This window comes from Panthera uncia, assembly GCF_023721935.1.
Source record: "Panthera uncia isolate 11264 chromosome B3 unlocalized genomic scaffold, Puncia_PCG_1.0 HiC_scaffold_1, whole genome shotgun sequence".
NCBI classification, from domain to species: domain Eukaryota; kingdom Metazoa; phylum Chordata; class Mammalia; order Carnivora; family Felidae; genus Panthera; species Panthera uncia.
The window spans coordinates 68120700-68192788 of record NW_026057582.1 but is presented as its reverse complement, the minus strand read 5'-3'; positions in this window follow the sequence as shown (position 1 = coordinate 68192788).

The window sequence follows — 72089 nt, the reverse complement described above, 5'->3', positions numbered from 1 at the left end:
CAACTTGTTGGCATATAGTGTTTCATAATAATCTCTTTTTTTGTTGATTGTATTTCTGTGATGTTGGTTGTTATTTCTTCTCTCTGATTTGTGATTTTCTTTGTTTGGTTCCTTTCTCTTTTCTTTTTGATAAACCTGTCTAGGTGCTTATCAGCTTTATTATTATTATTTTTTTTAAAGAAACAGCTCCTGGTGTCATTGCTTTGTTCTAATGTTTTTCTTTTGTTTTTCTTTTGTTTGTTTGTTTTTTTGATTTTAAGTTTCAATATCATTTTTTTCTGGTCTAATCTTTATTATTTCCTTCCTCTGCTGGCTTTAGACTTCATTTGTTCTTTTATCTCCTTTAGACATAAGGTTAGGTTGCTTATTTGAGATTTTTCTTATTTGCTGAGGTAGGCATGCACTGCCATAAACTTCCCTCATAGGAATGCTTCTGATGTATCCTAAGGTTTTGAACCATCGTGTTTTCATTTTTATTTGTTTCCATGGATTGCTTTTATTTATTCTTTGATTTCCTGGTTGACCAGTTCATTGTTTAGGAGCATGCTATTTAACTCCAATATTTGTGATCCTTCTAAATTTTTTCTTGTGTTGACTTCAAGTTTCATCACGTATGGTCAGGAAATATGCATGGTATGATCTCAATCTTTTTCTACTTGTTGAGACCTGATTTGTGACCTATTATGTAATCTGTTCTGGAGAATGTCCCATGTGCACTTGAAAAGAATGGGTATTCTGCTGTTTTAGAATGGAATGTTCTGAATATATCTGTTAGGTCCATCTCATCCAGTACGTCATTCAAATCTATTGTTTCCTTGTTTATTTTCTATTAGGTGATCTATGTATAGTTATAAGTGGGTGATAAAGTCCCCTGTTATTATTGTATTTCTATCAGTGTGCTCCTCTATGTTGGTATTTGCTTTATATACATGGGTGCTCTCATGTTGAGGGCATAATGTTTACAATTGTTAGATCTACTTGGATTGGCCCCTTTATTATGAGATAGTGCATTCTTCATCTCTTGTTTTTGTGTGTATGTTTGTTTTTGTTGGTTTGTTTGGCTGGTTTAAAGCCTAGTTTGTCTGCTATAAATATTGCTCTTCTGGCTTTTTTTTTTTGATGTCCATTTTAGGATAAATGCTCTCCATCTTCTCACTTTAAATCTGCAGTTGTCGGGGCGCCTGGGTGGCGCAGTCGGTTAAGCGTCCGACTTCAGCCAGGTCACGATCTCGCGGTCCGTGAGTTCGAGCTCCGCGTCAGGCTCTGGGCTGATGGCTCGGAGCCTGGAGCCTGTTTCCGATTCTGTGTCTCCCTCTCTCTCTGCCCCTCCCCCGTTCATGCTCTGTCTCTCTCTGTCCCAAAAATAAATAAAAAAACGTTGAAAAAAAAAATTAAAAAAAAAATAAATCTGCAGTTGTCTTTAAGTCTAAAATGAGTCTCTTGTAGGCAGCATATAAATGGGTCTTTTTCATCCACTATGACACCCTATGTCTTTTGATTGGAACATTTATTTCATTTGCATTCAAAGTAATTACTAATAGATATGTTCTTGGGACACCTGGGGGGGCTCAGTCAGTTGAGCATCCAATTTTGGCTCAGGTCATGATCTCATGGTTTTTAAGTTTCAGCCCCACACTGAGCTCTGTGCTGACAGCTCAGAGCCTGGAGTCAGCTTCTGGATTCTGTCTCTCCCTCTTTCTCAGCCCCTCCCCCACTCGTTCTCTGTCTCTCTGGCTCTGGCTCTCAAAAATAAGTAAACATTAAAAAATCAAAGTAATTACTGATAGATATGTTCTTACTGTCACATTATTACTTTTTTGTCATTGTTTCTGGAGATTTTCTCTGTTCCTTTCTTGTCTTTTTTACTTTTTCTTGCAGGCTGATTTAGTGGTTACAAACTCCTTTAGTTTTTTTATTTTTTTATTTTTTTGTCTGAGAAACGCTTTATCTTTTCTAGTCTGAATGATAGCCTTGCTGGATCGAATATTCTTGGCTGCATTATTATCCCATTCATCATGTTGAATATATCATGCCACTCTCTCTGGCATGCAATGTTTCTATTGCAAAATCTGCAGCTAGCCTTATGGGTCTTCCCTTAGCAGTTAAGGACAACTTTGTCTAGTTACTTTTAAGATTTTTTTTCTTTTTCACTATATTTTGCAAATTTAATTATAAAATATCCTGGCATTAGCCTGATTTTATTGATTTTGATGGGAGTTCTCTGTGCCTCCTGGATCTGGATGTCTATTTCCTTCCCCAGATTAGAGAAGTTTTCAGTTGATTCCTTCCAATAAGTTTTCTGCCCTTTTCTCTCTCTTCTCTGAGACTCCTTTTTTGGGGGGCGGGGATGGGCAGAGGGAGAGGGAGACAGAGAATCTTAAGCAGACTCCATGCCCAGTTCTTAGCCCAACATAGGACTCAATCCCACAACCATGAGACCATGACCTAGGTCAAAATCAAGAGTTGGACATTCACCTGACTGAGCCACTCACACATCCCCTGAGATTCCTATAATAAAAATGTTATTATGTTTTATGGAGTCTCTGAGTTCTCTAAGTCTATTCTTATGCCCTATAATTCTCTCTCTTTTGTTCAGCTTCATTACATCCCATTATTTTGTCTTCTATTTCACTTACTAATTCATCTGCTTCTTCCAGCCTTGTGTTTATTGCACCAAGCCTGTTTCCAATCTCAGTTATTTCATTTTTCGTTTCTGATTTTTTTTTAAATGTCTTATATCTGTGGTAAGGGTTTCCCTAAAGTCTTCCATTCTTTTCTCAAGCCCAGCAAGTATCTTTACAGTCCTGAGTATCCATCAGGCATGTTACTTATTTTGTTTTAGATCTCTGTCCATGACTTTGTCTTTTACTTTCATTTGGGATGGATTCTTCTGTCTTGGCATTTTGTCCAAGTCTCTGCCTTTTTCTCTCTGTTAGAAAAGCCTGTTATATTTCCTGCTTCTGAGAGTAATGGCTTAATGAAGAAGACATCATATAGTGTTCTAGGCCTTGTACCTCAGGGAGTGTCTCTAGTGTGTGCTGTGTATGCTCTGCTGTTGTGTTTTGGCTGCTCCATCATTCAGGCTAGTCATCTGCAGAGCTTCTCCTTGCCTACAGTTGACAGTATTTGGTCATTGGCCAAAATGTGATGAGTTTTAACTAGGTGCACTCTGGTCTGCTTATTAAATGACACTCGACACTAATTCCACCAGAACCGAGACCCTGAAGAACTCTCTGGTCAGGAGACGTAGTGTAGGCAGGGTTATCTGCTGTTCCTCTGAGGCATGACCCACCTTGCTGAGACTGAGGCACACTTGACTTAGAGGAGCAGTTGCACCAGAGCACATGATGGTGGGACTTGGTGTAGTCAAGTGCGGCAGGCACTGTTGGCACAACTCTACTTCCAGAAGGTGGCTGAGGGCTAGGAAAAGGAAAGGATGACAGCCAGCTCCTTTTTCCCCAGAAACGTATCTTTGTGAATGCTGCCTCTCAGGAAGGCATTCCAAGAGGAGCAAATCATCTCCACCCTGTGTGCCCTAGGTGTTCTTCAGTTTGCTGTTTCATGCTATCTTCTCCCAGGTTGTTTGCCCGGCTTCTCTCCATGACTAGGACAGTGCCTTCAGGGCTTTATTTCAGCCAAGAGTGCTGAACTTTAAAACTCCAGCCTTTAAGCCCTGCTGTTTGCAAGAATTCACAAAAATCAGCCCTTCTCCTTTTCCTAACCAATGGCTTTGGATAAATGTCCTCCTACGTCACCACTATCTTAGCTTCCACCTTCTAAACCACATTCTTTGTTCATTCATAAGAAGCAACTTCTCATTCATGAAAGTTTTTTCATGAGATTACAACAATCTGGTCACATCTTCAGACTCTACTTCTAATTCTAGTTCTCCTGCTTTTATACCACATCTGTAGTTACTTCCTCTACTGAGGTCTTGAACCCCTCAAAGTTATCCCCAATATTGGAACCAACTTCTTCCAAACTCCAATTGATGTTGATATTTTGACCTCTTCCTATGAATCATGAATGTTATTAATGGCATCTAGAATAATGAATCTTTTAGAGAAGATTTTCATACTTTGCCCAGATCCATCAGAGGAACCTATCTATAGCAGCTATCATCTTATGAAATGTATTTCTTAAATCATAAGACTTAAAAGTAGAAATTATTCTTAGTTCCATGGCCTAAAAATGGATGTTGTGTTAGCAGGTATGAAAACCTCATTGTACATCTCCATCAGATCTCTTGGGTGACCAGGGGCATTATCAATGAGTAGTAGTATTTTTTCTGGGTAGTAGGCCTCAACAATAGGCTTTAAATACTCAGTAAGCCATGCTATAAAAAGATGTGCTATCATCCAGGCTTTGTTGTTCCATTTATAAAGCAGAGGCAAAGTCCATTTAGCGTAATTTGTAAGGGCCCTAGGATTTTTGGAATGGTAAATGAAAAGTGGCTTCAAGTCACCATCTGCATTAGCCCTTAAAAAGAGAGTCTGCCTGTTTTTTGAAGCTTTGAAGCAGGTATTCATTTCTATCTGTAAAAGTCCTAGCTGACATCTTCTTTCAGTATAAGGTTGTATTGCCTACATTGAAAATCTGTTGGTTAGGGTAGCCACCTTCATTATTATCTTAGCTAGATCTTCTAAATAATTTGCTGCAGCTTCTACATCAGCATTTGTTGTTTCACCTTGTACTTTTATATTATGGAGATAGCTTTTTTCCTTAAACCTCATTAGCCAACATCTTCTGGCTTCAAACTTTTCTTATGCAGCCTTCAAAGAATTGACTAGAGTTTGGACCTTGTTCTGAATTAGGCTTTGGTTTAAGGGAATGTTGATTCTGGTTTGATCTTCTCTCTAGATTACTCACACTTTATATATATTAGCAATAATGTTGTTTTGCTCTTTTATCATTTGTGTTCACTGGAGTAACACTGTTTCTTTGCATTCTTTTTGGCCCAAAAGGCCTACCTTTTGGCCTGTCTTGGCCTTTGACATGCCTTCCTCACTAAGCGAGAGAGGTTTGGCTTTTGTTTTTACATGAATACCTGCAGGCCATTGTATGGTTATTAATTGCCCTTATCGCAGTGTTGTTGTATCTAGGGAATGGGGATGCCCAAGAAGAGGGAGAGAGATGTTGGAACAGCCAGTTGGTGGAGGAGTCAGAATTCCACATTTATTAAGTTCACTGTTTATATGGGCACAGTTTGTGGCACCCCAAAACAACTACAATAGTGACAGCAAAGATCATTGACCACAGATCACCATAACAAAGTAATAATAATTTAAAAATTTGAAATATTGACCAAAATGTGACATAAAGACATGAAGCAAGTAAATGCTTGAAGCAAAGATGCTGATAAATTTGTTTGACACATGGTTGCCACAAATCTTCAATTTGTAAAAAAGGCAATATCTGTAAAGCAAAATAAAGTGAAGCACAACAAAATACCCATTTCTTTGGGTATATATTTAGTGCTATAAGATGAAATTCCTTTATGTCTTCATTTAATAAGTTGGTTGGGAGAATAATCAGTAAAGTAAATTTAAAAAGATGTACTACATATTTTGCTTAAATAATGAAAAAATAATATTATAGAGTATAAGATAATTAGTATATTCTAAATAGTCAGTAACATTCAATCTGACCAATAATTGATTTGAGAAATGGGTACTAGAGTTCTTATAATATATTTTTAAAGTGATGTCAAAAGAAGGGACAATGAGACACACAACTGTAAGGTTTTAAGGTAAAGAAGTCTAGTTAGAAAATTATATATATTAATATTTAGTAATAATTTTTTCTCTATAACAAGGAAAGAAAATTCAAAATGACTCTAAAGTTTATACCTTGTATCATAAAAAATATAAGTATAGTTTGGATAGGAGTAGTTTTCCACATTTAATACATATCCTTTTCTGTAATCTTGAAACTTGAGGTTCCATGTCTAAAGAATAACATTAAAATGTAAATAAATAAGGAATTCTTCATTGAAAAAATGGGCTATGGTTTACACATTAAAGGATTGATGGAAAAGATTAACAAACAAGAGCCAGCACAGGGAAAGAGAAAAACTGGAATGAAGTCACAAATCAAGGGCAGTCTTTTAGGAAGATGGACAATGATGTGTAGAACAAATGCAAAAGAAATTTGCATAAAATTAACTTTCCTTATAATTTTTGGGTCATTGACAAATACTTGAGTCAGGTAGAGTATGACTTTACTCCAGGAAATCCCAGAAGTCTTAATATAAATGCCTTGCTAAAGGAAAAACAACCTTAGCTTGACATTAGCTAGGCCTCTAGCATCCTGTAAGTTTGAAACATTTGAAAATCTTTCTGGAAACTTCCTTTGCTTTACCTCCCACCAACTCCAAAGTATATAATCAATTGCTCCTCACAATCCCAGTGCAGCTCTTTCTGCTCACTGTTCCTGTCCCTGTGCTTTAATAAAACCAACTTTTTTTGTATTGAAAATATCCCAAGAATTCTTTCTTGAGCATTCACTCTCAAACCCCACATCAAATTATGTCATTTTGGTGCCCCCTGTGGGGGCTGAATCACTAGGACAACTGCCAATCTTAAGACTCCTGTGTGAGGTTTCTTCCTCATTCATCTAATGTAAGTCCCTCCACATCTCTGGTCTAACCACTTGTGGCCACAAGACCCTCACTGGGAGCTGGCTGAAACCAGTACCCTGTTGAATTAAAACCCTCAACTAGGAGCCATTTCCTAGGGAAGTCAGCTGTAAAGTCTATGTGTGTTGGAATGTTGTTTAGACAATGATGTATTTCTATTTCCATTGTTTTCCATCAGTGTCCCTTGCTAACTACTTAAATTACAAAATTGGGTAATTTCCCCCTTGTAAAACTTTTCTTATTTTTCCCCTGGGTTAAAAATGGCGGGTTCTTCCCAGCATGGCAAGGTGAGACAAGGTATGGTATCCTGGCCCATACGCTGGCATCCATTTGCAGTCTAGAATGCAATGAGGAAGTGGTAGGACACTGGCATACCTCCTACTGGGCAGGGTGGTGATCATAGCAATTTTGTTCCATGGGTGACTTAGGACACTTTGACACAAGGAACTTCTGACATATCCTGCATAGGATGCCACCAGGAGTTGGGGGTGTGTGTGGATTTTCTTGGAATAGACCTTCTCACTTCTTCGGTTCTCAAGGACTCTCCTTTGGGACTCCTTTTAACCCACTGGAGACAATTTAGATTGCAAGATTTAAGGAAATAAAAAAAAATCTAGTCTTCTTTTATAACACTTCATGACCTCAGTACTCCTTAGAAAATAAGGAAAAATGGCCCATTAAGGGGGCATTAAACTTCAGTACAATCTATCAGACCTCTTCTACAGGCAATGGACAGAATGTACCCCATGCCCATCCCTGCATGGCCCTAAAATCAGTACCCTGACCTAAGAACCTCTTGCAGAATGTGTTTGGCTGATAACCAGGCTAGTAAATCTCCTCCTGCTGTATTGGATGATAATAATTTTCTAAACAGGTCTTCAAGTAAACCCAGATTGCTGGAGAAAGCACAGGCCATTCCTAACTAAGGGGACATTGACTCTCTCTTATACTACCTCCTTCCTAACAGACTCAGCTTACTCCTATATGTGGGAGTTTCTCCCTCATTCATTTCATGAGTTAGTGGCTATGATAATTGAAGCCAACTATCTCTAATTAGTGTACCTCAGGATGGAGACTTGAAGGAATATTCCTAAACTGCTGCTGGAGCTCCTTTACTTCTTTTGTTTTGGGGAAGGTTCCTGTCTTCTCCAGGCTGATATGGACTGCCTAATTCCACGAGGTGGAAGGAAAATCTGTCTTTTCATCAGTCCAACTTGATGAACTTTAGGACCTGGAGACCTCTTTCCCCATCCTCCAGATTTTTATCATCCTCCAGCCTTCCTGGTAGCACCTCATGTTTTCTGCCTTCCCCTTTCATCATTCTGTTTCTGCACCACCTCAGGTGCAACCTGCATAACTGGCTCCTTTACCATCCTGGGTGCCTCTGGCACCATTGGCTCCTGCTTCTCCCCTTGCTATTAAAAGTAAAGAGCACCCCCTTGGACCTAACACCCCCCAATTCACATTTCCCCACTGGTGCCCCAGGAAAACGTTGGCAATGGGGAACAAATTGATTATTATCAGCATTATATATGAAACTTTTATTCTACCTAGGTTTACTAAAGGTCAAATAACATCGCATTGTGTCTGTTGCAATTTGTCAGCAAAAAGATGACTTAAAGTGATCATTAATTTTGTCTGTCTCAAAGTTTTCATGGGTAATTGTTATGACAGCTTTCAAAGTCTTTGGTAACCTGAAACTTTAAAGTTGTGCTTGGAGAATAAAGCGGATTGTATTCACTGGGCATCTAAGTCTTTACCAAATGAGATAAGATACTAAAGCAATGATTACTGAAAGTAGCTTGTGCTTGGCAATCTTACTGCAGAGAAGCTGAGGATACTTGGGTCTGTTGGTAAGTATGCTTTGTGCTTTATTGAAAGATTGTGCTATGGAAAAACCCATGTTTTTAAAATTATGAAATATATTTATAAATTTCAAATCTAAAGAATTCTGGTATAACTGTTCACAGTTGGTTCCTACTTTTCACTGGAGACTAAGATTTCTAACAAATAATAAGCCTTAGATTATGTTGTTTGGGTAATGCTATAACTGTTCTAGAGATTATATGTAATTCCTGAACTTAATGTTTTGGTATGAGGCCATCATTGGATATTCTGATGCTGGAAGTGTTATGAGTCACAGAAATAACCAGATTTCCTTGCTAGCTGACCTCTCATCAGATCTTGAACCATGTCCATTTCTGAGTCTTTTGTCATTTGTAATTATTATTCTTATTCTCTTGCAAAATGTGTTTCATCTTCAAGGAGATTCATACAAGGGGCTTTTGGCACATACAGTTTTTTTATATCTTTAAAATTGTTAAGAATATCCAGAACTAACTAAAAAAGCTGCATTTATCCTCAGCCAAGAATTAGTAACATGGGATTAAATGAAATGAGGAAGATGATTAGGGTTTTTGTGACTCGTGTTTGAAACATTGCTGGTTCTGTAATGTTTACTCTTCCAGATTAAGTAAACTTCCTTTTAAAATAGCCATGATATACATCAATTGGATACAATACTCCTCTGTGAACAAATTGAAGCATTTAACTTTTCTCTCTACCTGAACCCTCTGAAATTCAAAAACTCTCAGTGAGTGTTCTTCCTTTCATGGCAATTGAAATTATTTGCCTAAGTTCAATAAGAGTCTGTTCTCCTTGTAATAGGACACCATTGGAAATATTGGTTATTCTACCAATGCTTTTGACAGGAATGCTTGAATGTCATATTTGAGGGACACGAATAGATTCAGATATGACCATACGGCTTTAAGAAAATAGGGTTGACTTTATGAAGCATGAAGCCAATAGAGCCCCCTTGGAAATGTTGGCCTGATACCTTCTTATAGAGTTGCGAGCAGCCTTACCAGGTGAGTAAAAATGTCACTTCCTGGCAGATGCATGAACCTCAGGATATTTTGGGGACCTTGAGTAGAGCAATTCACCCAAATCTACAGATATCACAGGCATGTCTGATGGCAAATATTTGGCTTGGCTGCTGGCCTACAGAGGCTACTAAAACTTCAATCTCGAGATTCCTTATAAAAAGTTCTAGCAAAGCATTTTAAAAGAAATTATGTAGATAATTAGGCCAAGTTTACTAAAATTGGTCTTGTTTTACAAACAAATTAGTCTTGATTTGGCTATCTCTGATTAAAAATGAGGGTGATTGTAGAGAGAAAATATTTCAATAACACATCTTTGTAGATATTAGATTTTAAGCACTCAAGACTCAAGACACTGGGTTTGTAATTTGCTCCAACCATTAACTTATATTTTTATTTTGTTTCCATAAAGGTGCCTCTTATTACCTGATGGCTTACTAAACAAAACAGAGTGTATGATGGCTAACACCACTTACTACACCATTAAGACCTTAAATGACTCTCAAAATGCCATTAGATATTTTAAATACTACACAAGATGGAACATGGGCTAGCAGAAAAACAAAATGTTGTGTATATATTCCAGATATCACAAAAATATAGCAGGATTGCTAAAAGATATAAATACTCAAATTGATACTTTAAATGATCTCTCTCTTCCTTTAGTGATTGGTTAAACTCGACTGGAGGAAGATTTTGGTTCGCTATCAAAGGCCATTTTTATTGTGTTTCTTTTTCTCATATAATATTAACCTTCAGTGTCTCCCTGCCTGGTGCCAAAACTTTCACTGCCATAAACTTCAAGCCAGTAAATAATCCTTTGTACTTAAGGAGGTTGTCTACCTTGGATTCAGCTGCCTCTGCCTTTGGTAGCTCATGTATATATATATACACACTAACGTGTGTGTGTGTGTGTGTGTGTGTGTGTGTGTATATAAATCCCCCATTGTTGACCCATAGGCAGGGACATCTCCATGTCCCTATTCAGCAGGAAGAAGTTACAGAAGATAAGATCTTCCACCCTCAGCAAACTTAAAGATTTAAGGTCAAAATTGTTTAGGGAGGAATGATGTGGAGAACAAAGGCTAAAGGAAATATAGATAAAATTAAATTTCCTAATAATTTGCAGCCCATTGACAAATACTTTAGGTAGGTAGCATATGACATTCCTCCAGGAACTCCCAACTGTATTAATATTAATGCCTTGCCAGAGGAAAAAACAACTTAGCTTCACAATAGCCAAGCCTCCAGGATCCTGTAAGTCTTCCTTAGCATATGAAAATCTTTTTGGAAACTTCCTTTGTCTTTACTTCTCCCATGTCCAAAGTATATAATCACTTGTACCTCACAATCCCACTGCAGCTCTTTTTCCCTCAGGTCCTGTCCACATGCTTTAATAAAACCACCTTTTGGGGCACCTGGGTGGCTTAGTTGGTTAAGAAGCATCCCACACTTGATTTTGGCTAAGCTCATGATCTCACGTTTCCAGAGATTGAGTCCCTCATTGAGCTCTGCCCTGACAGTGCAGAGCCTGCTTGGAATTCTCTCTCTCCCTCTTTCTCTGCCCTTCTCCCACTTGTGTTCTTTCTCTTTCTCTCTCCCTCTCAAAAACAAATCAATGTTAAAAAATTAAAAACACCCTCTTTTTTTGCACTGAAACATCTCAAATTTGTTCTTGACCATTTGTCCCCCAACCCCACATCATAAGACAGTATGAGCAGAAGGCAGAAAATGTTTTTGGAAGTTTTATAATTTAGCTTAGTATAACACATAATTCATAGACAAATTGGTTTCAATACTTAAAGTTTCATAATGTCCTAATTTCTTTATATTAAAACCATATTTCATTCTGTATTTGTAAATATTCCGATTTTTAAGGCACTATTTATTCACTATCCTTTTATTTGTCTCTCTTCTTCTTTACAATTTGGGCATTAGCTTCTTTCATTTCCTTCACATTAACACATCCCTAGATTCCTGCCATTTGCTTATTATCACCTCCATTGGAGAAAACCAAAAAATAAATAAATAGAAAATATACACTAGTCACTTATTTGAAATCTTAATGCTGCTAACACTTTAAATAAGAAAAGAAGCTTAAAAATATAGGCCGTATTAAAGCTTCAAGGTTTTCTATGAAATTTAACTACCCAGACAGTGGCATTTTAGCAAACGTCTTTTAGGAGAAAGATTACAATTTAAAGGAAGGCTATCTTTGAGTTTGTTGTTAGCAAATAGAGGAGTATTTGGTAATATTATTTTTTCCTACTTACACTATTAACCACAAAGAAACAGATCTTGAAATATATATTTATGTCTGGGATATAGCTTTTTAACATATTGTATGAAATAAATTTTAATATTCCTAACAGTTTATTTCAAAGATTTGAATTTTGTGTGATTGGGGGTGACTATATATATCTTTATACATATATAATGTATATAATATACTATATATTATCAGAAATATTTATCAGAAATAAAGAGTCAATTAACTTCTATTTTGAACTGAATATAAGGGAATTCCTGAGAAAATAATGGGTGGATTAGCAGAATGTGTTAAGGAAGAATATGAACTCCTCTTAACTAATATTTAAAGATTTATTGTTGGGCCAGAAAAGACAAAGAGCAGTCCTGTCTACATTCAAAGGCAGAATATATTAGAAATCTTCAAACTTTTGATTTTTGTGAACCGGAAAGACAGACAATATTTTCATTTGCTAAGAAAGACCATTGAAAATAACACTGAAGGGGCACCTGGGTGGGTTGGTTGGTTCACTATCAGACTCTTCATTTCAGCTCAGGTCATGATCCCAGGGTCATGGGGTAGAGACACTTATCAGGCTCTGTGCTGAGCATGGAGCCTGCTTAAAATTCTTTCTCTTTCTCCTTCTGCCTTTCTCCTCTACTTGTGCGCTCTCTCTCTCTCTCTCTCTCTCTTAAAAACAAAACAAAACAAAACACAAATGACTGAAAATGGTAACTGATTATCTCTGGAAATGAAAGTGAATTTAACTAAAAGGCAACCGACAGAATGGGAGAAGATATTTGCAAATGACATGTCACATAAAGGGTTAGTATCCAAAATCTATAAAGAACTTATCAAACTCAACACCCAAAAAACAGTACAGTGAAGAAATGGGCAAAAGGCATGAATAGACACTTCTCCAAAGAAGACATCCAGATGGCCAACTGACACATGAAAAAATGCTCCACATCACTCATCATCAGGGAAATACAAATCAAAGCCACAATGAGATACCACCTGACACCTGTCAGAATGGCTAACATTAACAACTCAGGCAACAACAGAAGGTGGCGAGGAAGTGGAGAAAGAGGATCTCTTTGGCATTGTTGGTGGGCATGCAAGCTGGTGCAGCCACTCTGGAAAACAGTATGGAGGTTCCTCAAAAAACTAAAAATAGAACTACCCTACGACCCAGCAATTGCACTACTAGGCATTTATCCAGGGGATCCAGATGTGCTGTTTCGAAGGGATACATGCACCCCCATGTTTATAGGAGCACTATCAACAATAGCCAAAGTATGGAAAGAGCCCAAATGTCCATCGATGGATGACTGGATAAAGAAGATGTGGTGTGTGTGTGTGTGTGTGTGTGTGTGTGTGTGTGTGTATACACACACAATGGAGTATTATTCTTCAATCAAAAAGAATGAAATCTTGCATTTGCAACTATGTGGATGGAACTGGAGGGTATTATGCTAAGTGAAATTAGTCAGAGAAAGACAAAAATCCTACAACTTCACTCATATGAGGACTTTAAGAGACAAAACAGATGAACATAAGGGAAGGGAAACAAAAATAAGATAAAAACAGGGAGGGGGACAAAACAGAAGAGACTCATAAATATGGAGAACAAACTGAGAGTTACTGGAAGTGTAGTGGGAGGGGGGATGGGGTAAATGGGTAAGGGGCACTAAGGAATCTACTCCTGGAGTCATTGTTGCACTTTATGCTACTGGTTTGGATATAAATTAAAAAAAATTAAAAATAAAATTAAAAAATTAAAAACTAAATAAAAAAATTTTAAAAAGAAAGTGAATTTAAAGGAGATAGAGGGAATATATATTTAGTTTTTATTCCACATTCTTAGATACTACTTGTTTTATAAGAGATTATAACGCTTTTGCATAAAAATATTAAAAATGAAAGAAAACTAGTATTTGTCATTATATTTACTTATGTGGTATTTATAGGATATTTATTTCTCTGTGTTTAAATGACATAATCATTTAATAACAGAATTATTTAAAGTAAATTAATTTGAAGCAAAACCTCATTATGCTCTATTATATTGTTTTTCCATGGACCCATTAATAATAACCATAATGATGATGAGGGTAGCTAACAGTTAAAAGTACATACTATATGCTAAACACTGTTCAGGATACCTACATACAGATGTGTGTGTATCCATTTATTTAACCCTCGAGAAAAAAAATAAAAGCAAAAACAGAAACTATAATACAGGTACTACTTAATTAGCCCATCTAATAGCAGAAAATTTTAAGATTTAAAGAGATTTAATAGTATTCTCAAGATCTCACAATTATATAAATGGGACAGGATTAAACACAGGCAGTTATTAATGGGTGGCCTCCATCCTTACTTAATATTTTATGTATGTAAGGTGTTGCCAAAACTCTAAATTGCTAGAGGGAGGACTCTGTGAAACTAATGAAAGCAAAGATTGTGCACATGCAATTTTGAAAATTCTTGGGGAAAAATACCAACAGTAAGGTTCGTTTTGAAAGAAATGTGGTGACACTCTGATCCTGAATCTTAAGAGAGGGATGCCTAACGAATGTAAGGACTGTTGTATTTCTCTGTGTTTCAGGTTAGTAAATAAAGGATTTCTACTTTTTCCAGTAATTTGTGTTTTTCTCAAGTTTATATTACTGTTGCAAATAGATCTACTTCAAGTATCCTGTATCCTTCAAATATACATTTTGGGTGAATGCTGAAACTCAATATTTTGATATGTTAGTTGCCATGAATGCATTTCAAAGTCTATATATTTTAAATTCAATGATATTCTAACAAGAAATATACATTTAGATATAATCATATGTGATATAGTTATTAGTGGGCATCTGGTAAGTTTAACATTGTGATAAATTGGTATACACATGTTAGTTAAAACTTTTAACAATAATAACAATATTAGGTGATAATATGTAACATTTTGAGCTTCTCTTATTGATCAGGCTATCTTGACATATATATATCAAGAGTCCTGCTAATTTAAAAGCAATTTTATATTCAATTTTTACTATTTTGATTTTAAACATATTTTCAATATAGTTTTAAAAATTCATTAGTATCCGAAGTTCCCGGACCCTGAAGTATGATTTCAGTCATAGATTATTAGACATCTTGGAATTCTCTGAATATGTGAGAGTAGGATGACTAGTCCAAAAAGTCACCACTGTTTTTTGTTTTGTTTTGTTTCCAATTTTGTAGTGAATGCTTTGTCTTTTTGGCTCTGTAAGAGCACCATCTGGTGGCACCCCAGACTTTGAAAATAATGTTTAGACATCATTGTTGCCAATGATTTTGTTGTGTATAGCAGAAAACTTGTTAGAATGCAGATTTATATCTTTTAGATTTGTTTTGTTTGTTCCAAGTTCAACAAGGCAGTCATTTATTATTTTGAGTGAATAATCCATACATGAAGTCAAATTCCATTAATGAAGTACATTAAAGCTAGACTTTCCACAGGAGAAAAAAATACCTTTTCTTGATTACTGATTATTAGATAGAAGTTTACAATGACTAGGACTTAACCACAGAGAAATCAACTTGCTTCAAATTGAAATGTGTATATCCCTGCTAAGACTATATTTAGGAGCAGAGAAGCTGTTAAAAATCAGACTAGTTTCACTGCAAAATATTTTGCTTATTCCAGTCCTTTGTAGGTGCAAGAAATGTAATACTTGCAATAACTTTTTACTGAAAGTACTACTAAATGTTAGGATTATTTTAACTGAACTTTTGACACATCCGTTACATTCAGTCTTGTAAGCACCATCTCATAAAAGTACGTTTTATGTAAAGAAAATGTTTAGAATCATGAATGGCCGATTAGCTTGTGATAAGATATAGTTCCAATAGAATATGATTCCAGCTTTAACAAATATATTATCCAATGCTTTACTAATATCTTTCTTACAAAAATACAATTTTCTAGAGAAGCAAATTCAGTTTGTAATACCTAGAGAAAAATAATAATATAAACATTGTCTTAAGTGGACAGTTACTATTTATAAGTTAGGAATATAAGGCACCAATTTTTAAGTAATTTTGTTTCCTTTGTTAAAATAAAGTATGCATCAATATTTCTTCTCTTTTGGTTAATGATGTGTGGTGTTCTCCTATATCAAGTGGAAAATTAAAATTTATTTATATAAACACATTTTATAAATTTTCATGTCAGCTAATCTCTTCCCAGCACGTCCTTTAGAATTCAAAAGATTACCACTTACTCAATACTAATTTTTACTCATTATTGGCAGATTTAAAAATAATGGAAAAAAGGCCATGGTAAACAATTTAAGGTTTGGAATCAGGCTATCTGGATTTGATTCAAGGCTATCTCTTACTTCTTTCCATTCATGTGCTCTTGAACAAATTATTTCTCTAGACCATAGTTACCTTACCTCTAAAATGGAGATAAAAGCTTCGGTCTCAGAGTTGTAATAAGGATTAAATGACTTAATACAGATAAAGAGATGGAGTCGTGCCTACTTTAATCAAAGCACTAAATAAATAGTATCTAATGAAATATTTTCATAAGAGGTATTCATTTGACTCCATTTGTAATTTCCTATAGAAGTACATTTAACGAATATTCCTTTTGTGTGTTGATGCAATGTAAGAGTAACTTTTGCAGTGGGAAGTATATTTGTATGGTAAAATTTCCTAGCTAATGCTGAAAATGAGTTCCACGTTCTTTGGCCATTGGTGAGCAGAGCCCCTCAGTTTGTTTCCATTGACTATGGGCACCCTTCTTTGTCACTAGAGTATGTTGAATAAATGTTTCTGGTCTTCTCTGTGTAATGACATGTAAATGTTTGGGAAACATTGCTCTAAGTTGATGTTGTGAAGCAATCATACATATTTCAGTAATTTATCATGTTGTTAGAAAGACTTAGGGTTATAATTCATCATAACAAAACCAAAGCAAATTCCAAATTAGAGATTTTAAGTGAATAGTTCTTAATACATAAATGCATGGAATTCTAGTGAGTATCTCTGATTGCCTCTTTGAAGGATCAAAAACCATTGTCAGTTTCCTAAGAGTTGTTATTTCCATGACACCAGGTTATTAGAATCCTAGATTTTCTCATAAAAATGAGCTTTTTTTCATAAGCATCAACATCTTCTACCTGTTTATAAAAATGTATTTTTTTCATTCTATGTTTTTTTAAACAACTTCACAGTGTTTGACTCCCTATTGATTTTTTTTGTTAAGATATCATCTCACTCAAATCCACTTTTAAGTATTTCATTTTGGGTATGGCCTAGCAAATGAAAACAACAATTTATATATCAAGTGAGTCAAATTTCTACACATGAAGCCAACTCGGAAATATAAAAATTGAAAGGATAAAGTGAGTATTTCATTGTTTTGATACGAATGCATATAGTCTAAACCAGAACTCAATAATTTTATTTTGAAAATAACGAGTTAATGGGAAAAACAACTTTTTGCCAAATTGATTGCACTTCTTAAGATTTGGATATAACCAAATAATTTACCAGGTTCCACATTCCTCTATCTGATTTTTGCATATATGTATTCATTACCTAAGGATAATACTGTTTAAATAGGAATAAAATTTTATAGAGCAAGAGATTACAGAAATGAGTTGTGTACAAATAAAGCACAAATAAACTAAGGCTATCTAAAAGTATAATGAACTGTTGATTAATAATACATTAGCAGTTAACACAAAAATCAAATTAGTCATCTAAAGAAGTTTGCATATATATGTTTCCCTTGTCATTGATGGGGCTGTAATAGTTTTTAAAGCAAGTATGCCTGTATGATGAGTTCATTTGGTATTCAGTGTAATAGCACAGATAATAATGAAGTCATTTGGCTTCCATTATATAAACATTAGATAATGGATACCTATATTAAAATGCAACTCTTATGTTTGTGCTTATTTTTGTCTTCATTTGTACACAGTACTAAATCTTTAAAGTTGAGCTTTTATGCAAATCGTTGACATTTATAACTCGGGATCTCAAGTGAGTTTTATGGACAAAAACATTCCATTATATTGTTTTAGACTCCAAGATAAACAGCAGTTGGATTTGTTTAAAAAGGGTTCTCTTATACCATTACCAATTGTCTAATCTAACTCTCCCCCTCTCACTTTTTGTTGGTCTCTTTAATGGAAGCAGACATTTACAAAACATCTTGACAAAATACACCATTACATAATATATTTGAAATGTTTGATTTTTATTTTTTATTTCTTGGGTTTTTGTGTGCTGTTTCTTTTGTTGAATACTTTTATTTCATTCAAACATCATTAAACAAATTAAGTGAAAATTATATTTTAAAATTATAATAAGATTTTTCCTTTCCAAAGTCTCCTACAGCTAGAGGATAATGGTCAAAAGTGACAAATACTTTTAGCTTCTTATTCTCTTGAATGACATTACTTATTTCTGCCACTTGACATAAACTCTTTCGAGAGAGGAAGGATTATACTTGTTATACTTCTGTGTGTTTGTGTTTCTAAGAAATTGCCCATTTCAGAGTTTCGAGGCACCAAATACATGCTGATTTTCTAATTTCAAAAACCAAGCAGACGCACAAAGCATATTACATTTTTTGTTGATTATGTATATGTTCAATATTTTGGCAAATCCTTGTTGTGTATGCATATTACAACATACAGGTAAAAAGAAACTATACAGGTAATTACAATAGTATACTAAGTAATTATACTTTTAGAATAAAAATTGCACTGTAGAACATGAAAAATTTGTATTACTCTTCATTTTTCATGGTCTGTTATAGAGAATTCCAAAAGAGGGTTTACTTAAATTATAGAGAGGATAGGAAGTTTAGATTAAACTCTTCTTCTAAAAATGCTTTCTCTGTGTAATGAGAAAATTCCAAGTGTGGCACAGCCTTCAAAGTTGATAAGAATGAAAGAAGTAAAGAGATAGGTAGAAAGAGCTTACATTTAATGAATAGAATTGGTAAGTCTTCCCGTGTTTGATCACTCCTTGCTCTGACACCATTCACTGTAAACCTGCTCTTCCTTTAGGTCTCAGATTTGAAGAGGAAGCCCCCTTTAGCCCTTCCTCAGTTGGATGCTCCTCAGACAGATTTTCTAATCTCCCTGTTCATTTAAAATGATGTGATAGGTTGGTTTGTTTTAAGTGTACAAAAAAAAAGTCATCCAAACTCACTAATACAGATGCGTAGTTGGAAAAGAGAATGGTATTTTAACTGCTGTTTCAGATAATGGTGGATATTCTTTGGTTCCACAGCCAAATTCAACAGTGGTAGTTTCTTGAAGGTCATCTGCAATGTGGAACCTAAAAACATACCAATGAATTTTCATTAGGTGCTATACAAAACTCCATTGACCTGTCTTGCATTTTTAAATGTATCTTTTATCTATGTATGATACTGTCATAACACACTTTGATCATTTGGAAAATATAGAAAATAAAGGTTTGTGGAATTATACGGATGTTCAAAATAATGATCATTTCATTATAAAAATAAAAAATTCATATTTGTTAATATCATTAAGAGTCCCATCAAAAAAAACCTCTAAGTATTAGGAAGTTCTTAAGCTCAAGGTGGCAGACACAAGTTTTCCAAAATTTCAATTCTCATTTGAAATGGTGAGTATTAATATTGGTAACCAATGTCATCAGTTTTGTTTGTTTGTTTGTTTTGAAGCAGCAGCCTTACTTAGCTTATTTGTTAGAAATGTCTACCAGATACCCACATGTGGGTAACTACTGTTTGTCCATTGGCCTTTCATATCAAAATGGTTTTGTATGAAAAAAGGGCACACAAACACTTTTCTTCACAATCATAACATAAAAGTATATAGCAGATATGCTTTGTGCATACTTCTCATACTGTAACAATATATTAAAAAGACATGTACTCACATGGGTGGTATATAATAAAATGTTTACTCTGTCAAGGACATTTTTAAGTGAAACCAGCTTTTTGTTTTGTGTGTTCTTACTACAAATGTGTGGCAGTGTAGAATCAAAATCATCAAAGTGAACATCTCTGGTAACAGGTACAACTTAACACGGTATTAGCTTTTCAATATGATATTTTGAAATAGACACAGTATCATTCTGTGACATTCTTACTAAAAATTCATGACCTAAATTGAATCATAGGTAAACTTAAGGCAAACCCAAATTGAAGATCATTCTGCAACGTAGCTGTTCTATTCAAGAGTCAAAGTAAAAAACAAAAACTGAGGATCTGATTCGATAAAAGTAGACTGAGGAACATGACAGCTAATTGAAAATGTTACTCTCTTTTGGAATCTGGACCAGGAAAACGTTTCTCTTCATTTATAGGAGTTAAAAAAAACAAAAACAAAAAACAAAAACACCACACACACACACACACACACACACACACAAAAACACAAAAAGGAAAATTCTGTTTTACATTTGTGATAACTCCATATATTCCAATCAAATATTTTATCATAATTTACTTAAAAATATAAGTACTAGGATATCAAAGGCATAGCAGATTACAATAAATTATAAAATATAAGAGCAGGACAAGAACTCAAACATCTCCAGAGAATGGTTAACATCTTAAAGCATTAAACTGACAATATAAAATCGAGATTTTTATTAATTTATGTTATTAACTCTTTCTTGAAACATAAAAGTAAAGGACAGCCCCAGGAAGTCATATGGTTGGTAATGGCTGACTGTATTGTTAGCTGTTTGGTGATGCACTGGAACAAATAGCAATCATGAGAGCCACAACATGGAAGATCTCTAAAAATAAGGCTGAACTGTTAATGGAGATACTCCCCCACACCCTGGTCCCCATTCTCTACTACTTTTCTCTCAGTTTTTTTTAACACTTCTATATTTTGTTTGCTGGAACAAGATTCAATACCATTGTTTCACTATGATATTTATTATCTGTGCTGATATTGACACCATACTCTATGTAGTCAGCATTTCTTTTTCAATTTTTCTCAGAGGCTCTGGGTTTCCCAGTATCTAGCTAACGTGATCTGGAAAACCCAGAAATAGTTTTTAGACACATTATTTACCTTGCCTGGTTTTGCAAACAATACTACCACCACCACCAACAGAAATGGTTTCTTTGTCAGTGTTTTCTGTTCTCTCCTATCAGAATGGGAAGTACAAAGATGTCAATTCTCTTATAGTCTCTCTCTAATTTAGATGCTAGTCTTTTGCACGTATAGGGCAGATTTTGTCTTTTGTTGTTCCGTTTGTTGGGTTTATACAGAATTTCCATTCTCCTATACAAAGCCATCTCCTGTGTGATTGATAGATATCAACAATAATTATTTCTCGATATTTCCCAGTGGTTGTCCTGTGTGTTTTCATAACTGTAGTCTTTGCCTCTTCCATGATTTTGCAGTTCTTGCCCTCATTCCCTTTGGCTAGTACTTATTGTCCTAGAAAACTATGGAAGTAGTATCTGTCTCTACTACTGTTGGAAATTTTCTTTGTGAGATTACCAATGCATGTGCCAGGGCTTCAAATATTCCCAGAGTGGTCTTGGATTCTTTATCTAGGTTTGGAAAATGGCTCATTTTGCATGCCCAAGGAACAGGTGATCAACTGGGCTCTGAAATAGTATTGCTTGCTTCCTGAATCTCCATATATCTGGTAAGAAAATCTTCAGGTGTTAAAAACAATACACAAAAACCCAACAAAAATATGTTAATCATTGGAGTGGAAAAGTATCCAACCAAGTCCCATCTCCATGCTCTCCTTCTTCAATACTTCCATTCCAAAAGTAACAAAAAACAAAAATCTCTTGAACAAAGCAATAATGACCTTAAGACACAATTTAATCTCTTTCACACAGCAACTTTCATTTATGAAATACAATATCTAACAACAGCATTTAGAGTTAAAGTTGATTTTGTAGCTTTCCAAAAAATGCTTTTAACTTGGGTAACTAAAGTTGTAATAGTGAATTTTCTTAAACAAAGATATTTTTGTTCCAAAGGTCAAGTTTAATCTTTACCTCTAGAGACATGAAATGGCTTGTATTTCTACTTTCATCTTATTTTATGTTTTTAAAGTTTTAAAATGGAAGAGTTTACTCTTGGAAGTTGACCCACATTCTTTTGGTCATCATGATTCTCCTTGGGCACAGAATAGTAGAAGATTTAATCCTGACTTTCTATTTACAAATGATCTAGATTTCTGATGTGGCACTCAATGAGTAATATGTTCCAAGGTATTATGTCTTTTCTTCTTTCCCCATAAATAGTTCATGGTTCCTCTACAAATGTAGATGTGTATGGATCTTGTCAGAGTCTTCCATAAAATTGGAAGTAATGACAGTTTTAATCTGCAGTAATAACAACTATTTATAAGCATTGTTTCTGTAACTATGCTCTTAAGGCCTTGTACTGAATGTGTAAATGACATTGTCTAAGCATTTAATTCAAAACCTCAAGCCCCAAATTTTATGGTATTCCTAAATTTGTGTCATCTGTGGTGCAGTTTTGCAGTGAAGATCATGGCAATAGAAGACAGTGTGTAGGGGACTGAAAGCTACTAGTAACAACAAAAGCCCAGATACATGTGGTTAGAATGGTGAAATGCAAAATGGGGGTGGGAAGATGTGATGTAATATTCAAAAGAATGATTGGCCTGCTGATCACAACATGCCTCAAGTTGGGTGCATCATATGGTTTTCTTATGATATTAAAAACAAGGATACAAATAGAAAAAAATGGAAAACTAAAAATAAAGCTTGTTGTATAGGCAATGAAAGGAACTCATGATTTTACTCAAGAAATAAAAGAGAAAAATCAATACATAAAGTAGAATACATCAGAATTTTTAAGAAATACATTTACATAGAAAAACCAAACCAAATCAAACTCAGCAGCTGCAATCTGTAACATAATGCAGATTGGAAGCCAAGTTGCTTAAGGGCATGGAATCAGACTAATCTGGGCTCATATCTGGCTCTGTTGGTTACAAATGTGATTTCTGGAAAGACCTTTAGCCTCTCTGAGCCTCTGATCCTCAGGAGTTCTTAGAATCTCCTTCATAGCAATATTAAGAGGAATGAAATGAGAATTACATATAAAAAGTGCGTGGCACAAAGTTGATAACAAGTAACTGGTTGTTATTAACAGTAGTAACAGTATCACAAGGTCAGGAAAAAAGTCATAATGCCCTCTTCAGCTCTAAACTCATCTTTTTTTACAATGCTTTCCACTTGATAGGCCCAGTGCAAAATGGTCATATCCAGAGACTCTTAAATTTTAATCACTGCTGATGAATTATATAGTGCAGGAGCTGCTCTGAAGGCAGCTTTTGGAATGGAGACTAAACTTTCACTGGTGGTTGGAAGTGGATAAATTAATTTATCTTTTCATCTCGGGTGAGCCCTTGGAGGAAATCATTATCATAAAACATTGTAAATCTATAGACTTGGCAGCTTTTGCCCTGCAGAGTCTCGGGACTTGAGTAAATATGGAGATTTAGAGATTTACTGTCTTTCCCTTTGAAGAGGTTATTTCCCTTGGTAGGAAAAGACGGACATGGCAATAGGAAAAAAATTTCTTGTTTTAACTTTGAACCTGAACCAGCTTTGAAATACATATATCTTTTTTACCAGGATAGCTTTCACAGCTGCAAAGCCATTTTTATTAAATTACAATATTAAACTTTAGAGCAGAGATGAGCTGGGGGAAAAGATCTTACTCAATATATGCACCTATCAAGAATCAACATTAAATGCTATGAACTATTATCAACATTTCCTGTGAGGCCTGGTGAGACAGAGAAACATCATTAGTATACATTGTCAAGCCAGGAAATTGAAAATAGAAAATAAAAGTAGCCATTCAGCCTAAAAGTTAAAAGTTGCATTTGTTTGTAACAAACAAAAAAGTTTGTTAAGAAAATATTTGAGTAGATTTTCACAGTAATTATCAGAGTGTTTATCTAAATTTATCCTGAGATACACATAGTTAAAGCCATTACATATTCTCTCTATATAAAATATATATATATATATATGATATATATATATATATCATATATATATATATCATATATATATGATATATATATCATATATCATATATATATAGGTATCATTTAATTTAATAAAATCAGTTTAGAAAGACTCCTAAAGAATGTCTAAAGGGGGGGGGGCATTCTTTACCAGAGAACGTGTATCCTTGAAGTTAAAAAATTTTCCACCTTGAATCAATTCTTCATTACAGCACATAAATTAGAAGTAAGATTCAAGCACAGTAGGACTTTGTACATAGAACAACAACAACAACAAATGAAGGAAAATAAGTTTTAGAAAGAAAAATGTTGGTCACTCTGAAATGGAAGAACCTGTGTCATAGAACAGGTTGGAATTTTTATGTTTCTGTGGGGTATGTGTGTGTATGTGTGTGTGTGAAAGAGAGAGAACGAGAGAGAGACTGAAAGAAAATGAGAGGGAATGTATGTATGTGTCATCTTGATCCAAACTTGCCACCTTAATTGCTATTGAGCAGCCAGAGGCTGAACTTTCTTCATGTACTAAGAGAACCCTCTTCTTTCTTTTGTCCCCTTTTTCATTAATCCTATTGAAAATGATAGGTCACTCCAAAATCTATAAAGAACTTACCAAACTCAACACCCAAAAAACAAATAATCCAGTGAAGAAATGGGCAAAAGACAGGAAAGACACTTCTCCAAAGAAGACATCCAGATGGCCAACCGACACATGAAAAAATGCTCCACATCGCTCATCCTCAGGGAAATACAAATCAAAACCACAATGAGATACCACCTGACACCTGTCAGAATGGCTAACATTAACAACTCAGGCAACAACAGAAGGTGGTGAGGATGCGGAGAAAGAGGATCTCTTTTGCATTGTTGGTGGGAATACACCTGGTGCAGCCACTCTGGAAAACAGTATGGCGTTTCCTCTATTTTAGTTCCTAAAAACAGAACTACCCTACGACCCAGCAATTGCACTACTGGGCATTTATCCAGGGGATACAGGTGTGCTGTTTTGAAGGGATACATGCACCCCCATGTTTATAGCAGCACTATCAACAATAGCCAAAGTATGGAAAGGGCCCAGATGTCCATCGATGATGACTGAATAAAGAAGATGTGGTATATATATACAATGGAGTATTACTCTGCAATCAAAAAGAATGAAATCTTGCAATTTGCAGCTACGTGGATAGAACTGGAGGGTATTATGCTAAGTGAAATTAGTCAGAGAAAGACAAAAATCCTATGACTTCACTCATATGAGGACTTTAAGAGACAAAACAGATGAACATAAGGGAAGGGAAACAAAAATAAGATAAAAACAGGGAAGGGGACAAAACAGAAGAGACTCATAAATATGGAGAACAAACTGAGGGTTACTGGAGGGGTTGTGGGAGGGGGATGGGGTAAATGGGTAAGGGGCACTAAGGAATCTATTCCTGAAATCATTGTTGCACTATATGCTAACTAATTTGGATGTAAATTAAAAAAAAAAAAAAAGAAAATGGTCACAAAATTGGTTTATAAACGTACTAGAATTTTTTTTCCTCTGAATATGACAAGTACAGGTCAAAAGCAAATGGGAATTTTTAAAAAGATAGGGCGCTTGGGTGGCTTAGTCAGTTAAACATCCAACTCTTGATTTCGGCTCAGGTTATGATCTCATAGTTTGTAAGATCAAGCCCCAAATCAGGCTCTGCACTGACAGTTCCGAGCCTGCTTGGGCTCCAATCTCTATCTCTTTCTCTCTCTCTCTCTCTCTCTCTCTCTGCCCCTTGCAAGCTCTCTCTCTCTCAAATAAATAAATAAATAAATAAATAAAATAAAATAAAAATTTTAAAAATTAAAAAATACTTAAAAACATTTAAAAATTAAAAAAAATCATATATGAACATCAAGTAGATATACCATGTTATGCATACCTAATACCCAACAATATCTAGTGACAGGTCTCAAGAACATAGAATACATATTTTGTGATTTCTAGAATATATGATATGCATAGTTCTCTAAGAAGAAAAAAGTTGAACTATTTATAGTTGATATGTCCAAAATGAAGGAGTCTCCTTAGGAAATTTTTCAATATTTAGAACAAAACAACCTACATTAGTTTCTTACAACACTTTGATAATTGGGGTAATAAAACAGGAAACATAAGAAACATATCTTCTCAACAAGGAATTCTAAACACCAAATTGTGAAATAAGTAATTTATTTTTTGTTATTATCTCCAAGCATACATCTCAATTAGGCACTAAGGACCCCAAGGTGGAAAATTGGTTACCGTCTTAGGCCAACTGCCTCCATTTCTGGACTTTGTCAAATAAAGTAGCCTTATGTCAACTGTAACTTTGGAGAGACCTTGTAGATTGGAGTATGGGGCCAAGAAGCAAAACTCTTAATAAAACAATAACTTATTAATGGTTTACCACTTCTAGGATTCTTTTTAAGTCTATATGTTGGTTTATGTTTGTATAAGTATGGAAAAAGTTTGAAGGATACTTGGGCTAGTGTCTGGAAATGTGTTACAGATTCCTACCTCCCTGATTGCCTCAGGAGAGTAAGAATTAGAGTCAGAGAGAAAGTAGGGTATTGACATGCTATATTAATCTTTCCATTATTTGACTACATGTAATGATTATTAATACATCCTCAGGAAAAAAAGAACAGTTCTCTAAAGAATTGTCCAAGTCTTAACCTAAGGGTTTTCAACCACTGCTTTAGGTTGCAGAGTTTCTTCCGTCTTCTGCTTCTCCTTATATTTTTTTTCCCTCTTCTTGTATACATTCTCCTTTTTCTTTTGTCAATGATTAAATGGACCCTTACCTGAAACTTTATTATATAAACCAGAGGAAAAGAAGTAAGGGCAGCAAGATCAACACATAGATAAGGACAGGAAACCAAGTCTTAAATAAACACCACTGATGATCAGTGCCTCTTTTCCTATCTATAGGATATGCCCAGGCCATATAAACAACCACACAATTTTAAAGAATTCAGTTTGAAAACTGTGTGCTTAACTAAAAGAAAAAATGCAATAATGCTAAAATTTCTCTTACTATCTTAGAATTTCATATATATATATATATATATATATATATATATATAAAATATAACTTATTGTCAGATTGGTTTCCATACAATACCCAGTGCTCATCCCAACAGGTGCCTTCCTCAATGCCCATCACCCACTCTCCCCTCTCCCCCACCCCCCAGAATTTCACTTTCTTACTTTATAGTTATTTTATCAATGAAGTTGTCTGCCTGAAAATTCAGATAATTCCACTAAGGCAATAATAACTTCTTCCTACTCCACTTTTATTTCTGAAATTTTAATCTATCTTTACTTTTGAGGCTAAATGTTTCATATTAGCTTGTTGGTGATCATAAGATGGAACTTGAATTCCTGAATAATGTTATTCAAAATCTTATAGTAATCATGTTACTTTTCCCCAGTTAATAAAAAATGCTTTGAAAATAATTTTCTAATGTTTTGATAAGTAGACTTATGTATTGCAGTATTGGATAATTTGCTTGTTTTTGTAAAACAAATACACTGCCTGAACACAATCTAGCAGACATTGAAATGGTAGTCATGTTCATGTCTTTTGCTCTTCTCCTTTTAAATTAGTGGTCTTCTCATCTATGTTCATAGGTGCAACAGAGTAAATCATCTCTAAGTCATAAATAATCAGTATGAAATAGGGCTACCTGGGTGGCTCAGTCGGTTTAGCATCTGACCTTGGCTCAATTCATGATCTCGTGGTTTGTTGGGTTCAAGCCCTGAATCAGGCTCTGTGCTGACAGCTCAGATCCTGGAGCCTATTTCTGATTCTCTGTCTCCCTCTCTGACCCCTCCCCTGCTCGCTCTCTCTCTTTCTCTCTCTCTCAAATAAAAAATACACATTAAAAAAAAGAAATCAATGTACATAACTCTGATGGTCATAACCATCTGAAATTGAGGATAATGGAGAGTCATTATGGAGGAAAGAGGAACACAGCATATACTCCTAGTGTAACCCCCATACTACCTTGTTCAAAAAAAATAATTCCTCAGCTAATTTATCTACCTCCTTTTACTCTTCTATAAAGCAGTTTATCTTTATCAATTTTTCTCTGACCATCAAGGATATTTTTATATTTATCCCTCAAAATTTCTGACTCTGAGAGTGGTGGAGTTACTTGACCATCAGTCAATACTTTCCACTACATTTTCACCATTAATATCAGTAGATACAAATTGATTAAGACATACTAGGGAGATATGACCTAGAAATGGTTTAAGGCAAACCAATACATTCTATCATCTTATCAGATGGTGATTTTGATTATCAATTTTGAGTAGCTTAATTTTTAAATATTTGACAGCCTTGCTGACATCTAGCATCTTGAATAATAAAAAAATAAATTAACTGAAAAATCAAATATTTATAAATACTCTAAGAAGACATACAAGTAAATTAATGAATATATCACAGGCAGAGTAAAAAATACTAGAATCTATAAATAGATATAAAGCAAATAAAAATCTATATTACAAATAAAATTGGTAAAATATTTTCAAGTAGGTCTGGAAATAAATGGAAGGAATCCTCTAGAAAAAGTATTGAAAAATACAAAGATAAAAGCCAAAGGAAAAAAAAATCCAGGATATATGACCAGTCTAAGAGGTCAATAGCTGATGCGTAAAAGTCTCTGAAAAGAGAAGAATAAAATTGGGCCACCATTAATCAAAAATATTAAAAAGAATTTTCCCAGAGCTGAAGACATAAATCTCCAAATTGAAAGATTCTACCAAGTGCCCAGAAAAGTGAACAGAAATAATCACACTTAGATTCCTTATTATGAAGCTTTGTGGGGGTACTGAAATAAGGAAATCTAAAAGCTTCTAATGAGAAAAAGCAATAAAGGTGGTCCATACTCCTTCAGTTTTAGTAGTTGTACAGTATACTGACAACAGTACAATAATTCCATCAAAATCATGAAAAATAAACCATTTTCAATCTAGGGTTTTATTATTTGTGAGAATAACATAGATTGATTTAGCTATGCAAGGTTTTGGTAAATTTGCCTTCTACAGACTTTTACTAAATTATAGAAAGACTTACTCCAACAAAATGAGACACAAGCTAAGTAAAAGCAAGACATATCCTTAAGGAGGCAGTGCTTCCAACTCTGACAAGCAATGAAAGAAAGTTCCACCATAATTGATATCATCAGGAGTAGAAAAAAAAGAATGGGTTCGTATGGAGCCAGAGAAATCTAATCTGCAAAAGTTTTTAAGAATATACGGACTAGATTAGAGAATAGAAAAGTTTGAGAACTGGGAAAGATGTACGAAAAGTTTGAAGTACTGAGAATCTTGTTTTATAAAATAGGGGCTTATTATTGAAAAGGTGAGGTTTAAATAAATCTTTGTTTAAGCATATGATTTAAAGTTACATAAAATAAGCTGGAGAAGAACTAAATAAGAGTAACACTGATATGTATATAATGGTCAGGTATCTGGACAGAATTGTCAAGTATCTGGCAGAGAGGATGGAGTGGATAATAGTCATGAGTTATGGATTATCATTTAGAAAATCAGAAAGTATCATCAGGCTATATTTAAAACATCAGTTACCTAGCAAATGAAAGCAGATTTGAGGTGATAAATCGATGCATATATGAGTTAGGTTGCTCTGATACTACGACGAATTTATATTATAACGCAGATAATAGGAAAAACAATGTTAAAGATACATGATGAGTGCAAAAAACACAGCAAAGCAAAATAAAATAAGTAAACACTAGATTTTTTTTTTTTTTTTAAGTGGTTATTCACCAAATGAAGAGAGGCCTGTTTGAAGTTTGCTGGCGGGAGAAAGAAAATGGGGGCTGAAGTGACTGCTGCTGTTTGGTGATATGTGCCCATGAGAAGGGTAAGCAAAGTAATAAATGTTTAAGATTTGCTAAGAGAACATGGTTCTTTGGGGCATAAAGAGCTGAAATACAACTGTCTTGACTATACACTCTCTTAACAAAAATGCTCAATTTAAGTACATTTCACTGGCACATGCAAGTTGATTCATTATAGCCAGTTTTACATTCAGATAGCAAGTTTTGAATAAAATATTTGTGAGTCATCTAAGTGAATATTAAGATAATGGGAATTCGAATGGCAGGGAGTGTCTGCATTAATTTAAAAATATTTATGAAGTCACATATCCATTCTTTTCCTTTAACTCCAATTCAGTAGGGATTTTTTTTTCCTCCAATGTGTGGATCATGGGTTTACATTTCCTTTGTTGCATATTAAACCATTAAATGTAAAATTTTAATTTCTGGAATGCAGATATTTTTCCAGTATTCCCTCTAGATGTAGCCTACATATCCTGTTTTAATCGTTGTTTCTTTAGAACTTATTGTTCTAAATTGAAACAATAGCTATCAAATTGAAAATTTTGTTTAGGTTTTATAAGTGATGAGTGTATAAACTATTTGTTAGTCTTTTTAAACTAGTATTTAATTTAAAAATAACCAAAGTTGTTCAAGCCCCTCATCGAGCTCTGTGCTGACAGCTCAGAGCCTGGAGCCTGCTTTGGATTCTGTTTCCCTCTCTCTCTGCTTCTCCCCCACTCACGCTCTGTCTCCATCTCTCTATCTTAAAAAATGAATAAACGTTAAAAAAATTAAAAAGAATAAAAATAACCAAAGTAATTTTTATAGGGGAAAAGAAATATAAGCAGTTAGCTCAATGCCTGACATAGAACAAAAATTCTAGATAAATTTGTTTTCTGTTACTGTGTCATGAATTGAACCATGATGCACTGATATTTTTTATGCTGTATATGTTGCTAAATAATACATTGATATAGTAAGAACTTAGAGTAATATTCTATGAGCAAATAAGGTTGTTTGTGAAAAAAGCTTTCAGCAAAATTAATATTAATTGCAAATGCTCAAGGCCTTCCATTAGAGAATAGTTTGATGGTCTCATTTGAAGTACCATAAATTCCTTAAAGCAATATGTATAAGGTGAAATTATAATTTGCTATTATTTGTATTTTCTTTGTCTCTAATGATTCCAGATTTGTAAGATACTCTAGTATTTGTAGTTTGTGTGTTGCCTTTAACATGCAAATGGTATTGCTTAAGTTAAAATAATTCATTAATTTTTAGGAAGGTTAAACATTCATTTGCTGGCCATAAAATTTTTTATGATATCAAGCATTCACTTTTCTATATGTCTTGTAATATATCTCAACTCTAAACTAAGAAAAATGTCAAGTTGATTCACTTTTACTTAATATGGTCTGAATTCAATATATCTTGTTGAAACTTTGTTCACCTGATAATTTGTTTTTTTTTATTTTTAAGTAGTATTATCTCTACTTTCTATGTGATTATATCTACCTTTTGTACTTCTTTGGTACCAGAAAATGTTTTATTTATAATCATTAATTCATAAAATATTTACCTTTCCAAAACAATAGTGTTTCGTTAGCCTTCTCAAGAAGCACTAGTCTAGTTGAAATATACATTTTATTTCTTTTCATTGCTAACATCTATCTCCACATTCCTGGCGACTTTAAATGTTGTCTATTTATGATTTGTGTTCCCTTTGAAAAAAACAATTAACTCCTCCCTAAATTGTTTCTCTTTTCCATTAAAATAACAAGACATGTTAACATTGCTCTGTAAGAATTGCTTTGACAATGTATGACTTACTGAATTGATTTTCCATGATTATTCAGATGGTTAGTCACTTCTGAATTCTCTCTGGCATCTCTGATAAGCCTCTTACAGAGCACAACATTTTCCTGTTCTTGATTTGAGACTTATAATCAAGACCTGTTTATTTATCTGGTCACATTAACTTTATGGTTAAAGAAACATGTTGATTATCATTTTGGAATATGTTTAAAGTAAAATTTAAAACATTTGGCTGAAAGTGTTAATTTCCACTATTTAAATGAAACATTCCCTGTAGTAATATTTGCAAAATAACACCTTTACTGCTACTGATTTAGACAAATCTCAATAATTTTTGTCATAGATGTAATCCTCCCTGCAGGCAGGAGCTAAATGACTCCTCTTTTCTGTATACTGACTTTTCAGGCCGTGAAAATACTATCTAGTGTGTCAAAGTAGTCATATGTTGAATGGCACCCTAGTGGCCTAGAAATGTTAATGTAGATTCCAGAAGTTCTATTGAATAACATGTACACTGGATTAGAAAATCTTTTCCAAGACATAACTAAAATAAAACAAACCTAAGTGAAATAATATATATTTCCTAATACTCTTAATTTTCTTGTCTCCAAAATCCTATCCTCAGGCTAAAGCTCTTTGAGAGCTATTCAACAAGTTTAATACACACATTATATATTAGTAGTTATTATAATTATATAGTACTTAAAAATATTTGAAAGTGTATACCAAGGTTCTTAGTTGTGTAATCAATTCAAATTGATTTTAGAGTGAGCAAGAGTGCCTAGATTAAAAACAAGTTGAAGGTCATAGAAAAGATAATGCAACTGTCATTTATTAAGATTAATGAAACATTTCCCAAAATAATCACCATAGGCTCACACTTGGTTCAATATCTATATTATAATTCTAGAGATGAAAACACATAATGTCATAAGGAAGTGATCACACTCTAACCTGTTGAAATCATCGAGGCTAAAATCAAAGTATTTGAGAGTTCAAAGGAGAATATAAGCAACCAAAACAAAACAGGGAAAAAAAAAGAAAAGAAAATGATGAAATTTTAAATCTGAATATTTTTGTGTACTATATTTTAATGTGTTAATTTGCAGTGGAAGAAGGAAAATGACCTGGTGTTACATGTGGGATCAGTTTCTAATTAGTTAGATTAGCTTGGATAATACAGATTATAATAATGGTCTGTTAATAATAGTAATAATTATAATAAAAGCAATAGCTGAGTTATTGAGGGTTTTCTGCTAGTCAGACATTATTAATCATACCTGTGCGTTATCCCATAGTTTTTCTAAAAGACTGCCTATAATTTTATCACCATTTTAAGGACGAGAAAGTCAAATTATGGAAAGCCAGAGTAACTTGCCCAAGTTCATACAGCTTGATAGTGGTGGACTGACAATTTAAATTCAGATTGTATAACCCAAGGGATTAAACTCTTAAATTCTAGATTATGTACCTCCTCGTTATTGAAGTTCTCTCAAGATCACTTTCTTCACTTACAGGTAGGAATTATAAATTTAAAGGCCTAGGACTACTGTGAGGTTCAATTTTCAATAAAAAAAAAATATTTAAAGAATGCATCCAATGCACTGAGGATACCACTCACTTCTTAACCATTATGGTTTTGGTATACTGAGCAATAATAATAAGTAAGCAAATAATTAAGATAAAGTGTGATAAATCATTCATCATAGTGCTCCTTCCTTTATTCCCATATTCAATAGTCAGCAATTTTTTTTTTTTTTTTTGGCTCTACTTCCCCATATATAAACCTAAAACCTTATCTGCTCTGCTGCTAAAATCCTAGGTCAAGGCAAAATCAGTGTATCCTTCAGGGTACATAAAAAGATTTTTAACCAACCTACTTGCTTCCCAAGCTCTTGGCCCAGGACAGATTGATAGAGAAATGAGGAAGAGGCAGCTAGAGGAGATTTTGAGGGTTAGGTTCTAATAAGACTGTTGGAGAACAGTCCCTTCAAGGTCCTTCTAGTTGTACAACGAACCAAACTGACATGAGATAGATTAACAGGAGAAAATCAAATTTAATAGCATATGTATAAGGAATCAACAAGACGTGGAAATTCTAAGACAGGCAAGATGATGCTTGTATGAGCTAAGGAAAGGGGTAGGGGTAGGAGGATACAAAGAGGAGAAAGACCTTTAGCCAGGAAGGGAAAAGATTTTTGGAAAACAGAGGTTGCCTTATTGTGTAGATAAGTTTCTTAGATAAAGAGGAATCTCTGTTAACAGCTATATCTTCCAGTGGAGAGCTGGCAGTTGCGGTAAAAAGCTGCTTCTGATTGTGCTGGCTTTTGATTGCTTTTAACTCAAAATGATGCTCATGCCACAGTGGCCCTTCTTATGGCGGCTGCCCTTGTTCCCTACAAGAGTCTACAACAGCATCCTCCGCATGTTTAAGATTTAACTATGATACAGTTCAGGAAGGAGGATGGAGACTCTTTCAGGAAAGGTGAATCTTAATGTAAGGAGAAAGAGAAAATGTAGCATCTTACCAAAACTAAAGAATTTCAGTTTGTTGGAAGAAAAATAGGTCATAGGAGAAATGAAAGAGATTAGTTCAGATCATAGAGTCTGGTAGGAGATATTGAGGATTTTGTAAATCATCTTCTAAGTTATGGAAATTTATCAAAAAGTTTTAAGCAAGAAAGAATGTAGTAAAGGCTGTGAAGTATTTCATTGTCTTAACAATGGTGTTCACAACATCTGAGGTATTCATATCATTTGCATTTAATGTGAGTTTTGATATTGTTAGGTTTAAATCTATCCATGTACTGTTTTCTATTTTCCCAGTCTTATCTTTGTTCCCTTTATCCTTATAATGAATTTAGTTATGCTGCTCTAGGGTATTGCTGCCTCCACATGCATTCTGTTTGGCCAAGCAGCCTGTGGGGTCCTTTACCTGCATATAAGTGCATGACGGAGATAACAGCCCACCGAAACAGGAGCAAATGTAAATTCTAGATATGGCTTTTCCAGCAGCCCTTGTGATAATCTCCCCTGCCTCCCAGAGACTTCCCTTGTGTAGCCTTAGATAAAACCCCTGTAGAACTTCACCAAAGCTCCACTTTTTTTTATTTGAATTGACTACTCTGGCCTTAAACCCAGACGCACTCCACACAGACCCTAAAGAAGACCTATGCTTCTCATCCTGCTTTTCTCTCTGCCAGCAACCTGCTTTGACTTCCCTGTGCGTTCCACACTGCGTTTTCTGTAGGACCTGCTCATTATAAACTTCTGTCTCACTTTCCCTTGTGGTCTTTTGTTGAACCAAGTCTCACTGTCCACTAACGAATGTTAATTGAACAGTCACAGCAATCCTCTTTTTCTGTCTTCTTATGGATTAATTTAATCAAACTGTGAATCCATTGTACCTCCTTTTCTTTTTTTTTCTTTTTTTTTAACTTTTTTTTTTTTTAACGTTTATTTATTTTTGAGACAGAGAGAGACAGAGCATGAACAGGGGAGGGGCAGAGAGAGAGGGAGACACAGAATCTGAAACAGGCTCCAGGTTCTGAGCTGTCAGCACAGAGCCCGACGCGGGGCTCGAACTCACGGACCGTGAGATCATGACCTGAGCTGAAGTCGGACGCTTAACCAACCGAGCCACCCAGGCGCCCCTGTACCTCCTTTTCTAGCTTATTAGCTAAAACTCATTGTTTTGTCGTTTAATGGTTGCTTGACATTGATAATATACTTTATCTTATCACATTCTACCTTTGAGTGTTACTGTATCACTTCCCTATCTCTGCCCTCCTGGATTTGTGTTATTATTGTCATGCCTTTTACTTTTATGTATATTTTAAATCCCCCAATACATTATGATTTTTAAGTATAGTCATTTATCTTTAAAATAAAGTTAAGAAAAAAGAACAAGAAAGAAAAAAACATAAGAAACAAAGAATGAGAAAAAAATCATATATATTTGCCCAAATAACTTCCATTTCTAGTGCTTTCATCCCATTTTACCATCTGGTTGTCTTTTCTACCTCTGACTGAAAGAAAATGGCTTTTTTGTCATGATGGTCGGGAGGTGACGTCTAAAAAGTCTTTTTTTCACACTTTTTGGAGAGATATTTTTACCAGCTAGAGAGTTCTAGTTTGACTGCATTTTCATTCATGACTTTGAAGATACTACTTCATTGTCTCCTCATTTGCATATTTTCTATGGGAAGGAACTCATCCTCATTTTGCTTTTGTACATATGTATTGTGTTAGATACATGGTTGGGTTAAATAAGATGTCTTGTTTGGGGCCATTTAAAAATGTTCCATCACTGGTTTTTAGAAATTTGATTATGTTGTGGTGCCTGGGTGGCTCAATATCTTGAACAACCAACTCTCAATTACTACTCAGGTCATGATCCCAGGATGATGGGATTAGGCCCCACATCATTCTGTGCTCTAAGCCTGGAAACTGCTTGAGGTTCTCTCTCTCTCCCTTTGCGCCTCTCCCCCACTCACACTCTTGTTCTATCTTGCTCTCTCTCAAATTAAAAAAAAAAAAATTGATTATGTTGAACCCTGAAGTACTTTCCTTAATGTTTCTTGTGCTTGAGATTTATTGAGATGTTTGAACTTCAATTTTTTTTTATTTGTTTGTTTAATTGAAATACAGTTAACACAATTTTACATTAGTTTTAGGTGTGCAACATAGCGATTTGACAAACACTATACATCATGCTATGTTCACCATAAGTGTAACTACCATCTGTCACCACACAATACTATTACAGTACCAATGACTATATTCCCTGTGCTGTACATTTCATCCCCATGACTTAATCATTCCATAATGGAAACATGTACCTCCCATTCCTTTTCACACATTTTCTCATCTCTATGTCTTCCTCCCCTCTGGCAACCACCAGTTTGTTCTCTGGATTTTGGGTCTGTTTCTGTGTTTGCTTTTGTTTGATTATTGGGTTTCTAGTTTTTGTCAATTTTGGGGAAAAACTCAGCAATTATATTTTGAATTTTTTTCTGTCCTTCTTTCCTAATTTCCAATTTTTTTGTCTCATAATGAGCAATTTTTCTTTCATGCCTCATATTTTTTTATTGGATATGAGACATTGGTGCTTTCATCTAGTTAGGTGCTGGATATTTTTTATACCTAACATCTTTTTGAGCTTTGTTCTAGGATGCAGCTAGATTACTTGAAAACAACTTTATCCTTTGAGATTATCATTTAAAGAGTTTTCAAGGCACAATAACTGGAGGTGTGTTAAGTATCTCTCATGGGCAAGGAGAGCTGAGTATTCTCCATGATGGAGGCAAGACCTTTTGTGTACTCTACTCAGTTTTCTGAGAATCGTAAGGCTTTCTATTCCTTCTGGTGGGGAAAAAAGTACAATTTCTAGTGCCTGTAAGCACCAGCCACTGTTACTTTCAGTCATGTCCCTTTCTTTATTTACCAGTATTGGAAATTTTCTGCAGGCCTGTACTGATGAGTTGTATGTTGAATACTGCAAGGATATCCTCTATAGACTTCAAATGTTTTTTGTTTATGCCACCCCCCCCCCCATATTCTCTGATAATCTGATCTGCAAGATCTAACTGCCTAGAAAATTCTTGTTTCTCCTGATGCTCAGATCCACCTTTTCAATTCAGGGAATCTTCCTCAATCTGGATAGGTTCCCCCTTCTCTGCATGGTGAGCTGGAATCTCTGTTGAGGCAGTAAGCTAGGGTGGTTTTCTGGCTGACTTCACTTGATTCACATCTCTTAGAACCTCCTTGTCCACAATCAGCATCTTAAAAACCGTTGTCTCAAATATTTTGTCAGGTTTTTTGTTTTTTTGTTTTCCTGTTTTGTTTTTTGTTGTTGTTGTTGTTGTTGTTGTTATTTCAGGCAGAAGGGTAATTTGGGTCCTTGTTACTCCATCTTGTCCAAGCCAGAAGTTCTTTCTTCTGGGTTTTAGCCAGGTAGACAACCATCTAGCTAAAGACTACACATATTTACTCTTATATACTGGTGTATCCACGTGAAGAATTATTGGTGGATGGGGTAAACTGAGTTATATGTGCACATTCTGATGACTGCCACTTACAGGGTTGCACCTGGATTCCCCTCATCCTTTCCCCCAGTTAGCTTGTAATGATGAGAACAAAAAAAGATGCCTGGACATTGAGAATAGCAGAGCTATTGAGGTTGACAATAGAGGGAGAGACAGAAAACCTCATACTTTGATAAAGCTACTGAATTCTTGAGTCTTGTTTTATAGCATAATAGTCTATACTCTAAATAAGAGAAAAAAGATGTTGTGAAGAAAACCTATAAATCCAGAGGATTGTTGAATTTAAAGTCCTTGTGGAGAAGGTGCATTTGGGTGGCTCCGTCACTTAAACATCTGACTCTTGATTTCACCTCAGGTCATGATCTTACAATTCATGAGTTCTAGCCCCCTGTGAGGCTCTGCACTGGCAGTGGGGAGCCTGCTTGGGATTCTCTCCCTCCCTCTCTCTCTCTCTCTCTCTCTCTCTCTCTCTCCTCTCTTCCCCTACTCCTCTCATTCTCTCTCTGTCTCTCAAATAAATAAACTTAAAAAAAAATCCTTGTGAAGAGGATATATAAATGGGGAAGATTCTGAAGCCCAAGACAGTGTTCCAGTTGGAGACACAGACTCGAAAGCAACCAACATACAAATAGAAAATAAAATCATACTGTATGAATACACAGTGATAAGAGAGAAAGGAATAGTCTAGAAATCTGAGATAATGGTTCTCAAACTTGGCTGCACTTTGGAATCAACTAAAAGTTTAAGAAATTATATCGAATCCTGAGTTTCTCCCTCAGATATTTGTATTGAATTGTTATAGGGTATGTTCTGGGCATCATGACACCTAGAAGCTCCACAGGTGGTTCAAATATGCAGCAAAATGGACCTCTGCTGCTCTAAAATGTATTAAAAGAAAAATATATTAAGGAGAAATAGAAGATGTGCTCACAGAGGAGACAGGGAAGGAATAGGGAATGTGATAAGAGGAAATCTAAGAGAATGCATTGTTTTGAACCAATTTTGCATACGATAGACCCCAATAAATAAATGCTTATGTTCCAATTCTGAATTTCACATGTTATCATATAGCTGGTTTGAGAATACGTTTTTAACCTAAAGCAACTCACCAGATCAGAACCTCAGTACAATCAGCTGTAAAATGTGGATAATATTACCCATTCACTTTCACCTCATCACTATATGGATGACACTGCCTTGCAAACTATAAGGTTGCACCATTCTTGAGTGAGGTATTTAGTCAAATTATATTCCACTCCTGACTTCCTGCCTTTCTAACTTTCTTAGGAAAATTACATTTATGTTTAAGAAAAGTGACTCAGGAAAGAGGAATTTAGGGTGAATATAAATGACAGATAATTGTTTGTGTTTCCTTTCCTTCCTAATGGCACAACTTCATCACCACTATGATTACTGTAACAGTTCTGTTAATCATGTTTCTGATGAAATTGGCAGTTACTAGCAACAGAAGACAGTCTCGTTAGAAACAGAAGGCACTTCTCTCATTATTGAACTAATAACAAAGAACTCAAAAAATTTTGGGGGTAATGGCAAGACGAATCATTATGGTTCATATGTAATAGATACTGGATACTGATCGGAGTATATTATATGATTTCTGTTCCTTCCAGAGAGATTCCTGGTTTAGCCTTGGGGTAGAAGCATTAGAAGACACACTTATTGAACCTCTTTAAAGTTCAGAGTGACAAAAATGTTTTTAAAGAAAAAAATATACCATGGGGAATAACCCTGCCCAGAGAAAAGATGAAAAGGGCGACTTAGCAGGTTGTTTACATCTCTAATTTCTGTGACTCCATTGGAATTGGAAGTAGCAAAGTGATCTTGAATATTCTGATTAAAACACTTACTGGGAGCAAGCAGTTAAATCCCAAGTGAATCAATAAGTGGATAGCCGGGGCGCCTGGGTGGCGCAGTCGGTTAAGCGTCCGACTTCAGCCAGGTCACGATCTCGCGGTCCGTGAGTTCGAGCCCCGTGTCAGGCTCTGGGCTGATGGCTCGGAGCGTGGAGCCTGTTTCCGATTCTGTGTCTCCCTCTCTCTCTGACCCTCCCCCGTTCATGCTCTGTCTCTCTCTGTCCCAAAAAAAATAAATAAAAAACGTTGAAAAAAAAATTAAAAAAAAAATAAGTGGATAGCCATTTAAGTGCAGTAAAATAAGGCTTGCATAATCATCTAAATATTAGATACCAAAGAGGAGAAGGCAGTGCAGCTATATAGGTATATTTGGAGAACACATCTAGATTCCCATGGCTTGATCTTCCGAGGCGGACTTAAAACAAATCTTGAACAGAAGATAGAAAAACTTACACCAGGATAAACTGAAGAACTACATCATGGTAAAGTTTACATGATGAAAGATAACATTTTCATAGGTTGAGGAAGAAGCTTCAATTTAAAAAAATCTGATTGCACATAAGATACGCGATCTAAAAATCAGGCATTAAAAAAGAAAATACTTGGTCACTTGGAAAGTATATGATTAAATTGATGATTCGTATACTTGGAAAGTATATGATTCAACTTTCTCAATTTAATATAAAAATCTTGTGAAGTGGTTTGTTATTGGAATTTCTATCTTAACAGATTTATGTCTTTGCTCACTAATCCATCAATAATGTGTTATTAGATGTCTCTTTTATTGTGGTATATGTGAAGGTTAATTAAGGTTTTGCCTTTCAAAAACTTGCATCTCTATAGGACAGAAACAAAACATGTATTTAATTATAAAATAGAGGATATGAAGTGATGTAGATCACATAGTATAGGAGTAAAATTATGTAGGTGGGAGATGATATTTGCAAATTTAACAAATAATTCATTCATATCTAGAATATATAAAGAACTCTCAAACTTAGCAGAAAAACCAAACAGTGAAATTATAAATTAGGCAAAATCATGTACAGATACTTCAGTGAAGATGGTGTACAGATAGTAAATAAGGACAGGAAAAGATGTTCAACATCATTAGCCATTACAGAAATATAAATTAAAGCCGCTATGTGATATTAGGTATTACCTATCAGAATGGCTAAAATAAAAATAACAATAACACAAAATTCTAGGAAAGATTAAGGAAAACTTAATCACTCATCATTAGTGGTTAGAATGTAAAATGATACAGCCCTCTGGGAAACAGTTTGTCAGTATCTTACAGAACTAAATACACTTTTATCATATGACCCTACAATCACACTCTTATGCATCTATCCCAGAGATGTAAAAATGTATATTCACACAAAAACAACACACAAATGTTTATACTAGCCTTATTTGTAAACCCCAACCTGGAAATGACCTAAGTTTTTTTTCAATGCATAAATGGTTAAACAAAATGTAATACATCCATATCATAGAACATATTATTCATCAATAAGGAGAAGTGAATGATTGCTACACACAGTAACCAGAAGTCTCAAAGGAATTAAACTGAGTGAAAAAAACTAATGCCAAAAGGTTACATACAGTATGTTTCCATCTGTATAACATTCATTAAATAACAAAATTACTGAGATGGTGAATAGATTAGTGGTTGCCAAGTGTTAGGGATGAGTAGGGAGGAAACTATGTAGATGGAAATAAGTAATTTGAGGGAATCTTGTAATTGGTGATGAAACAGTGTTGTATCTTAATTGTGGTGATGGTTACAGAAATCCACGTGTCATAAAATTGTATAGAACTTTATACACATCTATTCAACAAAAAATGGGTGAGTGTAAAATTGGTGAAATCTGCATAAAATCTGCAGATTATACCACATATCTGGTTTTTATATATAGTACTATAGTTTTTGCAAGATGTTACCATTTTGGGGGCAACTGGATAAAAGAAATATGGGATTTTCCTCAATAGTTTTGTTTTGGCTTTTATTTATTTATTTTTTTTACTATTTCCTGTGAATCTGTATTTCAAAATAAAAAAAATAAATAAATGATATGGTATTCAGAGTAAAGAAACAAGAGGTAATTTCATGAAAAAAAAAAAAAGGAATGGAACTTTAAGAATAAGGATTTGGCTTGTTCAAAGTTTAGAGGGCTCCATGTTTAGGAGAGGGACGTTAATAAAGACTATATGTAGATGGAAGTGTTTAAAAGATGGAAGTCACATGAAGTAACTCTTTTGGAAGGAGCTTAGGGTCAATGAAGTAGTGAGAGATAAGTGTTTTGGAATCTAGGTCAGGCTTAGATGTTATGGAGCTTCAAATGTTAGGATAAGAAGTCTGATACCATTAAGTTTGAAGCTGATAGTCCTGGAAGGATTTTGAGATGTTAAGTAATATGATTAAAGCTATGCTAAATGGATTCAAGATAAAGTAAACACAGGGAGGAAATGCATGAAGGCTATCTCAGTAGCACAGATGACAGATAATGAGATAGGTGTATTTACTAAACCAACATGTATGGGTATATGTTAGTATTATCATGAATGAAAGTGTTATTATTTCATAGAAGACAAAAGAGAAAATAAAGAACAAATGCATTTCTTTTAGCCTATGCTATATAAATATATCACAGAGCAATGAGTATTTCACTCACTTTATATTCATCTGTATTCTGTTAGAACATTTATTAGAATGTCTATTATTATTATTATTATTATTTATTATTATTTGAGAGAGAGAGAGTGTACATGAGCAGTAGAGGGAGAGGGAGAGAATCTTAAACAGGCTTCATGCCCAGTGCAGAGTCCTATGCAAAGTTTGATCTCACAACCCTGAGATCATGACCTGAGGCCAAATCAGGAATCAGATGCTTAAGTGAACCATCCAGGCGCCCCTAGAATTTCTTTGTTAATGTCATAAACTTGTAATAAATATGCATATTTTGTTGCCATAGGTAAATATTAAATTCATAGACTTTGAAATTAGTCTGGATATATCATCAAAATGTGTACTCCAAAATATCATTTATGTCCCTGACTTGGGAGTTACAGGTAGAGGGATAGTGCAGTTTTTGAGAAACCAATATTAATATCTTATTCACCTTTTGGTTTTTGAGATAACACACTCTACTTTCAAAATATTATGTAAAATAAATACTAACAAACTGAAGAATACTCTACCTCCCTCCCTAGCATCTAAATAAGGACTGAACTCATTAAACTCAAACTCTTTCCTTCTCCTTATTACAGATCAATACTGGGCGTAACACTATAAATCTAGTATCTTTTAACTTTATTATATTTAAGATAATTCATTCCCTTTCCCCAAATCTTAACGTATACATGTAGGCTTCTGCAGACCACTGAACATAATCTGTATGTTATATCCTGAAGCAACTACTTGAAGGGAAATTATAAAAGTCATAGCACAACCTAATCCTTTGTCACAATTGAAAGCACAGGTTGAAAGAATATATATATATATATCATTCTTCCCCCTTAAGGAAGCAGAATTTGCCCCCCCAGAATAATGCCTGTTTCACATAAAGATTGTTTTGAGCTGATTTTTAAGAAATAGCAGCTACAGAAAAGGTTTTGAAAAATGAGTAGAACTTACCCTTTTGTAAGAGACATTAAGTATTTGTAAGGGTGTCTCCCTCTTGGTACCAGGAAGAAGAGGATAATCAAATCTCCAGAAATCCTTACCAATGGAGAAGGCAGGAATTTAATCCTATAATAGTCATACCTATGCTTTGTCTGACAACCTCCCACACATGGCTCTCATGCCCCTCAATATTTTTCTTTGGTCTTAAACCAGAGATCGCATATAAAGTAATGACTTGGGCCATTTCAGTAAGTTACTCAGTTTTCCTGGGTCTCTCTCATGTATATTGGAGATAAACATGTTATTATACTTCTGTTTGTTTTTGTCCTGTTGATCTATCCTTGTCTAAAGGTCAGGGTGGGTGGAGCGGGTGAGAGATCTCAGCCAAAAATTTAGAAGAGTAGAGAAAAAATTATTTTTCCTCCCATACAAATCAAACCTGAGATTCTCCCCATTTCATACCTGAAGAGAAAAATGCCGTTAATGCAGAGAAGTAAAATCCTTGAAAACTTTTCAACCTCTGTTCTCATTTTGTCTCATTGATCCTGAACTATATGAGCCTAAACAGAACAAGTGTTTTTCCTAATATTTACCTTCTTGAGGCTTGTTAATAAATAGCTAAACAAGCTAGAGGGAATAGTAACAAAATATTACTTACCAATGTAAGATTTTTAAAAAATTCAGAATGTTACCAAAATAAAACCATTTATAAACATTTTGTTGCATATAAATTTAGAAACATGAGTTTGAGGACATGGATTTGAGTTGAGAAAACTTGTCATCTCTTTTCTTTTATTTACTGAGAATAGTGATATTTCAGACACACACTTTGAAACCAGTTTGAAACTTCTTTGGCTTAAGAAGTTTTAAATATGAAGACAGGAGGTTTGGTAGTAGAATTAAAGAAATTAAAAAAAAACAAAAACAAAAAACAGGGGCGCCTGGGTGGCTCAGTCGATTAAGCGGCCGACTTCGGCTCAGGTCATGATCTCGTGGTCCGTGAGTTCGAGCCCCCGTGTCGGGCTCCGTGCTGACAACTCAGAGCCTGGAGCCTGTTTCAGATTCTGTGTCTCCCTCTCTCTGACCCTCCCCCGTTCATGCTCTGTCTCTCTCTGTCTCAAAAAATGAATAAATGTTAAAAAAAAATTTTAAAACAAACAAACAAGCAAAAAAACCAGCTGTAATGATTAACTTAGGACTTACAGGTTGAATATAACGAGTAGGCAGATAAGTATAAGAGACCTAAAAATGCAAGATATACAGAGTGACCTGAGATGAAAGCATGGATCCAGAAAAAAAACATTCTATAGACATAGGCCCAACCATGATGTTTTGGGTGTTTGAGTGTGATATTTACATGAATGTTTCCTTCAGTATTGCTTTCCTCAAATCACGACACTTACAATGTCATTAAAATTAATAATCTGTAATATAACCCTGCAAAAATAATTAGAACATTGAGTATCCAGATAACTCATATTTCTTCAACTAAAAAAAATTACTTTATTTCTATCAAGGTTTGATTTCTTTTTTCATTGTTTTGGGATAATTATGTGAAATAGTTCTGCACATGCTGTAAAGTAGGCTTGTTCTAAAGCCGATATCAATACAAGGACATGGGCATAAAGTAGTCTATCTCCAATGTAATCCAAGGTGGTACAAGTGAGAGAATAGTAAAGTTAGACAGGGAATGGAGAAAAGCCAAGAACATATATAAATGAGTAGATATCATTGTAAGCAACAGAGCACAAACACATTGGGAGCCAGATAAGAAACTATGTGGAACACACCTTCGAGTTGTCCTACAAAAGGATGGGTATGCTGTTGTTGGAAGGAAGAATTTAACTACCCTTCAAGGTCCTTCTATCTGGACTAAGAACTAAATTGACCTGAGACAGATTAACAGGAAAAAATCAAATTTAGTAGCGTATGTACGGGGAATCCACACAGATATGGATATTCCAAAGGCAGACCACATGATGCTTATATGGGCTAAGGAGAGGGGTAGCAATCTGAGGACACAAAGAAGAGAAAAACCATTAGCAAGAAGGTGGAAGGAGATGTTTGGAAAACAAAGGCTGCCCTATTAGGCAGATAAGTTTTTAGGTAGAGGGGGAACTCTGTTAAGAGCTCTCTCCCTGATATAAGCAGGCAGTTGAACATGATAGTTTCTTCTGAATCTGCTGGGTTTTGATTGCTTTGAATTCAAAATGATGTTAATTCCAACATGGCCCATCTTGGGATGGTCTGCCCTTGGCTTCATATTGGTGAAGGTTGTCCTTAGGCCACTGCCTCCTTCATTCTTCTAGATTCCACTTGGGCACAGTAAGCCATCTCCTGAAGTACATGAGGGAGACTTCCCCCAAATTCTTAACTAAGGGGTGAAATAATGCAGGCATTCAGTAGGAAGCTATCAGCATGCCCAAACTGTGTGCCTCTTACCACAACTTCAGGTAACTCACATGGGCCAAAGGGATATGGGAGAAGGGCATCAACAGTATCTGCTACAATTGATGATTCTACATTTAAAGTCTAATATCGAATCACCAGGTGTTGGAAATCGTATGTTTGCTTTCTTAGAGGGAACTCTTCAGTTTAATCATGTCATCTGTAAAATCAGTGATAATTGGATAAATCCACGGATTTCTTTTTTTTTTTTTTAACGTCATTGTGTAGGCAAAAAGTTTATAGGAATCTGGCCACACATTCAATTTTGGTGTGTGAGACTGAGGTTTGAAGAACTTATAAGTTTCTCTGGGAAGGTACAGAAGAAATACAATAAAAGCAATTTTTTTTTTACTTAATCCTTCTTGAGTCATAAATGTCTAGTCTAGCACATCTTGATCAAAGGAATCAACTTTGTGCTAGAAAAATCTTCCTACGTTTACTGTTTTTTTTTGAAATGTTTATTTATTTTGAAAGAGAGAGACAGAATGGGGTTAGGGGTGGAGACAGAGGGAGAGAGAGAATCCCAATCAGGCTCCATGCTCAGCTCAGCCTGAGAGCCCAACACAGGGTTCAACCTCACAACTGTGAGATCGTGATCTGAGCCAAAATCAAGTCAGACACTTAACCAGCTGAGTCACCCAGGCACCTTGCCTACTTTTACGGTTGCTGAAAACTGACTTCTGTGTTCCAGAGCCAAAATATATAACACAAAAACAAGTTTAGATATAAAAGAGAACAATAGCTTTTTTGCTTTTCCAGGCAAAAGAGGCCAGAGGAAGGGGCTCAGGATTTTATAGGGAAATACACGATCCAGTTGGCTTCAACAGGAATTGTGTGTGCGCTGCCATCCTCTTTCCTCATGTTTTCAGGATGGTACTGAGTTCCTGAAACAAAAACTTAAGAAGGGAGGGGGAAAGGTTTGCAGAAGAGAGGCAAAAGGTTACAAAGTTTAAAATTGATCCTCCCTGAAGCATTAATGCAGCCATTTTGATTTTTGTTCAACTTTATGCTTTTAAGCAATTTCATTACCAAGGAAGTTAAGTACCTCATTGTACTGAATTTTCTTAAATTTAGTGAAAAAAATGTTATTAAAAACTGGTCAGAATTATATTCAAGAAATAGAAATCAATATAACATTTGCACTATGCAGGAAGACATATAGGGATAATAGGTAAAACAGGTATATGTGTTATTCAGCTTGAACTCTAAAAATATTCATAATACTTTAGGAGTAGAAAAGTTTACCCTTCTTCCCTTTTAGGTTCTTTGGCTGGTCTAATAATTAAATTGATATAAGACAGATTAACAGGAAAAAAACCCAAGTTTATTAACATGTATACCGTCTTGTATATCTGGGAGAGACTCAGGAAAACCTAGTAACTCTCCAAAATGGCCCAAGGTGTCCCTTTAAATACCATCGTCAGCTAAAGACAAGAAGATGTTGGGAGTGGGGAGTCAGTTATGGGAGGATGCCAGGAAAAACACAGTAACAAAGGCAAGGTGCTTATGTAGATTTAAACTGTGGTCTTCTCCATTGGTAAGAGTTTCTAGAGGTTGAATCATCCCCCCTCTTCCCGAACACAGCTGGGACGGCACCCTTACAAATGGAGAGTTCCTTTATAAATGTACCTGTCTTTTACAAAAGGGTAACTTCTGCCTAGTTTTCAAAACTTGCCCTGGGTCTACCTTTCCTTAAAAATAACAGTTAAAATAATCCTCATGCCAAAGAGACACATTTTGGGGTGGCAAATTTTGCTCCTCGTCAACACTTTGTACTTAAAATGAGAGAATGTCTGTGTTCACAAGATTGCTAGGTACTCTTTAAACTATGGAATTACTCTATTTCTTTGAATTCAATAGGAAGAGCAGAATGTTCATCAAGGCAAGTAGGAAACTTCATGCACAATTTCTGTCATTTTTATGGAAATTCTGTCTTTAAGTCCCCTAGTTTTCAATAAGCACATCTCTTAAGATGCTTTAATCTATTTAATTGTTTTTGAAGTTTGATATTTCTTCTATGAAAATGGCTTTGCTACTGAGTTGTTTTTATTCAATTCTGAAGAAGTGAAGCATAGCCATTTTATTCTCATGTTAAGCAAATGTCTTTTAAAAATACATCAAAAAGGCAAATACCATTAATGAATAACACTAGACATTTGAAAATCCAATAAAATGTAATAAGCATGTTGTTTTCAAGTATAAGAATATACATATGTATGTCTCTTATGTATTATGTATCCTTCAATATTAACACATTCATGTTTTTGCAAAAACAAAATAACTAATGAGAGATTAATGAGAGTTTGGAAAAAGAGAATAGATTTTAAAAAGGAAATAATCAAAACAGGCTATGACCATTTTTTTTTTTCAAAACAAAAGGTACAAATTTCTTGATTTAAAAGACTTTGAGAGGCACCTGGGTGGCTCAATTGGCTGGGCATCTGACTTTGGCTCAGGTCATGATTTTGCGGTTCATGGGCTTGAGCCCCACATCAGGCTTTGTGCTGACAGCTCAGAACCTGGAACCTGCTTCAGATTCTGTGTCTCCCTCTCTCTCTGCCCCTCCCCCACTCATGCTCTGTCTCTCTTTCAAAAAGAAACACGAAAAATATTAAAAAAAAAAAAAAGACCTTTGATTACCAGTATTATGGTGGGAATGAAAAATGATACTGCCACATTGAAAAACAGAATGACAGCATCTTCTAAAGTTAAACATTTATCTACTCCTAGGTATTTATTTAAGAGAAAGAAAAATACATGTCTACACAAAGATGGGTATGTAAATGTTCACAGCAACTTTATTGAAAATACTCAAAACGCAGAAACCACCCAAATGAACATCAACTTGTGAATGTATAAGCAAAACTTGTATCTCTGTGTAATGGAATACTATTCATTGACAAGGAATAAACTACTGATAAAACATCAAATTGGTTGAAACTCAAGAGCAATATACTAAGTTAAAGAAGCCAGACATGAAAAACCATGGGCTTTTGTGAAATTCTAGGAAAATAAAAACTATGGTAACAGAACGGGGTGATTGAAATGTTCTAATTCATGAATGAAAGGCTATTTAAATGATTTATACATTTGCCAAATCATGTAGAATTATACACTTGAAACTGAAGAATTTTACTGAATATTTATTTCACCTCAAAGAAGTAACTGTGCACCAAAGCATATCATCGTGTAATTTCAAAGCTTTAGGACAAAGAGAAAATACTAAGGGCTTCTGAAAAGAAAAATCAAAGCAAAACAAACAGAAGATATGCAAAGGATTAGTTTAACTGAAATTTAGAATTTTATGTAACTCTCATGTAACTAATTATTTTGTAACTAAATGATTTACCAATAAAAAGATAGAATAAAATTGTTTCCTGACTTGCAAAAAGCAAAAACAGCATCAAATCGGTATCCCCTATGCACCTTCTCCAAAAAGATTCTGGCTGATGTGCTACAATTAGTATAAACCAAGAACATACTTAAATAGCTAATGTAGCAAAGAAGGGATCAAATATTGGAATATGGATTTCCCAATTCATGACCAAGGAGTTCCAGTCATTATAGTTGGGATGATGGGCCTAGAGAGCAGCAATTTCCAACGGCAGCATGAGTGACTCGAGTTATGATATGATATTAATTGGAATTTGTTCAAGGAAGCAGAAAGCAGTGTGTGTAATCCATGTCAGAAGGATTTGAATAGATGGAGTTAGAGGCTAGCACATCTGTTTGGAGACATTAAGAAGTGATGGTCAGGAGGCATACTACTTAAAGGCTCAGCCTAAAAGGTTCTAAAATATTACATAAGCAGGAAGCCACTGATATTTTCAATTTAAGGAGGTTCTTGAACTTTCAGCTTTGCTGCAGAGAGACTGGTCCTTTGGACACCGTAGTGCTCCTTGCATACGCCCAAGCATTTGGCTACAACAACCTGCTTGACTAACATCGTGTCCTTGCCTTCCCTTCTGCCTTTGAAATCTTACATGAGTACTTACTGGCTCATTCTAACCTGGAACCATATGAGTAAAAAGATATTGAGAAATGTAGGTCTCAGCTTCTCTTCTGAATAGTAGAATAGAGGTTTGAGGCATTAGTAGTGATACAGAATTAACAGAACTGATATCGTCAAGGAAAAAAATAATTGCCATCAGAAAAATTTTCTTTTATGTTAGAAACAGAGTTAGAAGTTACATTTGAAAGTCGATCTCATTCAATGAATAGAAAACAAATGAAAACAAGAAATTAATGATTAACTCCAAGGAAAGCAAAACTTGTCCAAGAAATGAAAAAGATAATTGCATTGTACTCTAAGGCATAGCTTGAATTTAATGTCAGTCTGCAATATAAACATTAAATTATGACTTAACCAAAAACTTATTTTTACATATGGACAATGGAGTGGAGAATATTATTTCTAGGTTGGTTGGGAGTGGCAGCAAGATGATACCCTAAATTCTCATCTTTCATAATAAGCACTAATAAATTATGTCTAACATTGGAAACAAAATAATAAAAAATAGCAACACCACTGCAACTTACCTGACATTTAGTAATCAACAGACATGCTGTCTCCAACATGGTATGGATCTCAGTCTTTGCCTATACCCCTTTGGGCATTGCATGAACTCTTCCTTACATTATTTGTATGTTACTTAGAATTTGTTTTGCCAATACTTCATTACCCGATCCCAGTTATAGTTATTAATTCTTCATATTGCATTCCCTGTTATTTGTTTAAATTACTCCGTGGTTTCTGTATCTTTATTCTATCTTAAGTGATATATTCATTAAGATTAGCTTTTTAAGATTAGCTTTAAAGTATAAAGTGGAATTCCATTTTGAATAAAAATGGAATGCATTAAAACTCAAACGGCATAATGTTTTTCTGAAATCCAGATGTTTAAGCAAGAACAATCTAAGTTTTAAAAGAATATTCTTAATTATATTTCAAAGACATTTGAGAAGTATATGATGGGATAATAGAGCACATTAACATAATTACCTGTTTATTGTAGTACTGCCCAAAGTTGCATAAGGAGACATAAATGTGCATCATCTCCTTTGCTCAGTACAGGGAAAAGTAATAATAATAGTAATAATAATAATAATAGCAACAACAACAATAATAATATTCCTGGAGTCCTTTAAAAAAAAAAGAACTCGTTGGGTACCTGGTCATTCAGTCAGATGAGCGTCTGACTCTTGATTTCTGCTCAGTCATGATCTCCTGGTTTGTGAGATTGAGGCCCCTGTCAGGCTCTGTGCTGATAGTGCAGATACTGCATGGAATTCTCTCTCTCCCTCTTTTTCTCTCTTCCCCTCCACCCCCCATCCCCCCAGCTGGTATACTCTCTCTCTCTCTCTATCTCTCTCAAAATAAATAAACATTTAGGAATAAAAGAAAAGTACTAGTATAAATGACAGATATTGTGTTGTGTAAGTTTCCCCTTACAGTCTATAATAGTTTGGAAAAACATAAGCAGTACATACTTAAGCTCTATTTGAAACTATATTGTTACAACAAAATTTTCCATCATACTCTTACTTTGAGATTTTACTGCTTAAAGGTAATAAGTTTGATATTCTTCCCTGGTGTATTCAAAAACTGTCCAGTTGATTGAATGAGCTAATTGCTTTTCTTCCTGTCTTTTGGCATTTTAAATGGTTGTCTAACCTTCATGGGTTTTCATACTTCTTAAGGAGGAGAAGGAAAATTAGAAGACAGTAAAAATAAATACTGCAAACTTCAAAATTGTTTATGTCTACACTTCCTTGTACAGAATTATAACTATGTCCTTAATGATGTCTAAAATTAAAATGACATATAAGTGGTTAATACCCTACTTAAAATAAGAAAAATGTTACTAAAATATGGTTTAAAATTTTGAAGTATGAAAATTTCCAGTGCAATTTTTGTTCATAGGTATTAATTTTATTTGAAACACATAATGTTGTCCTATGTCAAAAAGTATATTTTATTTTTTATCTGATTTATTTGTTAAAGCAATATTTATCAAATTAATATAAATTGATCATTCCGTTAAAAATGCATAAGGTCTATGTAAATAAGTTCGCTATGCAAGTAAATTATAATGGTTTACATACAGGTAGTATAACAGAATTATGGAAGTGGAAAATTAAGCAACTAAAACTATCTAATACTACAATTTGTTAAATAGGTCAAAAAAGATAAATGGTTTTCTCGGCTTAATATAAATTAATGACAAGAAAGCACCATAATTCATTTTCTTATTATTCCAGTGCTCGTTCCTTTATGTCACAATATCATGAATATATTCATTTATTGAATACATCTATTATGGGCTAAATTATGCCCTCCCCCCATAATTTATATGTTCAAGTCCTAATTCCCAGTACCTCAAATGTGACAGTGTGTATAGGTGGAACCTGTAAGGAAGCAGTAATTAAGGTAAAATGAGGTCATATGTGTGGGCCCCAATCCAATATGACTGACTGATGTCTGTATAGGATAAGGAGATTAGGATATAGACACACATGCACGTAAAGGAAAGAGCATGTGAGACAGAGTGGACATTTGCAGTTCAAGGAGAGTGACCTTAGAAGAAACCAAATATGCCAACACTTGTAGACTTTTAGCCTCCAGAACTTTGAGAAAATAAATTTCTGTTGTTTAAACCACCCTGCCTGTGGTTCTATGTAATGGTGGTCCTAGGAAATTACTATAATATCTGTATGCCAAATATCATGCCAGATGCAAAAATGCAAATAGGAATGAGATGCCTTTAACTTTTAGAAACATATTTTAGTGGGAAAAAGAAATACCAAATACATAATTACAGAATAATGCCAAAATAATGATATAAGTTATGAAGAAATCACTGTATCAATATTTTTTAAGGCATGATTGGTGGAATGGTTGCACACGAAAAATTCTGGAAACTAATTCTGACAGTGACTACCTAAATAAGCAGGAAAAACACACAAACAGACACTTGTTACTATATGAACAGAATTTATTAAAAACCTGCTTCAAGACCTTCTACCTGGAAACGAACCCCTGTTATCTGGTCTGCTAATTACATCATGCTGTAATATCCCCATTGAGAAATAATGTAATTGCAAAGTAAAGCCCTGAATTTCAGTTGTTTATAATACACTTTTTACAGAATTATTATAAGTAAACAGAAAAAAATGCACGTCATAATTCTCCAGTTTTACTGATAACCACAAAATGAGCACACTTGTGTAACCCCCAGCCACATCAAGAAATAGGATATTGCTAACACTTAGGAAACTTAACATGCTACCTCTCAGTTATTACACTTTCCAAAAGTGACTGTAATTCTGACTTCGTAATATTAGTTTCATGGCTGAATTTTCCTAAAGATAATTATAGTATGTATTCTTTTGTGCCTGATATCTTTTGCTTAGAAAAATACCTGTGAGATCCAGCTATACCACTGCATATATGCTAGTTCATTGGATTCTCCATTGGTAAATAGCAGCAATTCTCAAAATGTGCTCCAGGGATACTCCAAGTCCCCAATATGCTTTCAGGAAGAGTGGGAGGTTCAAATTGTTTTCATAATACGACTAAAACATTATTTGTCTTCTTCATTGAGTTTACAATTCCACTATTAATGCAAAAACAATGGTAGATAAAACTGGTGGCATCAAGTCAGGGGCCCCAAACTGCAGCAGTTGTCAATATATTCTTCAGAGCCACACGTGGAGGGAAGATATATGCAAATTTCACTTATGAAGCCCTTCAGAAATCTGCAAAAACATTAATAAAATTCTCACCCTTGATTACATATCTTCTTACGTTGTATGTGACAAAATCAGTATGCATAAAGCATTTTCCTTCATATCAACATATGATTATTGTCTTGAGGAAAAACACTTATGCATTTGTATTATTACGAACATGCATTTGACATTGCTGACCCCCTGAAAGGGTCTTGAAGATCATAAAATGTTCCCAGACAAATTTCAAGAATCATAGTCCTAGAATAACTCCTAAAGACAATAACAAGCCAATAGGTAATGGTAAGAACCAATAGGGCAAATAAAAGGGTTCAAAAAAATTTTTTTTGTTTATTTATTTTTGAGAGAGAGAGACAGACAGAGCATGAGCAGGGGAGGGGTAGAGCGAGAGGGAGACACAGAATCCGAAGCAGGCTCCAGGCTCTGAGTTGCCTGCACAGAGCCCAACACGGGGCTGGAACTCCTGAGCTGTGAGATCATGACCTGAGCCAAAGTCGGCCGCTCAACCAACTGAGCCACCCAGGTGCCCCAAATAAAAGGATTTTTTAAGTAATCTCTTGGAAGCCAGGAAAATACAACAACAACAACAACAACAACAACAACAACAAACCAAAGAACAGATAGAGAAATTTTTTTAAAAAAGTAAAAAAAAAAAAAATGTGATAGATTTAAACCCAGCATTAACAGAAAGTAAGTTAATTGTAAATGTGTTAAAAACTCCAAATAAAAGGCGGAGATTGGTACACTGAATTGAGAACTGAGAGTAAACTATATACCGTTTTTAAGAAAGTCATCTTAATTATAAACAGGTCAAAAGTTTAAGGAGCAGTTTTACTAAAATAAAACACACACACCCTATTAAAGAATAGTAAAAAATATACCTTACAATCGTTATTCAAAAAAATCTGATTTAACTATATTAATACCAAACAAATTAGATTTCAAAATAAGGTATGTTAATTGGGAAGATCAAGTAAATTTTTTTCAATGACAAGTTCTTCATGAAGATGACTTAATACTCTTAAATGTGTATGTGTCTATTATCAAAGCTTTGAAGTAACTGTAGCCAAAACTGAAAATTGAAAGCAGAAATGGATAAATCTACAATTTAAGGTTGAGATTTCAAGAAACATCTGTTAGTAGTTCAGAGAACATTTATAGAGAAAACAAATAAGGATATAAAAGTTCTGTATTATATTAACAACTGTTTTGCCCATTGATATTTATAGAACATTCTACCCCAAAACAGAAGAGTATACATTCTTTTCAAATGCAAATAAATATTCATCAAGATATAACATACACCGTATTTTGTTGAATTTAAAAGGACTAAAATCTTCTATAGTATATTCTTTGACCACCATAGAATAAAGTTAGAAATCAGTAAATTAGACACTGATAAAATCTCCTAATACTTGGAAATTTTGCAACGTACTTCCAGGAGACTTCTACTCCTGAGAAGTTGGTAGATATCCTACTCCTCCCATAGAGTATAACTAAAACCTGGCACATCATATATAAAACAAACATAAGAAGGTTGTAAGTGGTGAAAGAAGAAAGCAGACCAGATAGGGACCTTAGAAACAAAGAACAGTATGATGATGAACACCCTGGGCTTTTTGTCCGATATATACCACCCTCAGAACTGAATAAGTCAGCCAACTGGAAATGTCAAGGAGTGCAGACAAAAAACTCCAACTAAAAGGTTAGGGAAAGACTAGGAAAGGGGCAACCTAGCAAGAGAAGAAATCTTTATGTAATAACTACCTACTCCAGCCAAATCCTGATATCAAACAATAGCCAACACAACAACAGCAACAAAAACAAAAACAACAACAAAAAACAAAAAACAAAAAAACACCTATGGCTCCATTCCCACCATGCTTGCAAAAGTTGAGTGGAAAGTCTTGACTTTCATCCTCACAAGGATGTTGTAAGACACCATAAAATCATGATGTCAAGGAAGGCCAGCTATGGAGCTGAGACTTATATTACCATCAGATGGTAATAAGTACTCCTACTCAGCAGTGTCAGTGAAAATCATATTGAGAACATAAATTTCCAACTCATCTGGTAGTAATTAGATGCCTATCTAAACCAAGGTAGACTCAGAGGAGGCCATTGGAGAATTAGGAATTTCACCATCACCTTGTGGTAACAAAGCAACTTGCACCACAATGTCAGTACAGTCTGGGAAACCAGAACTCACACTCCTGCCTAACAGTAATAAAGAGCCCACTTGAGTGTCAGTGGAGAATAAGTAGGAAAGCTGGACTTCTCTTTCTATCTGGCAGTAATAAAGTTTTATTACTACCTACCCTGTTGGAGCAGTGTCACAGAAAGCATGTTAAAGTTTAAAGATGATAAGTGTGCCTGGGTGACTCAGTCTGAGCCTCTGACTTCAGCTCAGGTCATGATCTCCTGGTTCGTGGGTCCAACCCTGTTTCGGGCTTTCCGCTGTCAGCGTGGATCCCACTTTGGATTCTCTGTCTCTCTCTCTCTCTCTCTCTCTCTCTCTCTCCTTCTCTCTCTCTCTCTTTCTCAAAAATAAATAAATAAATAAATAAATAAATAAATAAATAAATAACATGAAAAAAAGTTTACAGATGATAATAGTGTCTCATACCATAATACAAAAATATCAAGCTTTCAATTATAAATTACTCATTATGTCAAAAACTAGGAAGATCCCAAAATTAATGAAACAGATGACCAATAGATGTCAACACTGAGACTACAGAGATATACAACTTCTCTGAAAAATATTTAAAGAAGTTATGATAAAAATGCTTAAGCAAGTAATTGCAAAAAGGCTTGAAACAAATAATAAAAGTAGAATGCCCTAGCAAAAACCAAAACATCTCAGCAGAGAAATAGGAAATATAAAGAAGAACCAAATGGGAATTTTAGGGAAAATATTCAATTACCAAAATACAAAGGTCTGTGAATGGAAGGGTCAGTGGATGGGCTCAATAGTATAATGAAATGGTGAGAAAAATGGATCTGAACCTAAAGATAAAACAATAGAAATTACATAATCATTGTGAGACTATAGCAAAAAAAAATCAAATTTTATGTTATCAGAATCCTGGGAAAACAAGAGCAAAGACTGGGGCAGAAAAATTACTTGAAGTAACAAAGGGGAAAACTTCCCAAATTTGGCAACAGACATAAACCTACTGATTTAAGAAGCTGACTAAATACCAAACCTAAAGATATTCATGCCATCAAGATAAATCATCATTTAATTTCTGAAATGACATCTTGACTATAGAGGAAAGACAAAATAAGAGCAAGTATCCTTCAGAAACAACAAAGGCCAAGGAAGTGGCATAATATTTTTCAAGTCCTGGAAGAAAAGAATTGCCAAATCAGAATCCTATATCTACTGAAAAAATTCTTCTGGAATAGAAGGGAAATCAAGGCATTCTCACGTAACTGTAAACTAAGAGAGTGTCACCAGCTGACCTAATCTAAAAGAATGGCTAATGGAATTTCTCTAAAAAGAAATGAAATATAAACATGAAGGAAACATGTAATATTCTGAAATAAGAAAAGAATAAGAAAAACTATCAGCACACACAAATACCTTTCTTCTCCTTATGAGTTCTCTAAATTATTATTGACATTGGATCAAAAATTATACACATTGATTTTGTTCTAAATGTATATAGAACAAATATTTAAGAACATTGTATTATAAAAGGGAGAGAGTAAAGATGTAAACAGATATAAAATTTCTGTGCTTCACTTGAACTGGTAAAATGAGGAGACCAGTAGACTGGCAAATTATGTATATATGTTGTCATGCCTAGAGCAACCATCAAAAAATTCTATATAGGAAAGTACATAAATACATGAAAATATAGAAAAATAGAAATTAAATTTCTAAAAAAAATGTTAATGATCATGAAAGCAGGAAAAAGAAAAAAGTGCAACAGAGAATAAAAAAAATAAAATGATAGACTGAAGACCAAACTTATCAATAATTATGTAGTATAATTAAATGTAAGTGGTCTCAATTCACCAAATAAAAGATGGTTTGGCAGAGTGGATTTAAAAACTTGACTTAATTATTTTCCATCAACAAGAAATTTAACTGAAGTACATGATACAGGCAGATTCAAAGTAAAGGATGGATAAAGCTATATCATGTAAACTTGAATCAAAAGGAAATAAGAGTGACTACAATATTGGAAAAGTGGATTTCAGAGCAAAAAAGAAGAAATTACCAGAGACTGAGAGGGACACTATAGAGAGATAAAGGAGTAAATCTACCAAGAAGACAGCATTCCTCAAAATGTATGCACCAAACACGAGAGCTGCAAAATATGTAAAGCAAAACTGATCAAACTGAAAAGAGAAACACAGAAATCCACAGTTATGGTTGGAGACCTCAGCATTCCTCTCTGAACAATTTAAAGACCAACTAAACAGAATGTCAGCAAGTACATATAAAAACTAAACAATACTATCAAACAACAGGATCTAATGAAAATTTCTAGAACGTGCTAGCTGACAACAGAATACACATTAATTTCAAGTGCCTACAAAACATGTAGACTTGTTCCTTTAAAGGCACAGAAATCATACAGAGCATATTCTTCAGTCACACTGTAATCAAACTAGAAATCAATAACAGAAAGATAAGAAAATCTCCAAATACTAGAAGCTAGAATACACACATAAAAATAATCAATGGGTCAAACAAGAAGCATCAATGGAAATTTCAAAAATACATTGAGGAGCGCCTGGGTGGCTCAGTCGGTAAAGCGTCCGACTACAACTCAGGTCATGATCTCGCGGTTTGTGAGCTCAAGCCCCACGTCCGGCTCTGTGCTGACAACTAAGAGCCTGGAGCCTGCTTTGTATTCTGTGTCTCCTCCTCTCTCTGGCACTCCCATGATCATGTTCTCTCTGTTTCTCTGAATAATAAATAAACGTTAATTTTTTTTTCTTTAAATACGTTGAGATGATGGGATGCCTGGGTGGGTCAGTCAGTTAAGCCTGTGACTTTTCATTTCAGCTTGGCTCATGATCTCAGGCTTCATGAGATTGTGACCTGCATCCAACTCTATGCTGGCAGTGCGGAGCCAGCTTGGGATTCTCTCTCTCCCTGTTTCTCTGCACGCACCCTCGATAAATAAATAAACTTAAAAAAATACTTTGAGATGAATGAAAATGAAAAGGCAGCATACCAAAATTTGTGCTACACAGCTAAATCAGTGCTGAGAAGGAAATGTATAGCAATAAATGCAGACATGAGAAAAAATGAAAATCCTCAAATAAATCATGTGCACTCCCACTTCAGGAACACAGAAAAAGATGGATAAAATAAACCCAAGGCAAACCAAACGAAGGAAACAGTAAAGATGACATCAGAAATCCCTGAAATAGAAAATAGAAAAAATAAACATTGGAAATCAGTCAATGAAACAAAGAATTCATTCTTTGAAAAGGTCAATAAAATTGATAAACATCTAGCAAGACTGACAAAAAGAACAAAGTAGCAATATCAGGAATGAAAATAGGATATCAAGACAGATCCTGCAGACATTAAAAGGATAAAAAGGGGGGGCAGTTAGGTGGCTCGGTCAGTTAAGCATCCAACTTTGGCTCAGGTCATGATCTCACAATCCTTGGGTTCAAGCCCAGTGTCAGGCTCTGTGCTAACAGCTCAGAGCCTGGAGCCTGCTTCCGATTCTGTGTCTCCCTCTTTCTCTGCACCTCCCGCACTCATACTCTGTCTCTGTCTCTGTCTCTGTCTCTCTCTCTCTGAAAAATAAATAAAAATTAAATTTTTTTTTAATTTAAAAAAGGATAAAAAAGAAATACTAAGAGCATTTCTAAAACACATAAATGTAACAACTTAGACAAAATGACTTATTCTTTGAAAAACTTTTCCACCACCCACCCAAAATAAAATAGATAATTTGAATAGCCTTATAGCTGTAAAGGAAGTGGATTTGTAATTTAAAACTTTCCCTGAAAGAAATCTCCAGGTCCAGATAGTTTCCATGAAAAATTCTACCAAACTTTTAAAGAATGAATACAAATTCTATACAATTCTTTCAGATATTTAAAGAGGAAACACTTCTTAATTGATTTTTTGAAGCTATTATACTAATACTTTATACCCCACAAAGACGTCCCCCCTCATCCCTAGAGAGTAATGTCATTTATGAATATAGGCACAAAAATGTTTAACAAAATCTGAAACTATACAAAATGTAACAATTATATACCATGATCCAATGGGGTTATTCTAGGGATGCACAGCTGGTTCAGTAGTTACAAATTATTTAATGTCATTATTAATAGGCTAAAAAAGAAAAATGACATGATTATATCAATCTAAGCAGAAAAATTATGTGAATAAATTCAGCACTCATTTATGATAAAAACTCTAGAAAAATAGGAATAGAAGTGAACTTCCTCAACTTGATCAAGAGTTTCTACAAAAAACCTACAGTTACCATTACATTTAATGGTGAAAGACTGTCTAGTAAACCAGTCATTTCAGCATAATCAGGAAAACCATCAAGTTGACCAGAGATATAGTAGTCATTGATCCTGCATAGTTTTGCAGTCCCCTTCTACTCTGGGGTATAAAAACGCTGTAAATAACCTCCTCTATTTTGAGACTATGAGAGGTGAGGCAAGGTTTTGAGAATATTTTACCTAGAGAGACTTTGAAGTGTCATCCAAAAGAGGTTGTTTCAGTTAGTTGTGGTCGAAAGTTGTATTCCTATTCTATTGCTATTGTAACAATTTACCAAAAACTTAGTGGTTTAAAACAGCACAATTTCATCACTTTACAGTTCTGAAGTTCTGAAATCCAAGATGAGTTAGTAGGCTAAAATAAGGCATCAATGGAACTATATTGCTCCTGAAACCTCCAGGAGAAAGTTTGCCCTTACCCTTTTTCAACTTCTTAGAGGCCGCCTTCATTTGTGGGTCCACAAATGAATATGGTCCATTCCCCCACATTTGAAACCAACAGTGTAAGAACTTCAAATCTTTCTCACTGGTTCCAACCCTCTGCCTCCCTCTAAAAAGGACCTTTGTCAATCATTCTATGAGCCCACTGGTTAATCCAGAATAATCTATTGCAAAATGCTTTGTCTAATCATATATGGAAGTAACTTTTGCCATGTAAAGTAACATATTCACAGGTTATGGGAATTGAGATATCTTTGAGGAAAGGCATTATAATGCCTACCATAAAAATTTGGAATAAATCAAATATATACAAAAAAATTATCTCATGGACCAAAAGTTAGCATTGTTATTTACTTATTTTTCCTCTTATCAAAATGGAGGCAAATCTAGAAAAGAGAAACTACATATTTCTCAGCATATGTGAGAATACAGATTTTCTCATTCCATAAGTATAGCAAAACAAAACAAAACAACAAAAATCCTCCACAAATTTCTTTTGCATTTTTCACAATATACAGTGTGACTAAAATGTAAAAATAACACATTCTTTCTCTTCTTCTCTCATTCTCATCCTCTCTCCCTCTTTGCTACCCTCTCTCTCTCTGTCTTGTCTCCGTCTGTCTTGTCTCTCTTTCTCTCTCTCTCTCTCTCACACACACACACACCCAAGAACAAAAGAACAAAGTTTAGTCCTGATAGAGTTTAGGGTTGAAATTATGTTTCAGACAAATTCACACAACATTACAAGTTTATGGAATAATGAGTCCATTGGTATTTATCAAATTCATTCAATGTAAATGTATACGTAAGAATCTAGTTTGCTGAAAATTGACTAGACAATAAAGGGATCCATGAATGAATAAAGTCTGATATGATAGTGTAGTTAAATAAACAAGAATTCTTCTCAATAATTATATTACCAGGTAACAATAGCTCAGCACAGCAAAGAAAGTTAAAAATTTCAGGTGAAGGAGGGATTACTTTGTGTGAGTAGTAATAGTCAAGATTATATAAGATCAAGATTCTGTGATCACTGAAAGAGCTATGAGTCAGAGATTTACTAAAACCTCAGGTTCCCTTTGCATTTTCTTACATTTGTTATGTATTTACAGTATTTTGTAACAGAGACATCACAAAAAAAGTTCCTCTCGCATTGTTTGCTAAATTTTTTGGAAAAAAATACTTTGCAGTTAGTTTTTGTTTTTGTTTTTTTTTTGAGCACAACAAACTTTTAATTTATAGGTAGCTATTTAACAACCATATGTTTTACAGAATAATATGGTTATTATATTAATTGAAAATAAATACATAGAGTGTATTGAGCCTAAGTTCAATATAGGTTCTTTGGTCTGCTGATTCCAATATTTAGCTGCTCTGTAGGTAAGTTTCTGAGTCATTGCTTCAGCAGTTATTCTTAATTGTCTACCCAATGTCTGTTGTTCCCTTTTGTTCTCACTGAAAACACCCCATTGAAGTACCTAGGTGCACAGCTCAAAATACACACTTTTTACATTCTCTAACAGCAAAGTTTCATCATGTTATGGAATTGTAGGCATTAATATGCAAGCAGAATTCTCCAAGAGGCTTCAGGGAGAGGTTTAGTGTCTCCCTGATAAAACGTTTCACAAATTCCTCCTGTTTGCCTTCTTCTGTCTCCTTGGAATACAGATTGCTACCAGAAGGAGCATCTTGCAGCTATGAGGAAGCAGTAAACACTTTTTTTTTTATGTTTTAGCCACTCATACTAGGTTTTTTGTTACTTGCAGCAAATATATTCTTTTTTTTCTTTATTTACTTATTTTTGAGAGAGAGACACACAGAGCATGAGCAGGGGAGGGGCAGAGAGAGAGAGACAGGGAGGCACAGAATCTGAAACAGCCTCCAGGCTCTGAGCTGTCAGCACAGAGCCCTACACGGGGCTCAAACTCATGAATCATGAGATCATGACCTGAGCCGAAGTCAGACTCTTAAGTGGCTCTTAACCCACTGAGCCACCCCTGCACCCATGCAGCAAATGTATTCTTAATTCAATTACATGTTTGTTGTGTTTTAAGTTGCTAATTTTTTTTTTTTTTTTTTGCAGATTAAATAATAAATCTAGTGCTGGTGTATCAGTTCTTAAACTAGTAGTTCAACACCCCTGTTGAGTTGATTAAATTACCCCCACTTGTTTTGTTTTGTTTTGTTTTTTCTGTTAACTTGCTATATTTAAAATTACTGAATCTTCTGAAGTGCTGCTCTGGCTGTCCTTTAGGTATCTTGTTTTTAACTGAGGCCTAGTGCTCTACGTAGATGATTTTGTGAAGGTCCAGGAAAGCTTGGATTAGGGTGTGCCATACCCGACATTATTTCTTGATTTTTCCTTCATACAAGTTGGTCCTCAAGAGGTGGACAAAAATAATGGAAGAACTTCCCTATGATATATGTAATTTTAGATATTTCTCAATGAAGTAAGATAATTATCAGGATAATTAATCAATTGTTTTACCATCCAGTCTTGATCCCAGATTTCCTCTGTCAGTCTCAGGAATGTCATCTTGCCTTCTTGCCATGTTTTCCAATATTTTACTTGCTACGATTTCCTCTACTACCAGGTATTAAGTTTCTTTTCCTGAATGCCTTCCAACATCAGTTTTTAATAAAAAGAACCAGATCGTACATAGTGATGAGTTGTTTAAAACTAATGGCATAAAGATATGATTAATAGTTTCCCAACATGTTAGAAAGTAAAGAGTGTTAAGGCTTATGATTTCAAAATATTTATGAAAACAGGGATAGAAAGACTTATAATATGCAGATATGAAAGTGAAAATAGAGTAATGCATCAGGTTTCATAGTTGCATATGTTAGCACAAAGGGTCTGTTTACCAAGAAGACTCATGAATCTTGAGATCTCACTCAATATCAAATTTTACTAATTTTAAGGACATGGATAATTGTGAAGCATGGGGGAGGCGTGGAGAAATCAAAGAGTGTCTGGAACTCTCCTCATGTCCTTCCGTTTTATTTTACCGTGTGTCTGACATGGATTTAACACACACCTTCTCTCCTGTTCTTGAAGACCACCACTTACACAAAGGGAGCTATGTATGTGAGTTATGAAATATTTTCATTTTTACCTGAAAATTATCTAGCCTATATGACATTCTCTAAAGAGATATATCAATTGTATCTACATTAAGCAATTTGGATGGAGCAGGTACAGTTTGTGTAGGGCTAAAGTGTATTCCCCCAGATTCATGTACTGAAACTCTAACTCTTAGTATCTCAGAATGTGACAATATTTGGTGACTGCTCCTTTATAGCACTGATGAAGCTAAAATGAAATTAATTACATTAAAATTAGGGCCATTAGGAAGGTCCTAAATCAGAAAAACCCAGTCTGATTTGTGTCATCTTAAAAGGACAGAGACACCAGGGTTGCAAGCAAACCGCAAAAAGACCATGTGAGGACACGCCAAGAAGGCAGCCATCTGCAAGCTGAGAAAATAGGCATCAGGAGAAACCAGACATGCAAAATCTTGATCTTGGACTTCTGGTGTCTAGAACTGTGAAAAACAAATTTCTGTTAAGACACCCATCTGTGGTATTTTGTTATGGCAACCCTAGAAAACTGATAGAGTTTTCTAAAATACTCCTAACATAAGGGCTTTCTTACTGGGAAATATCAGGATGGCTTTTGCGGAAGGATAGACATTAATATGTTTCCAAGATGATTTGAGTAAGGCATCTTTCTGTCCCAGACATACAGATAGGTGGGAAAAAATAGATCACAGGCCTTTTCTTCCAAAAACTATGACACCGAAACTCTACTTGGTATATATCCAAAGACATTACCATACAAGTATGTTTTAGGGAATGCTTTAGTGTATGTTTTTTGTGATGAGATTTGTTGTAGCACATTGTAGATCATTAGGCAAGTATACAGTTAGTTTTGATGAGCATTCACCATGGAACAATAGGCAGCAGTTAAAGCAGCAGACTGCATATGGGTAAGGCAACAGGGATGGACCTTCAAAACCTAATGTAAAGTCGAAAAAACAAACAGTTAATTATTTTGAAATTGATTACACATTTCCGTTCTGTAAATTACAAGTACTGAATATAAATGCTTGTTTTAAAAGAACGTATACCAAAAAATCGTTCCCATATTGAACGTTACAGAATGGCTTTCTGAGTGGTATGTGGGAGAGGGGACTGCAAGTAAGGAATACAGAATAAAATGAATTTTAAAAAGCCTAAGAATTGTATGACATACACCAGTGATAATGATGTGCCATGAAATGAGGAGTATTATTAGTTCAATACACTGCATCTGAATTCCAACTTTAGAAGCTTATTTTAAAAATAAGATTTAAACAGAAAATCCTGAACCAAAAACCTTAAATAAATCTTAGTCACAAATATAAAGACATATTTTATAGTTAATTCTAAAGAAAGTAACCTAAAAAAAATATATAAGAAGAGAAGATACAGTTTATTTTGGAGAGCTAATTACATAAAACAATAAGGAAATCCAAGAAAATAAAGACTTCATTAGCTGCTATTCATAAGAATGTGTATTACACATGCCTTTGGTGGTTGAAATTCTCATAGGAATTGAAAGGAAGGGAACAACAAGAATGAGGAAATTGCCTCAGGTTTTAGATACCAAATCTAAAGATTTTGGTGACCTACTTACTGATTACATAGGAATATAAGAGAAGTCAAAGGTAACACTGAGGTAAGAAGAAGAAAAGCACTGAAGGTAGTATTGGTAAAAAGAAGGACTAAGCATTTTCCCATTTCCCTACTTACTTATATATTTATTGCTTATCTTGCCCACAAGATTATACCATGAAGGCAGAGATCTTGTTTGTCTCTTTTTTCTCAGTAAGAAACCATCCAATCCAGGGTCCATATGTTCTGGAAATAATGTACACTTAATAACTGAGGAGTATATTTGAGATGGAGAGAAATAGAGGACAGCTTTATCAAATAGCGTGGAAATTCCCTATAGGCAAGTAGCACCACAGGGTATTAGATCTAGAGCTTCTTGGTAAAACATTTGTTTCACTGACTCTTTTAAATGTGACCTAAGGCACATCGTTGTATTGGGAAGAATTGTATGGGAAGAATGTTAGGGATTGTATTGGGAAGAATGCAGTGGCCAGGCAGACCCTTGTTCCTTATCTTCTCTGGCTAGGAGAAGGCATGATCTTTGTTCCTGTGATTTCTTCATACCAAATAATAACGTGAATAAAATTAGACATTGCTTTGTCATTTTAAAATTATCTTAACCTATATACACTTAATATGGTAGATTCAGATTGCATGCCCCATGAAATTCTAAATTATCTATCGAAACACTCCCAAAAGGTGTGCCAGTGATATGTAATCTGTACATATATATGAATGCGGCCCTTTCACTTACTTTGAATTAAAGTTCTTTCACAAGCACTGTTCCTCCCTGTCTATTTAAGATTGACAATGGCATTTGTCTTTACTCATGCAGAGATGCCTGATAACTCACTTCTATCACACACTCCACAGTCATGAAGTTTTAACACAATAGATCAAATCTGTCTTGGATTTCTTTTTCACTTTCCCTATGTTTGCTGCTTGGAGAAAACAGGAAAAATGGAGAGTAGCATTAATTCATAACGTAAAATAAACTATTTTTGGATTATTATTCTGTAATAGGATATAAAAAAACCTCTCAAATACAATGACAAATTCAGCAATACATGGTTTTATGACTCTGGCCATCGCATGGTTTTGTTCCTATGACTGTGGTTTTCCTCTGGTGTAGGTCAGATGCACAAACGCACACGTGCACATACTATATCACATGTCTACTGGTGAGTGACTGGGCACTGAGGTCAGAGTTTATTTTTGGATTGGAACTGAACACTATTATTCATTTACCTTCTAATCATGGTATGATACTTATCTATGCCTCATTTTATCTCAGCTATAGATATCAATAAAATACGTATAGAACTAAAATGTATTTAAAGATTAAAAGAATCTGTATAGTTCCTGACATAGAGTAAGAACTAAATAAGTGTTTTCTAATAACACATGTATGTGCGTTCTGTGTGTCTGCATATATATGCATATACATGTATGCACACATGCAGGTATATACATATACCTATGATATAATTGCATATTATGCATCTTTGAATAGGACAAATATGAATTGCACTTAGATTAAAAGTGTTACATCTCCTTCATTGTTTTTAACCACACACATCAGCTTTTCTTTATGAATTTTACTTGCAATATATGAAAGTGTAAAAATACCCATATATCATAAGCAAATAAAATATTTAGGTAAAAGATTGCTTTAGTTTCTGAGAAAAAATGCTTCAGGCTCCATATGCCTTATAACTAAGGGTTACCATATCATTCAAAGTAGGGCAGCTTAAGAGTAAAATGTGTGTGCTTTTAATAATCACTCAGGCAAACCAGGAAGAAATGTCACACTGCTCAATGAGAAGCAAACGTTTTACGTGTTCCAAGGACAAAGGCATTTAAACAAGTGGTCCCAACTCTTCTTGGTGAAATAGTGTCATCTGTTTATGCTATGTCTACAGCTCGGGCTGAAATTATAACTCAGGTAGAATTGGCCATCTTTAATTTTCAGATTATTATTAGTAATATTATTATTATACATAATGCTTTGCGTCTCATGGCAAATAACACTTGTTCTAAACTTTCCAGCGTTGCTAAGGGGCAGCTGCCAGGATTTAGTGTGGATCACATTGTTTGAGGCGTTTGCTCAGCTGTCTGTTGAATCCCCTGAAACTAATGCTCAGTCTATATTAATGTCTCAGTCCCGGGAAACCTCAGCCTATTCTCTCCTATAATTAATCTTGCAGGTACTGCCTTGACATTATTGGTTCACCAACAGAGCAGAACTGCCTCGGCCATCAATAATAATTCAACGCATTAGGGTGAGGCCTATGTACGGGCCACAGAGGGAGCCAGATCTGAACGATCTCCTGCATTCCTATCCAGTGGATGGGAAACTCTGCAATTGAAACTAGTTGTTTTGGTGGCTCGATAATTTGTAATAGAGGGGTCTTGGTGTTACTAATTGTTTTGCTTTATGCTTTTCTCCAAATGTAGCCACTGCTTGGCACAATGGGAGTGATTGTCTGTTTACTGAATCTTAATATTGAGGCTGTTACAAATTGTCTTTCACAGATGGTGGGAGCTTTTCAGATCGAGAGAGGCAGGGAATTTATTACTCAATATTTCTGTATTACTGATTGGGACGTGAGGAGCATAGACAATCTGTCCTACTGCAGGGTTTGCCGCATGGTTTTTTTTCCCTCTGCAAAATTATGGCTGGCTCTAGACGTTTTTCTCATTTTGTATAGATAGCAGCTGTGTAATTTCAAGCAGAATGTTTGCTTTGATCCCCCTTCCTTTAATTGAAATCCACAATTATGAGATTTGTTTCTTTTATGTTTGCGAGTTTATTGGTTTAATCTACAAAATGTGCTGTCTTGCTGTCTTACACAGTTAAAGGCTACAGCACAGTTGGGACTTAAATGACAAACATTGGAAGGAGGGGCTTTCTTTTTTTCTTTATTGGTTGGCCGTGGAAAGAAACCAATAGATACCTCTCCCCTCAGATAGCAGGCTACATGACAACCGCATAAACTGTCATTCTGGAGAATTTGAAGCTACATGTCTTGTGTGTGGGTGTGTGCGTATACGTATACATACATATGAATGATTAAGCTCATTTCTAAAAATGTGTGTGTGTGTGTGTGTGTGTGTGTGTGTGTGTGTTTAGAACAGAAGGGTAGCCCACTGACATAGGATCATCCCTTTGATTAGAGTAACCAGTACCATTTACAAAAAGTCAGCCTTAGCATATTTTAGGGGAAAGAGAGCAAAGGATTATAAAGTAGATAGATAGATAGATAGATAGATAAACAAGATTGCATGGCCTCCAAGAGCATTTCACAACAAATACCTTCACTGATTACATGTCAATATGCTCTACCCCTGGATAGGACAGGTTTCCTAAACGGAAAATTTCCAGACACTTGGAGTTATTTTTGATCAAAATAAATGAAAAAAAAATTCAGGTGGAGAATTAAAAGATTCTGTTGCCAAGTTTACATCCTTCCATTCATAATCTGTCATACACCCATAACTACGTTTGTTTTTTTTTAAACAACAATTCTTGTTAATATTTTATATATTTGGTAGGTACATTTTTTTTTCTGGTGCAGTATGGTGAATTATAATTTGGAAATCTTGTCTGTGTCTATAGAAAAGAAATCCTGTATAAACTGGTATTAGGTCAGTTAGTTTGTAAGTGAATTAAACTTTCTATGCAAAACCCTCATCCCACTTCAACTAATTGAATTCGTTTAACAGCCTTGATATCATTTGGGCATTTCTTTTAAATGCTCACGAATAATTAATTCACTTTGACTTCATAAACCAAGGAATTTCTCACACAACTCTTCCATTTTTTATTATTTCTTTGGAGGGGGCAAGAAAAACAAGTAATCATACGAATTTTTTTAAACTTTAGAACTGTACATTATGAACTGTATCTGCAGTTCACTGTGTTGACTCCTAATTATTACATGGTGAGGTCTAAAATCATTCAACTGTAGTATATATTCTTTACATGTTGTCTGTGTGGGCTGTGTATTTTGAATTCAGAATATATTTGGATATTTCCTATATCCCATAGTAATAGTTGTATCCGAAGAAAAAAAATTAGCCATTTAATAGACTACAGCAAAGTCCTGATATCTACTATTAGAATAACTTCTTAGTAGTTATAATTTAATTAAATTTCCAAACTTCCAGGAATTTATTTATAACAAAAACCTTGGTAGTTTTAGATATTTGCATTTTACATATGGAAAAAAAATTAGACTAATGAATCTTAAGTTATTTGCTCAAGAACATCTAGAAAACTAAGGAAAAGGAACAGAATTCAAATCTATATCTTTCTGCAAAAACTGTGTTTTCTCTAATCTGACCCTACCTGTTTACCATGGGTTATGTAGTGACTTAAGAAACTAATGCCAGGCTTTGCATTATTTGATGGAACTTCAGAAAATTTAAGAACACGACTAGCCTGAAGATGGAGGGGGAAGGTGGATGGGAGAAAGAAAAATAGTGAGATCTGGAAACAGAAAGGAAAAAATGGAAAAGGGGATTGGAAGGTAAAGAGAACTCACGGTAAACTACCTCATTCACCATGTTTTTATGGGCAAATTCAGCTCATGTTTGAATAAAAACTATCCTTATGGATAAAGTGTTGATTTTGGCGGGGGCGGGGGGTGTCATGCTCACCTTTTTCGTTTCCTACATGCAAGTTGGATTTCATTTATGAGGTGTTACATCAACTCTTATGAGGGAAATGCGTTGAATTTGCATAAAGAGGTTTCTAAGGTAACATTGCTTCACATCTGGCTTTATTCACACCAGAAGGAAATATTCTCTCTCATTGCTCTCTCTAGTGGCTGCTAGAGTAAGAAACTCACTCCTCCAGAGAGTACAGTAAGGAATACAACTTCCTATGTCTGCTCTCTCTATTCCTTCTCTCTCAGGAAGCCGTGAATTATCAGATTGGTGAGATTGAGATAAAAAATAATTCCAAATAGGTGTTTCAGCCACTGCCTCTGTTGGGACAGTCTTTCTCAGTTCTTTTTCGTTCTGTTTCTCAATGTAGTGAGTTTACCACACAGGCTCTGCCCCCTACCGCATGGGAACACAGGCTCTGTCCCCCTACTGTGGGACGTGGCTCTGTTTATTTCTGAGAATAAAGTGTGGTTAATCTGGCCAGACATCATGTTGGTGTCTTGATTCACCTTTCTGGTAACTAAGCCGTTCGTGTTTATGACATCTATTTCCTCAGAAGTATAATTTCACTGGTGTCGCCCCAAAACATCTAAAGACATATTGATATATCTCAGGGTTTTTTTAGCTGTTGCGTAATATTTTTCCAGCGAACTCCTTAGAGGCATCCTGGTTGTTTCCAATGTGTTATAAGTTACAAATATGATACTAAACAAGTAATATGATAATAAACCTCCTTGTTTATAATTTAGCGTATGTATACAAGTATATTTTAGATTGAATTTTGAGATTCATAGCTCAGTCAGGCCATATGTACACTTTAAATTTTGCTCCGTATTACCACATGTCCTTGCAAGAGTTACACAAGTCTATAATTCTACAAGTTATAATTTTCCCCACACCCCACTATTGCCCCACACCCTCACCCAGCCTTGATTTTATAAAAGGTTTTAAAATTTTTCAATGTGAAAAATGTCCTTGCTGCTGCTGCTGCTGCTTCTTCTTCTTCTTCTTCTTCTTCTTCTTCTTCTTCTTCTAATTCTTCCTTCTTTTTTTTTTTTTTATTTTGGAACACATTTATTTCTTTGACTTTAAAATTTCTTATTTTAATCTACTGTTTTCTCCTTGATAGATTCTTATTTTATAAAAACATTATTGTCATTTCATTCTTCTATAGAATTATTCCTGGGGGCATTTTGTATTTTTCGTTCATTATATTTTATAGAATGAATTCCCAATCTGCTGCTTGCATGTCCTTTTGTTGCCTTGTCTTCTTACTGTAAAATGATTTCATACTTGCCATCATTTGCAGGCCTGCCAGGCTGAAGATGGACAGCTATTTCACTCTAATGTATTGTGGACAACTTTGTCCTTATTTTTCACATTTGAGCTACAGTTTCAAGACTTTGTTTTGAAATGTGTCCGCTTTTTCTCTACCTGAGTGTGTAGGGAATAGGCAGATGATCTCAGCTGGTATGCAGCATCGGTTAAAGGACCTGGACTCTTGTTCCCACATCTGAAATTTCATTAAAGCCCCAATATCAGACTTTGCTTCATCTTCCCACAAGGAAGTTTTATTTCCCAAGAGAAATAGCCTAGCTTTTGAATCATTTCTGTAATTTAGCATGAAGCCACTAAGGCTTTGCCTGTATCAACAAGCCACCTCAGACATTTCCATCGCCCCATTTTGCCAGTTCCTCCCTTTCTACCTCTATTCCCCACCCCAAACCTTAGTGGAAAATAAGGATTTGGTTGAAAGGGGTATGATGTCTTATCTTGTGTGGCACAGGACAACCTGTTCATCCAAAGTTTAAGGTATTTTCTTTGTTCTCTCCATTCTGCTAGAGACATAGGTTCTGGGGGTATTTATGATGGGGTCACATTCCAGCCAGAGACATTAAAATAATAAGCTGTAACTACTTTCCTATTTGTGATAGGAAATGAAAATTAATATTTCATGGAAATTATCAGGTATCTGTCAGGCTGCCTACGTAAACCCTCATATCACCTGTCTTTAAATACGGGCATTTCTGAGATGTTTTGTACCTTTTGTTTTTCAAAATAAAGGTAAATGCTATATGCTCTCTGAGAAGCACATCCCCCATCATTTTTCTAATATAGCCTGTGTTTGAGAATTAAAGCCTTGTTTGGACACTGGTTTAATTACAAGCATACTTTTTATGTTCTTTAAAAAAAAATCTATTGTTTTGCATCTCCTAGTAGTCATTAAGGTGAACCCAAAACTTTTTCCCTCTCATCTCTGCTTCCCACTAAAGTCCATCCTCCAACAGAATTGGACATGCCCCTGGTTAAGTGTATTGAAAACAACAATCAAGATGAAACCCATAAAGATAGCTATCGCAATCAGTCAGAACTGGCTTCCAATCATGCTTTGTCATCTGCTCATTGTCTGAAAAGGAATAGATTACTTAACAACTCTGAGAAATGTTTTAACAGTCAAAAAGGTATAATGATGTGTACTTCACAGATATTTTGTGATGAGGGAATGAGATATTTTATCAAGGTAATTATAAAAACTTGAACAAGAATCACACTTTCCCATGTTTTCCACT